At 38.2% G+C, this 72,089-nt stretch overlaps 1 protein-coding gene and 1 long non-coding RNA gene across 7 annotated transcripts; one reads left to right on the top strand and one right to left on the bottom strand.

The window, feature by feature from the left end:
* Positions 1–15,544: 15,544 nt before the first annotated feature.
* On the bottom strand, positions 15,545–30,179 carry LOC309621655 (M-phase phosphoprotein 6). 3 transcript variants are annotated; one of them, XM_082409043.1, is made up of 6 exons: positions 30,069–30,179; positions 24,886–24,998; positions 23,710–23,799; positions 19,271–19,361; positions 17,079–17,173; positions 15,545–16,618 (listed from the first exon to the last, which is right to left on the bottom strand). In XM_082409043.1, the coding sequence occupies exons 1-6, from the start codon at positions 30,117–30,119 to the stop codon at positions 16,486–16,488; spliced, it is 573 nt and encodes a 190-aa protein (XP_082265169.1). In that variant the 5' UTR covers positions 30,120–30,179; the 3' UTR covers positions 15,545–16,485. The 3 variants fall into 3 exon arrangements, with proteins under 3 accessions (XP_082265169.1, XP_082265171.1, XP_082265170.1); XM_082409045.1 differs by lacking the exon at positions 23,710–23,799 and adding an exon at positions 28,065–28,141 and having other exon boundaries at positions 30,069–30,158; XM_082409044.1 differs by lacking the exon at positions 23,710–23,799.
* A 10-nt stretch (positions 30,180–30,189) lies between these two features.
* On the top strand, positions 30,190–70,393 carry LOC309621656. Of its 4 annotated transcripts, none has more exons than XR_014240131.1 (4): positions 30,190–30,514; positions 40,486–40,650; positions 60,219–60,302; positions 60,586–61,682. It is a non-coding gene; the product is annotated as an uncharacterized lncRNA (long non-coding RNA). The 4 variants fall into 4 exon arrangements; XR_014240129.1 differs by lacking the exon at positions 30,190–30,514 and adding an exon at positions 69,500–70,393 and having other exon boundaries at positions 40,126–40,650; positions 60,586–60,683; XR_014240130.1 differs by lacking the exons at positions 30,190–30,514; positions 60,586–61,682 and adding an exon at positions 64,060–67,061 and having other exon boundaries at positions 40,126–40,650.
* The last annotated feature ends 1,696 nt before the right edge of the window (positions 70,394–72,089 follow it).

The following is a 72,089-nucleotide window of genomic DNA, read 5'->3' as shown; positions in this document are numbered from 1 at the left end:
TACATTGGGTGCCGCTAATGACCTTACAGAGTGTATGGTCCATCCATCCAGTCAACGGACCTGTTGTAATCAAGAGAAATGGGAAGATTAGGCCCCTGAGGAGAAGCAATCATCCTTCATTCATTCCAAGGCATCCCCTGGCACCTACTATGTGCCAAGCTTTATTGAAGTCCATTGGAAGATGTCAATGAGTCTCTCCCCTAGAAAGACCATGAGATGCTACCATATAACAAGTTTCCTTTGTGAGCTACACCAAGGCCCACGTGCTTCTGGTCTATTTGCAGCTAGAGGGAAGACTTAAGTACTGTGTCAGTGTCCTTCGTTGAAGTGTTCTTTCTTATAATTACACAGTGTTTAAATTGTCAACAACAACTCCTGCTTGAAAATTACACTTGACATTTATATTTCTATGCAAAATTGGGAAGAAGGTGGTTCATCAATGTTTCAAATAAGGTAAGAGAACACTAATTCAGTGTCATCATAGGTCTTTCATTTCTGTCCTGAGTGAAATGATAAAAAGGGACAGGAAATTTCCCCTCTCAGGACAGCTGTGAATGGTAGGTGAAGAAAAGCACAAGGAGGCAGAGGCTGGAAGCTGAGCAGGTGATACCTGGCATTGTGATTTTTATGCAGTAAAGGAAAAGTGGAAGATGTGACCCATCTCTGTGTCTTGGTGTCCTGTGACTTCTGCTTCACTGTTCATTAAGAGTGAAATTCTTACCTTGTTGAGAGATGGGAGACAACCCCACTTTGGTAGACTATGAAGCAACTGCACTGGGTGAGAAGCTATGGGAGGGTGGGGTGGGTCCAAAGCAAAGAAGACAGCCCCTGCCCTCCCAGAACTCACTGACCCTCAGAAGGCTGATAGTCAACGTCCACAAGGACGTTGAAACTAGAGGGTGTCAACAAGAGAAACATCCTAAGATTGTAGGTAAGAAGATTAATTATACCATGCAAATACTAATCAAAAAAAAGTTGGCATAGCTATACCAATGCCAGACAAAGTAGACTCTAAGGGAAAGTGTTTCATACATTTTATATCCTGCACACCCCAACTGGAGCCGAAATGTTTCTGCTCTGTGACTCCTGGCCACTCTGCCTTCTCTGATCTGCCCTGGGGTGTGAATGTCAAGCCAGATCGTGGCTGTCCGCTTTGCCCATCCGTCCTACACCGTTAAAAGGAGGGAGTTCTGCCTCAACCCTAAACCTTAGGTTTTCGCTTTCATCTCTCACCCACGGCATTACCAACTCCTTCTCCTGCTCAACAAGTTTTTCTTGAGTTCCCACGCTGTTCCAGGTACATCTGGGAACAAGATAGATGGATCCCTGCTCTCCTGGGAATTGACAGTATAATGAAGAAGACAAACATGCAGCGACTAAAGAGTCTGAGTTAAACGTGTGGTCATTGCTATTACTTTTGAGTGCACAGGGAGCTCTACTGACCTATGACAAGGGGTTCCTGATTTTAGCTGTTTCCCACCAGGGCTCCAACCACCAAGCCAATTACCACTGGCTCTCCTGAAAAGATGCCAGTAGAGGATGAAACCCTTGACAATCAGCCCCAGGAGGTGTAAGAAGGATAACAGCCCTCTCCTGAATAACTCCTTGATGTTTCAGGCTGCTCAACTCCAACTCAGATGTCTGCTGCTCCTAGACTCTTGAGAAGTGACCACCATCCCCATCTGACACCTGTGGGGGACACTTGGCTCTGCCCAGGGCTGATTGTAAAGTCAGCCCCAATGTGGGGCCTCAGCACCCAGGTCTGCAGGCCCTGGGCCACAAGGAGGAAACTGTGTTCTGGCTTGAGGTGACAAATTGCAGAATCAGTTTGGTCTGGTAATTGATTTTGAAACACCTGGGTACAGGCCAGGTGGCAGAGGCCCATGAGGGAGTAAGGGCCTCTCTAGCCAAAGCTGAGTGGATGGATGGAAATTGTCGGGCAGGGGTTGTGGCTGATTTTACATCATGTAACTTGCTGAACATCAGATAACAGGCCTCATTGAAAACTGGCTCATGCCTTTAGGCGGCTTCTTTCATACCTTCTCAGAAAAGCCTGTAAATCAGGGCCCTGAATGGCTGCAGGGCTTCTGAATTCAGCCACAGTCAGTTCCCTTCCTGTCTCCCCAGGCTAGGTTTCAGGGTGGATGCTAGACTCTTTAGTACCTTTTGCAAATTAGTACACAATTTTACTAATTGTCCACTAGACAGACACAGTCCCAGGGACGTATGGTTTGTTAAGGGGAGTGAAGGCTGGGTTTCAGGTCCCTCTTACCGCCTTAGCAGGATGTGTTGTGAAATGCACAACCTGTGCAACTGTGCATGTCAGCCTTGCTGAGCTTTATGATCTCCAAGGACAGTTTCTATCATCCCTCCTTAAAATATGTACCTTGCAAGGACAGAGTTAGCATCAGACCCAAGGGGATGAGCAAGCAGCAATTAGAGAACAAAAGGTAGTAATCCAGCTTCAATTCTACTTCCCTGGCGAAGCCTTCGGTTCTAGGGGCACCAGAAATGATTCTGGATCCTGAACAGGTACCGAATAACCACAGAGACTCTGATAGGACACCCAGAAGGCAGGGCAAGTTTGGGGTTTCAAAGTCCAAACGAACAACCAGGTGTGTTGTTATTATCTCTTACTTTGTGATCCTCAACATCTTGGAGGAGGCAGCCTGGAAAGCATTTCTAGGGGAAGAAGATGAGGAGACTGGGATGGGAAAGCAAGGAGATGATGGGTGGAGCAAAGGCTGGAGGTGGTGGGAGGGAATGGGGCAAACATATAGGGGAAGGGGAGCAACAAAAAAAAGAAGAGAGGGTAAGCGGGGGGGTGGGGGATGGAGGTCGGTTGTAGAGCAGGGGGATGAGGAATCTTGGCTGGATAACATTCTATCTTTTTCAGGTTGAAGTCAGTACAATGCTGAAGGGACTGAAGGTCTAGAGTGGTAATGGAGGACCTCTCTGAGGAGGTAACATTTAGGCTAAGAGCAAAGGTTGAGAGGAATTAGTGGACATAATCATTTCAAACAGAGATTTTTTAAATTGAGTATTATTTCATGTATGAGAAACACACACACACACACACACACACCCCTTAAGCACATGGCTCAAAGAGTTTTGAGAAATGAATAGAGCTGTGTAGCCCACGCTGGTGGGAGTAGAGATCAAGGTTCCCTTTTTTCCATATAGACATCCAGGTGTTCCTGAACCATTTGTTGAAAAGACTTTACCTTCCCCACTGAGTTGCTGTCATGCTTTTTAAAAAATTTACCGGTCATATAGATATGGGTCTATTTCTGGATTCTCCTCTATTCCATTGATATATTTGTCTATCTTATGCCAATACCATGTGCTTTTTATTTCTTTTTTCCCCCTCTTTTTCTGTCTTTTATTTTTGGCCTCCTTTTTTTAACTTGACCATATTCTACTTCAATTCCTTTGGTGGTTAGTCAAAATTTTAACAGGTACACTTAAGGGTTTTTTTTTTTTTTTTTTAATAAATTTATTTATTTATTTTTGGCTGCATTGGGTCTTTGTTGCTGCGTGCGGGTTTTCTCTAGTTACGGCGAGCAGGGGCTACTCTTCGTTGCGGTGCGCGGGCTTCTCATTGCCGTGGCTTCTCTTGTTGCTGAGCACGGGCTCTAGGTGTGCGGGCTTCAGTAGTTGTGGCACATGGGCTTAGTAGTTGTCGCTTGCGGGCTCTAGAGCGCAGGCTCAGTAGTTGTGGCACATGGGCTTAGTTGCTCCGCGGCATGTGGAATCTTCCTGGACCAGGGATTGAACCCGTGTCCCCTGCATTGGCAGGCGGATTCTTAACCACTGTGCCACCAGGGAAGCCCCTGGTGTTATTTTTTAAACCAGATAATTAGACTATTTACAATCAATGCATATTTAAAATTTTTAAATAATTACACAACTTACAATCAATGCACACGTAGACTGTCCAATCAATTTTTGCTGATTTCTGTCCTCACTAATTCTTCTTACATGACGCAACCTTTGTCTTTATTTTCCTAGTTTCATTCTTTAATACTGTTTTCAGGGAGGGTCTGTGAAGAATAATAGCTCTTGATCTCTGGGTTTCTGAAAATGAATTTCAGTCCAGAGTTCTATGCTCAAATGAGCTGTCATCACGAGTGATTCCATTTCTAAGCATGAGTTCAAGGTGTAGTTCCCAAAGGATTTATCTTATGGACAGCCTCACATGAGTTACACAGCTGTTTTCTTTTTTTTTTTTAAGACAATTTTTTAGAAAGAAGTTTTAGGTTCACAGCAAAGTTCAGGGGAGAGTACAGAGATCTGTAATATAACCACCGTCCCCACACATACACACAGGCTCCCCCACTATCCATATCCCCCACCACAGTGGTACATTTGTTACAAATGATGAACCTACATTGACACGTCATAATCACCCGAAGTACAGAATTTGCCTCAGGTCTTACTGATGTCATACATTCTACAGGTTTGGATAAATGTGTAATGACATGTATCCACCACTGTAGTATCGTACAGATAGTTTCACGGCCCTAAAAATCCACTGTGCCCTGCCTATTCATCCACCCTTCCTCCCTCCCCTGGCAACCACTGATCTTTTGACTGTCTCCATAGTTTTGCCTTTCCCAGAATGTCACAGAGTTGGAATCATCCAGTATGTAGCCTTTTCAGATTGATTTCTTTCACACAGTAACGTACATTTACGTTTCCTCCCTATCTTTTCATGGCTTGATAGCTCATTTCTTCTTAGCACTGAATAACATTCCATTGCCTGGATGGATCAGTTTATTTATCCCTTCACCTACTGAAGGACATCTTGGTTGCTGCCAAGTTTGGGGAATTATGAATAAAGCTGCTGTAAACATCCGTGTGCAGGTTTTTGTGTGGACATATTTTCAACACCCTTGGGTAAATACCAAGGAGCGTGATTGCTGGATCAGATGGTAAGAATGTATTTTAGTTTTGTAAGAAACTGCCAAATTGTTTTCCAAAGTGGCTGTACCATTTTGCATTCCCAGGCCACATGGTTTTGATCTCTGCTTGTTACTGGGGCTAAGTTCCCCTGGTGGCCACGGGAACATTTTGTCTTTTGTTTTCAGGTTTCGCTATATGTTTTTAAACTTGGGGCGTAGTCTGTATCTGTTTAGTCCTCCATCTTGGGCAGACTTGTTTACACTCAGGAACAAGCACTACCGAGACAGAGGACAAAGCAAGTGCACAAACCCTACTGAGGCGAGAGGTTTGGAGAGAAGGCCGTCTGATTGTATGGTCATAAGAGACTGAGAGCTAATAAGGTGAGATTACAAAGGCAGGTCTGAACCACACAGGGCCAGGGTAAGGAGTTTTGAATTTATTCCCAGTGTGGTGGAAAACCATAGAAACATTTTAAGTAGAGAAAGTGACATGATTGATTTCGAGATTTAAAAAGTAATTTGGCATTTATTGCTGGCTTTCTCATTCTCTTTACTTATCTAGCTTCTGAGAGCTCCTGATTTTACTTTCATATACATATGGCTGTTTCCACAGCCTCCAAGCATTTACATTTTGAGAATGCCTTCCAAAATATAAATAAAAGTTTCCAACATTAGTCTGCAGAAAAGAAGAAATCATGGTAAAGAACTGGACTAACACTGGGTTATAAACTGCATGACTCAAAGGAAGCAAAAATGTAATTTGCATTAGTTTTAGCCAAATCTTAGTAAATTAAAATGTATCAAGTAATTATTTAATAAATGCAGTGCAAGAAAAAGAGTGAGATGGAGTAGGGAAACTGTAGATTAAAAGAGACTTAAAAGAAATATCAATGAGTGATTATGTGGACAACTTATTTGGATCTTGATTTAAGCAAACTGTAAAAAAAAAATATGACATTTGTTAGATAGTTGAATTGGATATTTTATGATATTAAGAAATTGTTACTTTACATGTGATAATAGTTATTTTAAAAGCCCTTATCTTTTAGACATATATACTAAAATATTTTCAGATGAAATGGTATGACGTGATATTTCATTCAAAATAATATAGAGTGGGGTAAGTGGATGGAAGTATAAATGTAACAAGATGGCTGTAAGTAAGTTGTTGAAGCTGGAAAATGGGTACATGGAAACTTATGATACTATTCAGTCTACTTTTGTATAGATTTGAAATTCCACAATAAAAATCTTTGAAAGAAATTTGCCATTTTTAAACATTCAGTAAGAAATATGAATGTAATCAATACAGATATTCTAGATAAAAGTCTGTGATCCTTCTCCTTTCCAATCATTCTTTTCTTGATTTTATGTATTATCTATCTATCTATCTATCTATCTATCTATCATCTATCTGTCTGCCTGCCAATCTACCCTTACATTGACAATAACAATTGTTCCAAAGTCTGACTCAGAGTTGCTGTCTCAATTTGGGTTCCCCCAGAAGCAGACCCTGAGATGAGGGTTCAAGTGCAAGCAGTTTATTTTGGAAGTGCAGGAAACATGCAAACAACGTGGATAAATCTCAAAACATTATGCTGAGCAAAAGAACCTGGGTACAAAAAAAAAATGTACTATAAGATTCCATTTATATGGAATTTTAGAACAAGCAAAACTAACATAATGTGGCAAAAACAGATCAGTGGTTGCCTAAGACAGGAGATCAGGAATTGACCACAGGGAGGAATGAGGGAATTTCTAGGGTGGATGGAAGCAGTCTACGTCTCCATTGTGGTGATGGTTACCCAGGTGAATACTTTTGTCAAAAGTCATCAAACCATAGATTTAAAATGGGTGCATCTTATCACATACACATTATACCTCAATGTTGACTAAAAACAGAAATTCCTTTTACCAGTTGACAGAGTGTCAAAATAAAAGAGACATATAAAATGACCTGACCTTTTAAAAGAGTTACTTTTAAAATCTTCAGCTTGAAGCCAATCTCTTCCTTGGCCCCTTCTCAGGGAAGTTCAGTGAAGAAAGAGCTTTCCATACTTCCTCCACCTTTTCATTTTCTTCCTAAGGAAGAAAGTATTTATTCCTCATCAAGGAAATGAAGAGTGAATTTATATTCGATTTTTTACATTCAGAGTTGATTTAATACGAATTAGAATTTTTGGACTAAGACAGTACTAATTCTAACACTTTTAAGTATTAAAGCCAATAAGCTTCCAACACGCATAATTCACATTCACGAGACGGCTTTTCTTAGCTTCATAATTATTACTTCCTCACACCTTTGGAATCACTGGCATCTATTTCGTGTCTTTCTCATTTTTTGTAATCTCTTCATCTGGGAGAAGTAAGCTCAGGGAGACTTCAGGCATTTCTTAGTTTTGCTCTTCTGCTCCCAGGTATAAACACTTGGAAACATAGTTTCTGATTTGAAAATTACTGACTGCCAATCCATGGGTGCTGGAGGGTGTTTTGAAACCCTCTGCCGCCACCCAGCTGTCTCTGCCTCATCATGAGGACAGATGTTTCAGCCTCACTTTCTTTCACCAGCGAGCCTTCTGGCCCAGTGGTTTCCTACTCGATTCCTGCTGGAAGCTCTAGGGCTTCTGCTACTTTTGCTACGGAGGATAGAAGCCACCTCAGAATTGTACATTTGGCCATATGGATTGTAATGTCTAAAAATCCAGATGCCAGCTTTCCCAGAATCAAGGGCATAGAGGCCATAATCTGTTGAACAGTTCTGAAATCAGCTACAGTCTTACCACCATCTTGTGCAATAACTACCATCCTGCGTAATAACTGGCCAGCCAGCAACCTAACATTCTGGGATTATTTGCTTCCCTTCAAATTTCTCTCCAGCAATATCTGCACTGCAGTTTATCCCACAGAGTTGATTTCTCCGGGCTAATTCGGAGAAACATGTTTTTTCCCTTTCCAAACCTTATTATCCAATTTACAGCGGTAGGAGGTATTCACAGGGATTCAAGAAAAGATTCCCAACCCTCTCACCTGTTGGTGGGAATGTAAATTGGTGCAGCCACTATTGAGAACAGTGTGGAGGTTCCTTAAAAAACTAAAAATAGAGTTACCATATGATTCAGCAATCCCACTCCTGGGCATATATCCAGAAAACGTGAAAACTCTAATTTGAAAAGATACATGCACCCCAATGCATGTATAGCAGCGCTATTTACAATAGCCAAGATATAGAAGCAACCTAAATGTCCATCGACAAATGAATGGATAAAGAAGATGTGGTACATATATACAACAGAATACTACCCAGCCATAAAAAAGAATGAACTAATGTCATTTGCAGCAACATGGACGGACCTAGAGCAGGGGTCCCCAACCCCTAGGCCGAGGACCGGTACTGGTCCGCGGCCTGTTAGGAACAGGGCCACACAGCAGGAGGTGAGCAGAGGGTGAGTGAGCGAAGCTTCATCTGCTCCCCATCGTTCCCGATCACTCGCATTACTGCCTGAACCATCGCTTGTATTACTGCCTGAACCACGTCCCCTCCCATCCCTGGAAAAACTGTCTTCCACGAAACCAGTCCCTGGTACCAAAAAGGTTTGGGACCGCTGACCTAGAGATTATCATACTAAGTGAAGTAAGTCAGACAGAGAAAGACAAATAACATATGATAACACCTACATGTGGAATCTAAAAAAACGATACAAATGAACTTATTTACAAAACAGAAATAGACTCACAGACGTAGGAAGAATACTTATGGCTACCAAAGGGGAAAGGGGTGGGGGGGAAGGATAAATTAGGAGTTAGGGATTAGCAGATGCATACTACTATATATAAAACAGATAAACAACAAGAACCTACCGTATAGCACAGGGAGCTACATTCAATATCTTGTAATAACCTATAATGAAAAAGAATATAAAAAAGAATATATACATTGATATATATAAAATATATATAATTGAATCACTTTTCTCTACACCTGAAACTAACACAACGTTGTAAATCAACTGTACTTCAATTAAAAAAAAAAAAAGATTCCCGGGACTTCCCTGGTGGTCCAGTGGGTAAGACTCCGCGCTCCCAATGCAGGGGGCCTGGGTTCGATTCCTGGTCGGGGAACTAGATCCTGCATACATGCCGCAAGTAAGAGCCTGCATGCCGCAATTAAAGATCCTGCGTGCCACAACTAAAACCCGGAGTAGCCTAAATCAATAAATAATAAATAATAAATAATTAAAACAAAAGATTCCCGAACTCACTAGCAGCCGGGGAAATGCAGATGAGAGAAACAAAGTGCCACACCTCTTACAGATAAGATTGGCAAACGTTTTAAAGTTGGTATTTTCATTAGGTATTGCTGCATAACAAAGTGCCCCCCTTAAGATTCTTGGAATCTCTCTTACATAACAAAGAAGATCTAGGAGACATACCTTTAAATCTGACAGCTCAAAATCAGAAAATGGTCTACAGCTGCATCCTTGACTTTGACGATTTACCTGAAAATTATTCTAAGACCAAATTTTATTGACAACACTCCAGATTTGATCTTTGCGTTTTCTTACTTTGAGGACCTTTTGCTTGCTAGAAAGACCACCCTTGTCCCTCACATTTCCTCTAAATTCTGCTACAAAACTAAACAGTTCCTTCTGTAGTTCATCTCTCTGGCTTTTTAAAACCATATTTACCTATTTTACCATAGGCAGCCAGAAGAAGCCATTTGTTGCTTTTAATTTTCTACCTGGGAATTTCCCCAGCCAGATCTTACCAGATGGGGTGGGCCCTGGAGTTAATTTCTGGGAAGAATCAGCCTCAGATGCCTTGCATCTTCTGCTTGACAGAGAGAGTAGAATCTGGTGCCTGGAACAAATCAGAAGGGAGAAGTAAATCCCAAACTAAGAATTTTATAATTCTAACTTCCTGGGGAAGGTACTGAAATTCTACTCCATTACTCTTGAAACTTCAACTAAAGACTTGGAGTTTGTGAATATATGCCTGCAGATAGAATTATCTTGCAAAACAGTGAAGTATGCAAAATCTTTGAGGAGCCAATATTTATTAAATAAATTCACAGAGAGTCACTAAAAACATTTATATGAGGCTAGGTAAACAGAAAAAAATTTTTTTTTCCATTCAATTCACTATTATCTTTAAATACCTACTTCTTTACAAAGCCCTACATGAGGAACTTGGTTTGGAACCAAAGAACAGTGAGGCATAATCCCTGCTTTGAAATTAGGTAATATATCATAGAATAGGACCTAAATGAATATGTGATGACACAGTTATATTCCAAGCAAGCACTCATCAAATAATTGCTTTTCCAATTTTTTTGTTAGCATAGATTGACACGTGAAATCTTTCTTAATATGGGATCACTAATATTGAGAATACCCTATTTATGAAATTAATCGTTTACGTTGAAAACAGATTATTAATGTGAATTTAACCCATACCATCTGGAAAAAGTAAATTTAGAAAAAAGGAAATATTAAAAAAATACCAGGTAGTACAATATAATTCTGTGAGATTCTGTTTGGGAAAAATTAGGGTCTTATGGGGCTAGGTTATTTTATGCCTGTTTCCCAATTCTAGTCTTTTGCTTTCCCCTGTAGTGTGACATGAGAGAAAGAGTGTGGGCTTTGAGTTCAGTAAATCTGGGTTCATATACTGCTCTATCACTTAAAAGATGTGTGACATCAGGTGAGTTACAGAATGTCTTTGTACCTCAGTTTCTTCATGGATAAAATGGAGGCAATAAATGATATCTCCAGCCCACAAGTCAGTGCCTGGCTGAGTGTCAGAACTCAACATTTGTTTAACAAACAATCGAATAATATCAGAAATATTCCCGGCACATGGCTGACATTTAATGACAAATCTTCGCATGGCTATTGCAGTGGTATGAGTAACTGCTTCTACCTTGCTTCATTTTCCTCCAGGTAACATCTGGGTCCTCCATTACCAGCTCCCTTCTTGGTTAAATACCTGCTAGGGTTTCTGATGATCAAGTGTGGGTTTGTGCTTTATACTCCTGAGGTAGCTCAGGTTTTCTGTTACCACGGACTCCAGAATCTGGCCTATGGCTCAAACAGCACACTTGTTGTTCTCCATTTTTAAGTTGTTGCCATCCCAACGAGGTTAAATGAGAATCTGAGGTGGGAGCAGCGAAGGTTCAAGGACCGATCCACTTGACATGGGTGTCACATGTGGTAAAGTGACATCAGGGACAATGGTCAGAGCAGAGGTCGGAGATGGGGACGTGGGTGTGACAGCCTGCCATGAGTGGGAGAGGAGGAAGACAAGTTGCTGGGAATCATAGTCTGCCAATATTTGTCAGGTTGTCGTCTTCATTACCTGGATGGTCTTGTTTGATCCTGCTGCAATTTTGCAACAACACACGATTACCCCTGCTACTCGTGGGCAGACAGGCTTTTCTCCCACCCGGACAATGCGGATGGAAGAGAAATTAGCAAGGGATACCATCCAGATTAAATATGCCTTAAGGAGAACAGTGTGATTTTGTACAAGCGTGTCCATGGACTCCTACTTTACAACGAATGTCTGAAACCAGTGCATCTTTTTTCCTGGGGCAAGTGAAAACACAGGGCCACATGGAAAACAAGCTAAATATGCTGGAAGGAAACTCCAGGATATAAAATTGAGCTGCTGGCTTGGAAAGTAGTATCCTCTCTGTGTAAATAGTTTCTTTGTCCAAAGAGGGCTAAACAGGGTCCATTTAAGTGTTAATGACTTTCATAATGATTAAAATTAAAATTAGAACTTACCGTGTAGTGAGAGGCTTATAGCTCTATAAAAACTTACAGAGACACCAAATAATTTTAGTAAACTGCTTATGGAAGGCTATGCCTACAGGGAGAGGGGAGGTCAGACCACAGACTCTCTTTTAAGAAGCTGCCAACACACCTTGGACTCAAATGATAAGGCACCTGTGTGTTCTCTGAAGCCAGGACTGGGAAAATGTACGAGTGTTTCCGTAGGCAAGTGGAGAAACTGGTATCTTCATAAAAGACATTAAACACTGGAAGTTCTCTGGAGATTTTCTTGCAATTACTATTATAGCTATATCTTCTCTCCCTCCCCAAATAGCCCACTTTGATAAAGTTCATCAACCAACTTGAATGTCAGCGAATGGCTGGTTGTATATGCATGAAATGATGATTATCTTTTAAATTGAATTTTGTATCCATTAGCCAGTGGTATTCAGTTTTCTTCCCCAAGATCTGGGAGGGCAAAAAGTTTCAGTCGCCTGATTTGGTGGCTTTGTCTCTGTGGCATTAACCGCTGAAGGGTCTGCTTCCAGCACAGGCAGCTCCCTTAATGGCTGGAGCAAACATCCCTGATCCCACTGGTGGCAGCCTCTTCTTAAGTTGGGTGCATGCTTCCTCAGAGACATGATCAAGTGGTTGTATTTTATAGTACGATTAGAAATAAACCTGAGCATTGTGAGACTGAATACACAAATGGACAATGGCCAGACCACATACAAAAACAGAATTTTGATTCATAATCTGCAGCAACCAGCCCAAGAAATCAAACTTTATAATAAACAACTCAGGAAGCCAGCCTGCTACAAGCCAGACTTGGCAGGAAGTCAGATGGTTATCTCCAGGGACAATCCAGGAAGCTAAAAAATAACTTTGTAACAATCAGCCCCAAATGGTCAGGACTTGGTTAATAACTGACAACTTCCTTAATTTTTGTCCCAATTTCCAATTTGGGATCAACTAGAGAAAGTAAAATACGAGACCCCAACCAATGATTTAGGATACCCTGCTGCTAGCTGGCCGCCTATAGCTTTCCCATGCCAACAGCCTCCAATCAAGGCACGCCTAACCCTTCCCTTTCTCCCACTGTAAAGCTTTCCCACTCTCTGCCTGCCTGAGTCTCTGCTAAGGCACAAGTGATGGTGGCTGACTCCCTAGCTATACAGCAAGCTCAGAAGAAAGTCTTTGTTTTTTCTCATTTGGTTGGTCATTACTTCCATAGCCGTGTGGTTTAAACATGCTCTGTAGGCCAATTGGTTCCCAAATCCATTCATTTAAGAAACATTTATCAAAGCCTTTACTATGAGCCATATCCCTTGCTAAGTGCAGGAGTCAATAAAAAAAGGTAAGATATAGTTCCTGCCCTAGAGGACAGTAAGTAGCTTGACAACTAAGGGGATGAACATGAATGACTCAGCAACCAAGCCGATGGGCATTACTGTGCTGGGCAGTGTTCTCCAAAAAGTGGTCTGCTAACTTCTGGTTACATGAGATAACTTCCAGGAAGTGGAAAGGGTTGAACGTCCTTACTTTAATAGTTGTAAACTTGAATGCAGATTAGAAAAAGCAGGGTTTCAAGCCGTACCAAGCCCATGATTTCATATATTACTGCTTTAGGATGAGTCTGTATCTGTCAAAACCTAGTCAGGAGATAAAAGCCACCCTTATTTTAACAGGGGAAATCTAACATAAACAATTGTTAATGGGGTATTAAAAAGCTAAAAAGGCAAAAAGACAATGCTTAAGGTTATCATGCAGGAAGCTGCCACTCTCAGGGAAGAGGCTGAAATTGTTCAATTTTAGAAGCTTGGAGGGCCCTGGAGAGCTGAAACTCAAGACCTCTGACAAGAAGTTGCTGCTCAGGGTCTTGCCTGGCGGTCCAGTGGTTAAGACTTCGCCTTCCAGTTCAGGGGGTGCGGGTTTGATCCCCAGTGGGGAGCTGAGATCCCACATGCCTCAAGGCCAAAAAACCAAAACATAAAACAAAAGCAATATTGTAACAAATTCAATAAAGACTTCAAAAATGGTCCACATTAAAAAAAAAAGAAACTTAAAAAAGCTGCTGCTCAGTTAAAACCAGTGTCTCTGAGCTGAGTAGGGGGCCCTGTGGGCCAGGGTACCAGGCAGAAATCTGAGGGGCACCAAGTGTTATCAACAACTGTGACTTGAATGAACGCCAGCCTTTGCTGGGGTGAAGAGGTATTGTTTGGGGGGTGGGGGTGGGGGTGGGGGGTGGGGGGTGGGCAAAGGAAGAGGAAGCAAAGAGGAAGCAGACAGGAAGGGCCAAGCCCTTTCTTCCCCCTCTAGCTTTGCTGTCTCCTTCTGGGCTCCATTGGCTGATCCTAGTAAGGAGGCAGCTGGCGAATGAGAAATGGTGTTTGCCTAGTGCCAGCCCAGCATCAAAAGCTGAGTATAGAAGAGTGTTTGAATCTGAGAAACAACAGGTTAATATTTGCAACAGTCTGTCCCTTGGGCCATTCAGCATACACGCACGCATGAACACACGCACGCACACACACGCTTCTAAACGTGATTAAACTTCCCAGAAGAAAAACTCCGTTTCTACCTAACAAATTGCAAACATCCTTTGTACAAAAGATGTTCTCACTCATTCTCCAAAATCCCAGCAGACATTGTATCCGTTTCTGGGAAACAGTCACACTATTCATCTTATCTCCTGTCAGTTACACCTGGACTTTAGTCATAGACCCATCTGAATATTCTATTATCTCAAGGCTAGGAACAAAGTTAACCCTCTTTAAAAAAATGTACACAATAATAAGAGGAAGGAGGGGAGAGAAGTTAGTACACACACGCACCAAGGAAGAAAAGATGTGAAACTGCTCCGTAACTTGTTCCTGTAATTGGTCGCAAGGCTGTCAGGGTCGCAAGTTAATAACCTTCATTCTTTCCCTACACACTCCATGTTTCCTCTTTCCTCAGCCAGCATCTCAACTGCTCAGGGTTGACACCTGCCAGGGTGACCCAAGACTTCATAGCCTAAAGGGTTGAAATCGTTCCCACCTCTGAGGTTGTAGTTTTCCATTAAAATGTGTCACTGGACATGGAAGTGCTAACAACGATGCCCTGGAGAATGCTCTGGGTTTGACAGCCTTCTTCATCACCCATTGTGTAGGAACAACGCAAACGTCCCTGTGTTCCCAAGGTCACATGCACCAGCCAGGAGAGTAAACTTCTTTGCCCACTGACTTACTGGTAAAATGACCAGATTGTTTCAATTTCTGTCTTAATGGGACCACTGTTGTCCTCCCTGGTGGGAGCACACCTTCCTTGGGAACCCAGATCTCCAAACAATGGAGGTCAAAACTGTGAGTGAGAGGAGCCACTCCCTCTGCCTCTGTTGATTCCAGACCATACATTCTGACCATGATGAGAGCAACAGCCCCATCTGAGTGGTGAGTGGTTCAAAACATAAATTACATTTTGTAAGATGGAGTGTTGCACCCCACCTAGGGCTGTGACTGAATCTTCAGTAGACCCTTCCACCATCCTATTACACCCACCGCTCCTGGGTGTTGGGGTATGTGCTCAGACCAGTGAATTCCAGAGGCACAAGCCCACTGCTCCACTTCTTCTATTGGGAAATGGGTTCAGCTATCGGAAGTAAGGCTGTGCAGAATATCATGAGGGATTCCATAAATCCATGGATTGTGGTGCCGGCGAAGCACTGTGAAAAACTTCGAGCTTCTGCCCCAGGATGTAGGGAGCCAGAAGGTGCACTGTCCTCACCTTCACAATGAATTAGAGTCAGATTAACTTCAAAGTCACAACCTTTTCATAACTCACCAGAGAACTGAGGTCACAGAGTAATCTGAATCTAAGGAGATTCAGAGAAAGAGGAGAAATGCACCTCATTTAATTGCTGGGAACATAATTAGATGAAATCAGTATTTCTTAGATGTCCTAGGTACATATCTCCAGATGGACAGACACACTTACACACTTAATTCCATGGGCTTCTGTATTTACTACTTAGAATAAGGTTCAGATTAGGAGATGGTCTGCTTGGTGGTAAATTCTACTGGGCTGAACTATCAAAAATCGATAATTGTTTTTGACCCATAAAAGGCAATTTCTTATGGTTCAACCTAATACATCACCATATTCTAAATTAATGGCTGTTTTTTAGAAGTTACTAATTGGACAAAAGATCCAATACTGAATTAGACTAAAATTATTATTTGGAAGTATAAGAGAAAGAAAAGTACATGAAAACAGGTATTTATGACAGAACAATTTTTTTTCTTAATTAATTAAAGGCTTTAAACAAAAAAACATAATTCCACACACTGACATTGACTTGGTAGCATGGAAATACTTTAGCCTGGAGAGGCATGTTTGTTCCTGATGAATTTACATATAACAAATTCTCATGACGTTTGATTCCGAAATATATGTATGAATTGACTTGACATGATTATAAACATATGGGCAATTTAAACACTGGTATTAGTTTACATGAGTCAATTCAAGGTCAGTGACTGGAGAACTATATTAAAAAAAATCTGAGATAAAAAATTCTTTAGGAAGCAACCACGTACCTATGTATGGTTGAAGATCAAGGGTTAAAAATCCACTCTTGATGAATACCATTAAGCAAAGGATGTATAACACCCATCACACATCTGTTCCAAAAACAGCATGTTTCCAAAATTATACATGTCTTTACAAATAAACATTACAGCATTAATAACTATAGAGGAACCAAAAGAATGAGTTCCAAAATGTGCTAATTCTCACAAGGCAACCCTGAGCCACATGTTAAGGCATCCGTTTTAATCTTGGGGCTTTAAGAACATCTTCCTTGTTTTAATTGGTTTTATGTCTCCATTTTCATCTTCTTCATAATTGGCACGGTCTCTTTTTTTGGCAAACTTTTTCCCAATTGTCCCCACCAAGGTCTCATATCTGTTAAGATGATATACAGAACAAGTTTAGTTTCAAATAAAAAAGGTAGGAATCAAGACTTGTCAAGAATATCAAACCAAATACGCAACAAAGAATAAGAAAAATCAAAACTTTGATGAAAAGAAACCATCTGATTTAAAATTTATGAACTTCTCTATGAACGATTAAATTCTTCACTGTTTTTTTTTTTTTTGGTTTTGCATTATCCTAAATAAATTGAGATGTATATTTTAGAATATGTATTAGAAGCAGCACTAGAAATAAGCCCTCAATTTGCCAGCCTTTGACAGGTATAAATCCGCCCCAGGCCATGTTAGAAGATGACTAAGCCAAGATGACCTCCTGCTGGGGTATTCCCTTCAAAGGTATGGCAGACCAGTCACCGTGTGGAACGAGTGCACATGTGAGAGCCAGTGAATGCTGGGCTCAGATTATAAAGCTGGTCCAAGGTAACAGTTACCTTCTAGCCATTTCTTCATCTGACACATCGAGCTCCACTGTTTCCTCTTCAACTTCTTCTGCTTTGTTCTTAGCATTCATCTGAAGCATTAATTTCTGAAAAATACAACAGTGGGGACTAGCAGGGCTGGAAAAAGCTTGTTAAACGAACTGGTGTCAAACGTATTTGAAGGGAGAGACACAGAAGCCACAGAATCTACACGACTAACCAAAATTTATAAGGGATTCTCTATAATACTTTATTCTACAATATGCTAATAGAAGCCAGCTCTGAATTAAAAAAAATAATAAGACAAAGCTCCACTAGATTAGACTTGCTGTTAATGAGTTTAAATGTATTTTAGATCATAAATTTATTAGTTACTTGTATCTAAAGCAGGCACAGTGCTGACACACTCTAGTGATTGGGGGAAAGAAGAAGTAAACTTTCAGATACCCTTTGAACTTCCCAACTTTGGGCCAAATGGGAGAAACACTACAGTCAAGAGTAATTTTAAATGCAGTTTTTGGTGGTGGTTGGGGAAGGGGAGCAGCAAACTGCTGGAAGAACTGGAAGGCTGGCTCTGGTAGAACTGGGAGACCTTCCTCACCCCTGAACACGCGGGCGGATAATGCACTGACTGCCACATGATGTCCACGTGTCATGGGTCTCTCCTTCATTTCTTTTTCTCACGTTAACCTTTTCTTGATAGTTATCCTCTGACAGACTTAAAAAAAAAAAGTACACTACCTTCTTTATCACTAGAAACACATAGATATTAAAAAATGTGTTCTAAGTTTACCCTGCTTATAATAAAGTAAGTACTCTCAAGTTGGTATCATTCTTTTTATAACCAGGTACCTTGAACTTTTCTCACAATTTATGACAGCTCAGATCTGGAAGCCAAACAGTTCAAAACCTTTTCCCAGAGAGAATATATTCAGTGTTACAGAGTGCCAGTAACGAAAGTCATTTTCTAATAACCTCCCACATCAAATCTGGAGGGCCAGATCAACTCCTTTTCCCACTGTATCAGACATACTTTGGAGTCCTTGCCCGCCCAATACCCTAGTCTCTGGGTATCATCCATTCATAATCTTTGCTATCTTTTTTTCCCTTTTACCCCATTGTCCTCTTTGTCTTCCTAACCTAAAGCTTTAAGCAGGCCCAAACAAGGAAATATATTAAAAACGAACACTTTGTGTTGATTCTGTGTAAAGTAAAATTAACACCTTAATTATCATATCCCCTCAAAAAAGGAAAAAAAAGAAAATCAACCTACAATCTTTAAATAAACCCTGGCATTTAGTTTGGTTAACTGTGGTTCCTATAAGCATCCTGAGAGAACTGGTTTTCAACCAGGTTATGATTTTGCTTGCCAAGGGACCTCTGGCAATGTCTGGACACATTTTTGGGGCCCACAGCTGGGGTGTATATATGTATCTAGTGGATAGAGGGCAGAAGCTAGGGACGCTGCTCAACATCCTACAGTGCACAAGAAAGCCTCCACCATAAAGAATAACCTGGCCCCAAACGTCAAGAGTGCCAGGGCTAAGAAACCGTGGCTTCAAGTGACAGTTACAAAACGAAAGCTTTATACCACAAACCTCCATGTGGTTGGTCAAGTACCTGACAGGATGGCTTTCAATATATAAGCCAGAGTTCTAATAATTACTTGTTAAACGAAGGTTTGTGCTTCTCTACAAACCCAAGGCAGGAAAATTAAAATGAACATCTCAGTTATAAGCTGAATATTTCGTTTCCAGACAAACTTTCCAAAGATTCATTTAAAAATCTATTTACAAGCTTGGATTAAAACCTGTCCATTAAAAAGTCAAATTACTCAAATTTTAAGTAACATTTTTTCCACTAGAAAAGATACATTTATAGATGCCAGAAAATAATTTTTTGTAATAGCATCATATGAATAAAATCCTGACATTCCTGCAAAAGAACTGAGGTAAAATTCTAACACTTAACAGTGGCACTGTCCAGGACTGTACACTGCTATATTAAATTATCTACTCAATTCTATCATAAGACTAGACTGCAATGCCTATAATTTCTTTAAATAGCTATGGCAATATTTCAAGCTTGTTATTTTCTATATAATGAGGAGAAATGGTATCTGGTGGAGAAAAACCTAAACCCAATTATTAGCAGAAAGAATTCAATTGCAAAAATCTTAAATGTGAAGCAATTATATTTAATACCTCAACCTCAGGATTAAATCCTCTGAATGACATTCTTCCATAGAGAAGATCTTCACATAACAAGAAACTCTGCTCTTCTATTATGAAACTCCTAGACGAGAAAATAAACCTGTATTAAATTTTTTTAATTTTTTTTTTTATAGCTACTTTTTTTTTTTTTTTTTAATTTTTATTTTATTTATTTATTTATTTATTTTTGGCTGTGCTGGGTCTTCGGTTCGTGCGAGGGCTTTCTCTAGTTGAGGCAAGTGGGGGCCACTCTTCACATAGCGGTGCGGGGACCGCTCTTCATCGCGGTGCGCGGGCCTTTCACTATCGCGGCCCCTCCCGTTGCGGGGCACAGGCTCCAGACGCGCAGGCTCAGTAGTTGTGGCTCACGGGCCCAGCTGCTCCGTGGCATGTGGGATCTTCCCAGACCAGGGCTCGAACCCGTGTCCCCTGCATTAGCAGGCAGATTCTCAACCACTGCGCCACCAGGGAAGCCCTAAACCTGTATTAATACCATGACTACTTATAACAAAGCACAGCAAATAAAAGTCAAGATTTCAAATGAAAAATAGATCTTATGGTTCTCAGCGGAATCAAGTAAAAATACAGTAATATTACTAACCTAGGATTAGAAATAAAAACTGATTAATTTGGTCAACAAAAGCATTAGGAGGCAAGAGCAGCAGGGCACCTGAATTTTCCAAAAGTGAAGCAAAGGTTCCTTGACATTTATACCCCCCACCAAGTTTTTATTAAATCTGCAGAAATTAGTGTCCTAGGTGGCTTTAAAAGAGTGTTTTACTTGGAGCTCTTCGCTATAAATAACAACTGGCCCTGGATGACTTCAGCAGAGAAGTAATTTATTATAAGGATACTGGTATCTCACAGAATCAATGGGAGAGCTAGATGAGCAGAACTGGAGAATGGGCAGAAACAGGGTAGCTAGGTGGTTGACTCCAAACCACACTCGTGCTACAAAACCACCCTGGTAAAAATGACACTGCTGCTGAGAGGGCATCCAGGAGGCACTGTTGCCCTGGAAATGTGATGCAAGTGTGAATGTTTCAGTCTCCAAAAGGGATTCTCCCGTGAGTCACCAGTTTATGACCCCAATTCCAGGTAAGCATATCCGACTACAGCCCGGCAATCAACCATAAAGCAAGCCAGGAAAGCAAATACTTAGCCTTTATGGCAGATTGTTCCTTGTCAAGCAATCTTGCCCTGCTTCTTGTCAAGATACGCTCATTCATTCACTCACTCCGCAAATACTTGTTAAACCAAACTGTGTGCCAGGTACTGTTCTAGAGCTGGGGAGACAGCCATTACTGAGAGGCTCTGCTCTCATGGAGGGTATATTCTAGAGGGGGGCCAGATAATAAATAACAGACTTATACAATGGATAAACATGAAGAAGGTTATTCCACTCCTGGCCACAATGGAGCAACTGGTACCAAACCAGGCCTCCGACTGTAACCAATGAATTTAGGCACATGTTCTCCTGAATTTTTTATTCAGCCTCTTCCATAAACTAGGGATTCCCTTTCAACTGGCCAATCTTGTTTCTTGTAAAGTACAGGTGATAAAACATCACCAATGTCCCCAGTAAATCATCTCCCTCAGGAAAGCACCATACATATGCATTTAAGCATTCACTTAAGTCAAGAGGTGGACCCAAAGGCCAGGAAAGGATTCATAGTAGGGCCACTGGCCCCTCAGAGGGTTTTCCCATGGGTTTCTATTGGCCCAATAACTGTAACATTAATATAAAAAGGAGCATAAGTGCTTTGTCATCTACAGCATAGTTTCAATGATGAGCGACACTAATTCAGTTAGCAAATAAGGGAAATATTCATCTATTTTTGCAGATGAGAAACTACTGCTCAGAAAAAAATAAACAAACTTGCCTAAAGCCACAAATAATATGCACGGCAAAACAGGGCAAAAACTCACTGCTGAGAAACAATTCTCTATGGGTCGCTCTTATTTTAGCACACCTTGTGGGTGAGGCGCTATATGCCCTTTTGTTCCGAAGTATCTTTTTAAGGATATATGCACAGTGAACAGCTTTGAAAGGCAGAGCTTTGCCTTCATTCTTCCTCTGGAGCAAAGCGCAGACTTGCTTAATGCCCAGTATAATAAAGATAATGCCTCCCTTGGAGCCAAGGGCAAGTCTGTCTGCAGTCTAGTATCAAAGACTCAGGTTTCCCTAAGCTCAGGACTTTGCTGTGATGCAAACCTACTGTGGGTGCCACATCCTCCTCCCTGGGATTAGGGGAAATGATGCCAATGTGATGCTCATGCTGCCTGCTGTACTGTGAGTAATAAAGTCCTCTGTCTCTGACTCAGGAATCTCGTACCTTCCACCGGTATCCATGAAACTGTGGCAGGCTAACTTGTCAGTTTGTTAAGTAGGGTCAATCTCAGACCTCACAGTTCTTGAAGTTCACCAGGCCACAATGCACAAGCACGAGAAGCACAGGAGGCAAAAATACTTTTTAAACAACATCTTATGGCAAAGGAGTAATTAAAATGGCTATACTCACATCCTCTCTACCAGGGCACATCCTTTGCAGAAAAACCATATAGCCACAACACAGCAAAATCTTGGATCTGGTAAATTCTATTCCTAGAAATTTACACCAAGTATTTTATGTCAGGTTCCCTGGAAACAGACTCTGAGACAGAGCTACGTGCAGAAGTTTTACTGGTGAGTGCTGCGTGGCAGATGCCCCTCTATGGAAACGAAGACCGCAAGGCTGGGCTGAGGGAGAAGCTAACTTGCAACGTGGCTATGCCAAGACCTCACCCCCTACCAGGAACTCTAGGAAGCCCTGCAGTTGTTCCAAGCTGAGACAAAGAAGCCAGATCCTCAGCCCCCTACATATCCTGGTCACTGGCTAGGGGTGTCCTATAAGGGGAGGTATGAACACTGAACGGCCCTCACAGTCACTGACTTATAGCCCAGTGCAGCTGAATGGCAACCTCTAGACTCCCAGAGCATATACACCATGGACTCTCCAGTGTCACAGATAGCAGTAACCCTCTGGTATAACTCAGATGACAATACCAAGTAAAGATTCACAGACACAAATGAGCAAAAAGAGTGGGTGAATTTCATAATATTCAAGTATAAGGAAACACATATACTGCTAATATTTCTTGTGCTTTATGCCGCGCACTGTGGTCACTGCTTCACATACATTATCTCATTTACTTCTCATAATGTAAGTGACAGATACTGTTATCACACCCAATATACAAATGACAGAAGACAGGTTCAATAACTTGTCCAAGATCCCAAGTAAGCAAGTAGCATAGGTGGGCAGCAAACCCAGGTCTGCCTGTCTCCAGAGCCCATGCACTTAACTAACCAATCCATTCTACTGTCTCCTTATTTGGGGTGTTAAAACACACACACCCCAGGGACATACCATCCATTGACCCCTCCAGATCTACTCCCCACTCTCCCCACCCCCCCACCATCAATGCCTTGGGAGGCTGATCTGAATGTAATACATGGAAGGGCTCCTTTGCTGTCTGGAACGGCTGGCTCCCTTCCTATGGGATTACTTGGGCTGGCCGTGCCCTCAAGTAAAGGTAGCAGCTCTTGTAAGATGCTCTCTCCACACAGCCTGCCTTTAGATTCAGTAACCATTCCCTCCCCTTGATCCTCCAGGCCTGGAGTGGAAATTATTTCTACTATACAAGCCACCAAGGTGCTGCACTGTCCACAGCGGCTTCCCTACACCTGCTCACACTTTGGTGGTCTCTGTTATACGCTCCTCAAATTACCCAATTTGACAGTGTCATCTCTTCCTGCCAACATCCTAAACTGATAATTCGTTCCTATACATAAATAGGACACTGAATGAGGGCAAAAGGTTATTATTTACTGCTATGGCCTGAATGTTTGTGTCCCCCCCACCCCCAAATTCGTATGTTAAAATCCTAACCCTCAAAGATGATGGTACTAGGAGGTGAGGCCTTTGGAAAGTGCATAAGTCATGAGTGTGGGGTTTCATGAAGGGGTTTAGGGCCTTAGGAAAGAGACCCCACAGAGATCCCTAGCCACTTCCACCAGGTGAGGACACAGCAAGAAGGCGCTGGCTATGAACCAGGAAGAGGGCCATCATCAAAACATGACCATGCTGATATCTTGATCTTAAAATTCCAGCCTCCAGAACTGTGAGAAATAAATTTCTGTTGTTCATGAGCTTCCCAGTCTGTGGTATTTTGTTATAGTACCTGAACAGACTGAGACACCTACCTCCCTAGGAAAGGAATCTAGAGGTCATTTTTCTGGGACTAATATGCTGTGTTGGGGGAAAAAAAAACAATACTGAAAACAGGATACAAACTGTCTTGCTTTTCAATAAAAGTAAGTAACAAAACATGTGGCAAAACTTTGAGCAAGTTTAGCCAAGGCATAAAATTAAATTATAGCTCCTTACCAGTAATGGTCCCTTCCTACCAACCCCTGCTCCCAAATCCATACCATCTTCAGCATCATCTTCTCCTTCCTCACTAACATCTTGCTTCCTCTGAGAAGCAAGAGAAAAGCAAGTTGAGAAGCAAGCAGAGAAAACAAAGTACCTTCCTTCCATCCCTCCTGGTGGGACGTACTTTCTACCTTTAGAGAAGGATGTCTAACCTTCCAGAAAAGATTCAGAAAAAGTCTGCCAAATGAACCATGAAAAACAACGTGTTAAAAAGAAAAAAATAAATTATAAGGTATGGAAAGGAAAGACATAAATGGGCCTGGAGACAATAAGCAGCATCTTCAGTCATTTGACAAAATTTAAATAAAACTGCCATACCACAGAGGTTACCAAGGTAAGAAAAGCATCAAGGAGAAATGATAAATAGCTTCCAGAAGAATTCAGAAGAATTAATTGATGATGTGACCCGTCACTCCTTCATTCAAAATTTATCATGCATCAACCAAGCTTAGAGGTGGAAGAGAAATGATCTAGTGTGTTATCCAGCTTCAGTAACGACTAGCTGGTGACCCTGGCCTAGTTACCCTCCCTTAAGCTTCAGTTTCATCAACTATAAAATGGATGGAATGATAGTAGCCAGCTCTCAAGTTTGCTATGAGGATTAAATAATTAAGAGATGTAAAGTGCTTAGCCCAGTTCCTAGAACACACTATAGACTCAATTCATCTTAGCTAAGATGACTGGTATTAAGAGCAAAAATTTAAAAAAAAGAAAATAAACAAAACATTCTTGACCTGCCTTTACAAAGCTCAGCCTAATGGAGAACTCTGTTACTGAAACAAAACTGGAGAGGCTTGAAGAACACATCTGATGTTCAGAACTTAATATGATACAGAGCACGTTACTGATTCTCATAAAAGGTCTCCAGTTATTACCAGAGACATACAGGCTGGATTCCTTTATTCAATGTAAAAAAAAGAACGATGTTTGTTATAAATGACGGCCGAGGACCAATAAAAGTGTATAAATCAAACTAGAACTCTTATAGACTTAATAATTTAAAAAAAATTTGCAAGGCTAGTTCAAGAAACTGAATAGATACTATTTCATGGGTTTTATGTCATGCAATGATCAATCGCATTTAAAGGGATTTCCCTTTGAATGTCCAAAGTGTCATAAAAAACCTACTCTTTCTCTTTAAGCTCGGGCAAATCCAAGTACCAGTGCTCTTCACTAATGATTTTCTTTTCTTCCTCTTCTAGTTGTTTCTTGGTTTCTGAGTCCAGTCCCCTTTGCATGAACTGTCAAAACGAAACAAAATCAGTGTCAGCAACTATTTTTCCCAACTTCCAGTTGAGGAAAACTCAACCTGCCCTCCCTCATTTCTCTGGGAATCCCGTCTCGTGGGTGGGGGTGGGGTGACCAAGCAGCTTAGCCCTGCCCTTGATGACATCACTTCAGGAGGGAGCCTGCGAGAGCACAGAAAAAGCAACATGTGTACTTCCTTTAGAAGACTTTAAAAGAGCTTTACCACATTTTAGTTTTTCTGATTTAATGAAACAGGCAAAAAACCCCAACTGTATTCAGTAAGTATCACGTTAAATATTTCAGTTTTACATAATAGCCAGTGAGCAAGGGCTAAGACAAAAGACTGATCCACAGAGCAGGACAGGCAGGTTGAGACAGAAAGTGAGGGGGGCACAAAGGAGAGGGTGCTCAGTACTATCTGAATGTCTCTCTGACCTGGGAAGCCCATCGGCCTTTGCACCTGCTGACCTGGATTCGTAATGCCCTTCTCAAGTCCTTCCACCTGGCCAACTTCTAGCCTTCTGACATAGGTAAAGCTACTCCAACTCTGTAAAATTGTCCCTGACAGCTGCAGGCGAAATCAGCATCTCTTTCCTAGAAGCTTCCCATGGCAGCTTCAACTAGTCTCAGGACATTTTAATTTCTTGAGTATCTGTTTTTTCTGAAGACCTTCAGGGCAGGGACTGTGTTTGGATCATCTCCGTCAGTACCAGCACGACGAATGATGCATTGTAAGGGCTCTGTGAACACAGATGGCAGCAAAGCTGTATCTGTAACCCCGCTGCTCTTCACTTACATCTATCCTCTGAAACGCTCAACTCTATGGCTGCCCTTTACTCTAAAATCTGCAGAAACTCAACTCAAAACAGGCCAGTCCTGCTGTTAGTCTCTTCCTAGCACAAACAATAGCTATATTTCCTCAGGAGACAGATGAACAAACCAAGAAGTTAACTGCAGCAAAATGATAAAGTATCAATACGGGAAAAAATAAATTCAGAAAACATCCAGGAGCATCCCAGAAGTTAGGTCTAGGGTTCCACTGGTTTCCATTAATCCCCATTTATTTCCCTTATCCAGGCTCCATATTACTTTCCCCTCTACTCCAGCACTTCCAAAAACACAAGCATTTTTAGGCATAAGGGCTTTACCAACGGCTACAAAAAGAAATGAAAAAACTTGAAAAATGTTCACAAATAAAATACAGTGATAACATCAAGTTCTGATGATGATGTAGAGAAACTGGATCACTCCTACACTGCTGGAGGGAAAGTAAAATGGTATAACCTCTGTGGAAAATAGCTTGACAATTTCTTACACAAGTAAACATACACTTACCATAGAACCCAGCAACTGTCCTCTTGGGCATTTATCCCAGAGAATGAAAACTTACATTCACTCAAAAAGTTATACAAGAATATTCACAGCAGCTCTATATGCAATAGTCCCAAACTGGAAAGAACCAAAATACTCTTCAAGAGGTGAATGGTTAAGTATATGGTACGGCCATAGCATAGAATATTACTCACCAATAAAAAGGAACTACTGATTGACTCAATAACCTAGAAGGATCTCAAGTGAATTACGCTGAGTGAAAAAAGTCAATCTCAAAAGGTTACACATTGTAATGATTACATTTCTACAACATCTTTGAAGTAACACAATTATAGGAATGGGAACAGATCCGTGGTTGTCAGAGGTTAGGCATGATAGAAGGGAGTGGGCGTGGCTACAAAGGGGTCGGTCAAGGGAACTTGGTGGTGACGGAACAATTCTGTATCCTGAATGTGGTAATGGTTACATGAATCTACACATGATAAACACTCTCACATACACCTGCCCCCACACACGAAGGAGTGCAGGTAAAACAGTGAAATCTGAGCAGGCTCTGTGGATTGTACCACTGTCCATTTCCTGGCTTTGCACTGTACTCTAGCAATATAAGACAGGGAGGTGAAGTGGGCACGGCATCTCTCTACATTTTTTGCAACTTCTTGTGAATCTATCATTATTTTAAATAAACATAAAAGAAATGTTTGCAATCTATCTGAAGTGTTTTGTGGTCCTCATCCTTTCACCTCTGTGTCTATAGCCTCACCACAGGAAAGAAGAACTGGCAGTTTCTGTAATGCATACCCTGTACTTCCCACTCCTTCTGCCTCTGCTACTCAACATCATGCTTCAATTTTCTGCCTGGCAAAATATTCCTCTGGGAAGGCCCAGAGCATGTGTCCTTTGGGCCTTCCCTGACTTTTTTGGCCAAGCTCTTCTCAGGTCTGTTCCCATAAAAGAATACCTTTCCCTACTTCTAAGACAGCCTTATGAACACTGGCTCATTATGCTTTTTCTGCGCCTCCCAAAAGACTAAGATTATGAAGAGTAGACCATGTCTTTTGTTCATCTTGTATTACTGGTACTCAGGCATAACTTGGTACCTGAGAAGAACTCAATAAATTTTCTCTGAACGTGAGTCTAGACTTGTCTTATTTTTCCAGACTCCCTTTCTTGGATGGTTCTCTTTAAACCTAGATGCCTCATTTCATCACTTATACTCTTGGTGGCGAAACTCACCAATCCTGCCCAACTGCCCTTTTACCTCCTAATTTTAGTCAGGTAGATATTATTTATGGTATACAAAATACACAAACACACACACACACACATTCTGTACACATGGAAAGGACAGATCATCCTGTGAATATGAATCAAGCAACTCCCCAATTCTCCTGACTCTACAGCATCTAAGAACATACTCTAAAGATAGTGATTTAACTTTACTCACAACTGACGGCCTAGGGCAGGTCTCACAAACTAGTACAGTCCTTAGGCTGGATGTATATTGTTGTGAATAAAGCTTTACTAGAACAAGGTCACATTCATTTGGTTCTGAGCCACAATGGAAGAGCTGAGTAGTTGTAACAGTGGCCGTTTGGCCCACAAGACTAAAGTCTCTTTACAGAAAAAATTCACTAATTTCTGTCTTAAGAGTCCAAAAGAGCTAAAATCACAGGTAAGTACCCTCTCTACAACCATTCCATCATACTGACAGACCTTCCACCTACCTCCTTTACTTTCTACTTCTGGTCAGGATCACCCTCCAGCCCCCAGTAGCTGACCAAGACAGAGGAAGTCGAGTACACTAGAAAACAAATGAGTCAATATTAAATCCTCAGCCCTCTCATTCCTACTCTACAGTTAGCTCTGGCTGAACAGCTACGCTAGATAAGGAGACCTAATGCAGCTGCTCCATTGCTTCTCAAAGGATACCCCACTCTATCTGTATATATTGTGTCTCCTGCTATCCTGCCAGTAAGTTCTTTCTCATCAATGGCTGAAGTTGCTAACCCACAAAGAGAACCTGGGTAATTTTTTTCTCTTTCCTCTGCTTCCAATGTCCAGTTGTGTCTTCCCCAATCACTCAAGTAGGGGTGGATAATTTTTTTAAGTTAACTTCTTCCTTCCTAATTCCAGAGTCAGATAGTTGGTCTGAGCCCTAATTACCCAGCACATCTTCACTTGACTTATTCCAAGAGCTAAAACAACTGCTAAAATCTTTTCAGTGTCTGCTTTGCCAATCCACTTCTCTGAAGCTTACATGATGTTACAAACCATAAGCAAAAACAAAAACTCTGTTCAGTAAAGATTCAAATTTTGCTAATATGCTTGAAAGAAGTACTTTAGAAATGATAAATAATGCTATGATTTACCCTGCACCCTCACTCTCCCTATTCATCCCGAGTTACACCCTAGCTCAACTCCACTCATGTCTTGCACATGCAACGTTTACTCTCCAGTCTTTCAAAACGTTATTCATGCCTTGCTTCCTTTCACTGGAAATTCCATTATTCTGTAAACATGACAGCTAACAGTCTGCATCTATGAGCGGTGTTCAGCGACAAGCAGTACAGATAGTAATTAAGAGCAAGGGCTTTGAAGCCAGACTGACTGAGTTTAAGTCCTGCCAATACTCTTTATTAGCTGTGTAACTTTGGGCAAGTTACCTACTTCTTGTTTCAGGTGCCTCAGCTGTAAGAGAGGGATAATAATCGTGCCCACCTCAAAAGGTTATTACGTGGATTTCACACGTTATAATATGCAAAGCACTGAATGTCTGCCACATAGCATGTTTGCCACTACTATTAAGTTTTAAGGTTTGGGTGTTTCTCTTGTTTTAATTCCTGTATTAATTTCATACACCCTTGTCTTCCCCCACACAACTCCGAAATTATTTGGTTAAACTGATTCAATTTCAAATCTGAAAATCACTTTTCTTTCAAGTTGGGTGACATAATTCACTTTCACCTCAACTCTTAAAATTCTCTCCATTCCCACCATCACCTGAAACCCCTCACCCAGATCATCAGTTCTAGCTGGTCGTTAGGACTGCAGTTTGGTCCCTTGTCGGGTCTTTCTTTCACCAATGTATTCTCCACTGGACAGTTAAAGTAACGGTGAAAAGTAAAAAGCACAGCTAATGATACTTTCCCCGGTGCTCAACTGCTTCCCAATGCTCACAAGATAAAGAAAAAAATCCTTAACCTGGCCTAAAAGTCCTTGCATCTTGTGATTACTGTCTCCTTTTCCAGGCCCATTTCTTGCTACTTGCTTTCCAGACATACTGAATGACCTCTAGTTCTTGGAAATAACGGATTTGGGGGGTTTTACCTCTCAGGGTTCTGAACTCGCTTTCCCCACAGTCTATGCCGCTATGCACCCAACCCTCCCTCCTACCCTCCAGTCTCTACTAGACGCCACTTTCCTCAGAAGCCCAAGTTCCAGGGGCTTCCGGCGACTCTAGCATCACTGCACTTAGTACACTGCATTCTAATTGCCTGCTTAGGCGTCTCTCCTATCCGGCCGCGGGCTTTAAAAGAGAATCCGACGGATTTCTAATCCGGTTCCCAGTGCCTAACGCAGAGCAGGCGCTAAGTGAATGAATGACCGCGAGAGCTGGAGGTCCTCCGGGGCCTCTCGAATGCCCCCATACGCCCGCCGCCTCGGCTCTAACCACGTCTGGAAGACCGGGTACTCCCGCCGCCCGACCCGCATCCCTCGCGTCCCCGCACCTTCATGCGCAGCAGGTTCTTGGACAACTTCGTTTTGCGCTCGGCCGCCATACTGATCACCCCAGCCGCCGCGCTCCGCCACTAGGTCCGCCGCGCCTGCGCAGTGCTGCGTGCGCGTCGGCGCCGTCTACGTACATCACGTCGCCCCGCCCCGTGGCTCCGCCCCCGTGTCTCGCGCTTCAGCTTGGCCCGCGCTTTTCGCGCGTCGCCTCCGGGAGCGCTCGCCTAGTGAAGAAGCTCAGGGGAGAGGCGCGGCCGCCAAAGCAGGAGTGAGAGTGACTTGACGCCGGGAGGGAGACCCCAAAGAGGCCTCAGCCGCAGAAGGCCGGAGTCCTGGCCGCTGTCGGCCTTCCCCGAGGGCTTCGACCGGGCCCCTCAGGCCGCGCACCGGCTGAGCGCCGCCCGCCTCACGGATCCCGTCCTGCCTCGCCGACCCAGTCGCCCTGGTGAGACCTTTGAGATAGTTGCCACACCAGCCGTCGCCCCCCCACCCCCCGACCGTTTCTTTCACGTGTTTCTGACGTGGCTGGCGGGCTTTTTATGTTCTGCATCACTTTACGTGTCATAAGTTCATTTTATATTCTCGATAACCCTATGGGGCGGTCATTATCCCCTTGTTACAGTTGAGTAAACTGAGGTACAGGCAGGTTCCAGAACTTAGCCCAAAGCCAGAGGGAGGGAGGGAGGTGGGGGATGCACCCAGGCGGCCTGGCCGCAGAATGGCCCTTACAAACAGTGTTAAATCCACCTGTTAAGTGGTGTGTGCGTCTCTGAACCTAAATGATCTGTGAACGAGGAAGAATAGGAAGAGGTAGATGTCAAAGACATACGAGCATGAGAACATGACCTTGTTTTAATCCGAGGAATTACAAGAACGTTGCCAAGATGATACTTTTAATGCTCCGTGTACCACCGAAAGACAGTTGTCACACCGTTCACAGCTGCCACACTTTGGAAAACACCCAACCTAATAGCTTTTCAGCTGATAGCGTGCACTGTATGCCGAATTCTTATGCTGGGTATCCCACGTGTATTATTTTATTTAATCCTCATAAGAACTCTGAAGAAGGTATTTGTTTGGGAACCTGAGGCCCAGAGAGGTTAAGGGACTTACCAGAGTTTACACAGCTAGTAAGTGTTAGAGCTGAGGTTGACCAGAGAGCTGACACATGAATAAAACATGGCCATGCCCTGGCAGGTTTTCTCAGAAAGTCATGATAATGTGGTAAGTGGTTATAGAAACTTACTCATTCGCATGTGCATGTGAAACGCTGGGCTAATCTCTGAGCTACACTAGCGCGTAAAACCACATGACCTCCCTTTCCTGGAGCTGACATTCTGGTGAGTGCCATGGCAGAAAGAAAATGATGATGTGATAGAGTGACTTTTAGGGTTACATTAGATAAGGTGATCTGGGATGGCTCTTGTCAGATGATATTGCCAAGGCTTGAAAGCTGAGAAAAACCTGTTGGATGAAGGGTTGGAGGTAGAGTGTACTAAGAAGAGGGAATAGCAACTGTAAAGGTCCTGAAATGAGAACGAGATGAGTTGTCATAGAGTTTACCAAGTGGGAACAACAGAGGTGATCCCATGTTATGGGTTGAATTGTGTCCCTCCAAAATTCATCAGAATTTTGTTTCAGAATGTGGCTGTATTTGGAAACAGGACCTGTAAAGAGGTGATTAAGTTAAAGTGAGGCCCTTAGAGTGGGTCCCAATCTAATCTGACTGGTGTACTTATAAGAAGAAATTTGAACACACAGGGAGATACCAGGAATGCACATGCACAGGGGAAAGACACAGTGAGAAGGTGGACATTTGAAAGCCAAGGAGAGAGGCCTCAGAAGAAACCAAACCTGCCTGTGTCTTCATCTTGAACTTCCAGCCTCCAGAACTGTGAGAAAATAAAGTTTTGTGGTTTAAGCCACCTGGTCATACTGTTTTGTTATGGGAGCCCTAGCAAACTAATATGACACAAAATTAGGTATTGATTACAATTATAATAAGAGCCCTACATGAAAAGTATGGGGCTCATGAGAGGGTATAGCAAGGGCACCTAAACCATTCTGGCCTGGAAGAGGGAAGGACTCTTAAAAGTGGGACATTTAAGTTGAGATCTGAAAGGGGAGGAGTTAGCCTGGGGAAAGGCCTTCCAATCATTTAGTTTTGTGCCTCTGTAACTCCGATATATCCACAGAAAACTTTTCATCTTGCAAAACTGAAACTCTACCCATTGAACAATAACTTCTCATTCCCTCCTCCCCTGGTAACCACTATACCACTTCCTGCCTCTGTGAATTTGACTTTTCAGGATTTTGAAAGAGGTTCTGTGGAGCAAAGGTGAAGAAGTGATCCATTCTGTAGTCTGCATCTGGGAAACAGAGCTGACTATGAATATGATCTTGAAGGATAGGCACATGTCTTATCAGCTTAAGAGGAAAACAATTCTTGACAGAAGTAAGAGCATATGTACACCAGCTAAGGATGCTGGAAGCTCCAGACCTTCCCTCTGGACCTCTGTTGTTACCAGTCTGCTTGCACACTGGATTCTGATTCCTTTTCCTGAAACATTGGCCTCATCATGGCCACTGACCTACTCCACAATTTACAATGACTGTCATTGTCTGAGGGATGAAGGTCAAATTCTTCAAACTTCAAACTTCTACATTTTTATTTGACATAGAAAATACTTATAATTAAAGCTAATCCCCAAAGTCTCTTTCTAGCCATCAAAATGTAATAAATGAGAAGTGATTTAAAAGTAATAATGTAATTTTAACTTTGAATTAAACTCCCAGACAGGGAAGATAACTCCTTGATCTCTCTATGCTATTGAATTGTAGAATACAGAGAGGATTGGTTTCACACTCAATAATGTGTTAACCTGTTTTAGTTACCCAGCCAAGCAAACATCATTTTGGGGGAAGAGATATTTTCATAGGTCTTCACACAATTCTGAATCCTTCATAATGGAATTTGTTGGAAGTGTGAAAACCTCCAATTCCTTCCAGTTACTAAATCCATCAAGAACACACCCCCTGAGTCTCTTCAATCTTGGAGCTGATCATGTCTAAGGCTGTGCAGCCCAGTACAGTAAGCCTAGTCATATGTTGCTACTGAGCACTTGAAAGGTAGCTAATGTGACTGAGTAACAGAATATTTAAATTTAGTAAATTTAAAAACTATAGCAGTGTAAAATATTTTCCTGTTATACACATTTCATTGTTTTGGAAGGACTGCATTTCACTTTAGCCTTGCAAATTTATTGTCTGCATTGAGATGGGCTGTAAGTGTAAAATATATACCACATTTCAAAGACTTGAAGAAAGTAAAATATTTATATTTTTTATATTGACTACATGTTGAAATACTGAGTTTGGATGTATTGGTCTAAATAAAACCTAGCATTACAATTAATTTCATGTTTCTTTTTTTAATGAGGCTGCTAGAAAATTTAAAATGATATATATATCTTGCATTTCTTTTTCTTCTCTTTCTCCTCCCTCCCTCCCTCCCGTCCCCCCTCCCTTTCCCCTTTCTTCTTTCTTTTTCTCTTTTTCTGTTAGCTTTTGTTCTTTTGTTCTTTGCAAGTACCAGAAATTGACAATGGCTTATTACATAAAATGGGGATTTATTAGAAGGACATTTCTAGTAGTTCATAATAAGGTTTGAGAACAAGGACAAGTTAAAAGCACAGAAACCAGGGCAGCCCAGGTATCTAGGAAGCAGGAACTAACTTAGTGCCACTGCAGGAATGATGAGCATCAGGTGATTGCTCTTAGGACACTCAGTTTTTCAAAGTCAAGGAGAGAATCTCATTGAGTCTTAGCTAAGAGAGGGCAGGACCTGATTTATAGTCCCTTTAGGACTATACAAAATGGGGGAGGGTAATTCTTTAAAGAGAAATTGGGTGCTATAACCAAAGAAGAGAGAATCATTTTACAAGCCAAAACAGCAAAGCCAAGGTTAAGTATCTATTTAAGGCAGGAAAGAGGAGAGTTCTGTTGACACAGCCATGGAGGACAAATAAGGAGCATCAGTTGGGAAACTGACATACAATATCAGATCTCCCTTTCTCACAAAATGTGTTCCCTCTTACTACTAAATCTTACTACTTTATGACTAACAGTCATAGACTCCTATTTTTTTCTGCCTTCTGCCTTTTTCATTCTTTAACAAATATTTTTAAGCACCTCTTATGTTCCTGGCCCTTTGGTAGGTGGTGGGGAAAATACCCCTTCCCTGATGGTATGCCACAGACAAGGATACAGGTCTTAAATGCTGTCAGGGATAAGACTTATGGCAGGAAACCTAATCTGGATTTGAGGAGCTTGGAGAGCTTTCCTTGGGGAAGTGACACCTAAGCTGAGACCACAAGATGAATTAAGTCTATACCAGACAAAAAAGGGAAAGGGGCAGGAGTAATGAAGGAGAATTTAATTCAGATGGATGACCTCCCTTTCCTGGAGCTGACATTCTGGTGAGTGCCATGGCAGAAAGAAAATGATGATGTGATAGAGTGACTTTTAGGGTTACATTAGATAAGGTGATCTGGGATGACTCTTGTCAGATGATATTGCCAAGGCTTGAAAGCTGAGAAAAACCTGTTGGATGAAGGGTTGGAGGTAGAGTGTACTAAGAAGAGGGAATAGCAACTGTAAAGGTCCTGAGATTTTGATTCGGGTTGCATTGAATCTATAGATCAAGTTGGGAAGAACTGCCATATTGACAACATTGAGTCTTCCTATCCATGAACATGGGCTATCTCTCCATTTATTTAGTTCTTTGATTTTGTAAGAGTTTTGTAGTTCCCTCATATAGATCTTCTACATGTTTTGTTAGATTTATACCTAAGTATTTCACTTTTGGGGAATGCTAATAAAAATGGTATTGCTGGAGATTAATGTGAATTAAAAGAGATAAGGCTAGAGTGCTAGCAAAGGTAAGATCACAGGGTGCATTTTATGCTCTGTTAAATGGCACAAACTTTATCCTACGGAACTTGGGAACCACTGACTACATATATTTAAAATTTAAATGGAATAAGAAGACCTCAGAAAAGAAAAAACATTTCAAGTATGAAGAGAAATAAGAGTTTAGTTACATAGCAGTCATGAGCAGGGCCTTTCAATAATAATTAATAGAAAAAACATTTTAAGTTTCTGTGTATCCATTTTTAGTTTTATTTTTCTTGTGTACGTGCATTTTCTAATATGCATTTTGGAATGTACACTGATTACGTATTTAAAATTGATAGCTTTTATCAAAAAATGTAAAAGAAGATCTTTGCAAATAAATAATAGTTACTTAAATATAAAGGGCGAAGTGTAATGATTTCTTTTAGTCCATTTTTATTTACTTGGAATTCAAAAATGGCCTGACATACCCTAAGTGAATGAATTATCTGCCTAATATTGGTAGATCTCCAAAAATTATATTAGTTCTCTGGGAACTTCATAACTATTTGGCAGTCTATTTAACTTTACATATCAAATACATTCTTAAGATAAATGTATCTTAAAGATACATTTCTCCATAGAAATAATTTAGGGAATGAAAATTTCATGTAACTGCCAATTATAAAGGAACACCAGAGTATAAGGATTTTTGAGATGACCTTGACTAAGCTTTTAGCTTTCCTATTTTCAACTGCTATCTTATAATATTTGGAGTATGCACCCCAAATTTTGTATTCCTTCATTGGTAAAACTTTAAGAACCGGTTTTGACTAGTCAGGTCCCAATAGATATGAACTGTTATAAGCATCAATGTTAGAAATATAGTCAATTAAGAACTGGGATTAAAACTAACTAAAAAGCTGTAGTGATGCAAATTTCCCAATGACTGATTCATACTTCATTCAACAAAAGCAGAATAAAAATTTAAAGACAGGAATAAAGTAGTTGTTCAGCTACCAGATCACATCAGCATTTTGATTATTCAGGGAGAACTTTTACTTGACTGCAAATTGGTCTTCTTTACTTCCGAAGTATGAACAATCACTATCACATATAATATCTACATGTTTAATCCTTGACATCTGCATTTTGTATTTGAGCTGTGTATGCCTGTGAGTGTGTGTGTGTCTAAGGATGGACTTTGGCACATTAATTTATCTAGTTGAAAACTTTATTCATTTCTATTTCTATTGTACTAACAGACAAATTGGTTGCAGCTGGTCACAATTGCTTTTGAAAAGGATTCAATAACATACTGTTTCAAATACAAATGTATATAGTTGAGCAATGATTAAACAACTGTACCACTCTATCCATTCATAAAGTATTTACTGTGAGCATCAAGCAAAGAGAAATACGCATATACTAAAATTCTGAGTTTTATCTATACTGTTTATTAGATAGGTAGGTAAATTTGTGTGGCATCTGTAAATGAATGAATGTCAATACTTTTTCAAAACTTCATGCTGATAATGTATATATAACTTTGGTAAAAAAATATATATATAACCTTTCCTATTTTCATTGAAACTGAAACTCTCAAAAACCCCCCAAAACCCCACAGGCTTATTTGGCAGAAGTTGACAAGCTGAATCTACAATTTTTCTCAAAGGGTGAAGAAACTAGGATAGATAGAACAATTTTGAAAAAGAAGAAAGTTTAAGAACTCACACTAGTTTATTTCAATGTCACTATAAAGCTACTAATCAAGATAGGTTAATATTGGTGAAGCATAGATATGTAAATCAGTGGAACAAAATATAAATTTCAGGAGTACTCCCAACAATGATGAATTGACTTTTTCTAATTAATAAACTTTACTTTTGGAACAGTTTAGATTTATAGAAAAAGTAACCAGATAGTACAGAGAATTCTGATATGCTCTCCACCTTCCCCACGCCACATAGTTTTCCCTATCATTAATATCTTGTAATAGTATGGTACATTTGTTATAACTGAAGAACCAATAATGATACATTAGTATTAACTAAAGTTCATGATTTGCATAAATGCTCACTCTAAAGTCTTGCTATGAGGTTGGTGTTATCCTAAAAACAAAAGCAGAGAAAAACAATAGATGTAACAAAACTACAATTACAGACCAATATCCCTTAGGAATATAGACACACAAAAATAACAAAATTGAAAAAACCAATAAACAAAAACAAAAAATTTCATCAAAATACTACCAAAACAGATCCAGCAATGTATAAATGAATTGAACACCATGACCAAAAGAGCTTCAAGTATATAAAAGTTTCAAGATTGGTTCAACCTAAGAAAATTGATCAATGTAATATACCATATTAATAGAATGAAGGAAAAAAACAACAAATGATCATCTCAATTTGATGGAAATAAAAAGTATTTGACAAAATCCAACACATTTTCATGATAAACTAAAACTGAAGCCAGGAATAGAAGGGAACTTTTCAACCTGACAAAAACATTTATGAAAAATCCATAGCTAACATCATATTTAATGATGAAAGACTTAAGGATTTCCTCCTAACATCAAGAACAAGACAAGTATGCCCATTCTTACCACTTCTACTCAACATTGTACTGAAGGCTCTAGCCAGGGAAATTAGCCAGAAAAAAAAGAAATAAACGGCACCTGATAGGACAGAAGAAATTAAAACACTCTATTCAAAGATGGCGTGAGCTTGTATATAGTAAATCCTAAGTAATCCACGGGAAAAAAACTATTTGATAAAAGAATTTAACAAGGCTGCAGGATACAAGATCAAGATACAAAAATCAACTGTATTTCTTACATTGGCAATAAACAATCAAAATTGAAATTAAGAAAACAGTTCCATTTACAATAGAATCAAAAACAATAAAATCCTCAGAAATAAATTTAATAAAAGAAATCCAAGGTTTATACATTGAAAACTATAAAACATTGTTCAAAGAAACTAAAGAAGACCTAAGTCAATGGAAAAACATCCTGTATTCATGGACCTGAAGACTTAGTTTTGTTAAGATGTCAATAATCCCCAAATTTATCTACAGATTCAACACAATCCGTATCAAAATCCAAGCTTCCTTTTTTGCTGAAATTGACAAACTGTTCCTAAAATTCGTATGGAATTTTTGGGACCACTGAGAAGCCAAAGCAAGTTTGAAAAAGAACAAAGTTATAGAATTCACATTTCCTGATTTTAAAACATTACTACAAACACACAATAATCAATAGGATGTGGTATTTTTATATAGATAGACATATAGATTAATGGAATGTAATTGAGATTTCAGATGTAGACCCTTACATTTATAGTCAACTGATTTTTAACAACAGTATAAAGACAATTCAAGGGAAAGCAGAGAATATTTAATAAATGTCTGTGCAAACCAGATCTCCACATACAAAAAGAATGGATTTGGACCCATACCTCACAGCATTTACCAAAAATATATCAAACAGATCAAAGACATAAATGTGAGATCTAAAACTATACAATTTGTAGAAAATGTAAATGCAGATCTTTGTGACCTTGAGTTAGGCAATGATTTCATAGATATGAAACCAAAAGCAGAACAACAAAAGAACAAAATAGATAAATTGTACCACATCAAAAAAATTTTTAATATGTGCTTTAAATTATACTCTCAAGAAAGTATAAAGTTAACCCACAAAAATGAAAGAAAATATATGCCAGTCATATATCTGATAAGGGATTTGTATCAAGAGTATATAAAGTACTCTTAAAACAAAACAATAAAAAGATAATATACAAAGGATTTGAATAGACATTTCTCCAAAGAAGATAAACAACAGGCACATGAAAAGTCACTCAATATCTTTAGTTATAAGGGCAATGTAAATTAAAACCACAACAAGCACCATTTTACACCTACTACTATAGCTCTAATCAAAAGGTCAGAAATAACAAATGTTTGCTAAAATATGAAGAAATCAGAACCCTCATATATGCTGGTGGGAATTTTAAATGCAACAGCCACTTTTGAACAGTTTGATAGGTCCTAAAAAAATGTATGCATAGGGTTGCTAAATGACCTAACAATTCCACACCTAGGTATACACCCAAGAGAATTGAAAACATATAGCCACACAAAAACATGTACACAAATGTTCCTAACAGCTTTATTAATAATAGCCAAAAGCTGGAAGCTATCCAAATATTCATCTCTTGATGAATATATAAACACAATGTGGTATATTGATGCAATGGAATATTATCCAGTCCTGAAAAGGAATGAAGTACTTAACCAAACTACAATATGGATGATATTCTTACACCGATACATACAGATAAATATATATATATGTATATATATACATATATATATCTAGGTCTATATAGTTATTTAGATATATGGATATAAATGTACACTTGGTCATAAAGTAAAATATCTTTTTCATTGTGGGGTCAAAATAAAAAACATTTGAAAATCATTGTTATATCCTGGCTGGTACAAAAAACAAAACACAAAAAAGGAATAATATTCATGGCATGTGAAAATTATAAGAAATTCAAGTTTTAGATTCCATAAATAAAGTTTTGTTGGAACGCAATAAGGCTCCTTTATTTACATACTGTCTATGGCAGTTTTTGCATTACAGTGGCTAAGTTGCGTTATTGTAACAGAGAATGCACAGCCTGTAAAACCTAATATTCACTCTCTGTTCTTTTATAGAAAAAAACAATTTTTAAACCATGGATTAGACAGTAAGTACTTGGCAGGAAAATGAAGGAAAAGGTAGAATAATACTTTGGGGAGTCTCTATAAGTATATGTGGATTTTAAAAATAATCAGATAAATTTAATTGTGAGACTTGAAACAACAGAAGACAGCAAATTTTAAAAAGAAGAATTCAGTTATTATTACACAAGTTCTTGGAATGTTAATGGTTAATTTTAAAATAATAAACACAAAAGGATAAATTTACAGTTTGTGTAAATATATAGATTTCTTGAGCAACTACTGTATTCTGAAAATTGTACTGAGAGAAATGAATAGGATCTATGCCTCAAGACTTATTTAATATGGTTGAAGAGTCAGTACTTGTCATTCACTATTACTCATAATTTGTAAATTTTGATAATTCCCAGGGACTGCAGTCACATGTACTGGTATTTGAGGTATGGAGTTACTTCCCCTTAAAACCAATAATCCCACTGAATTTCAGATTCACTTTACTATGTTGTTCTATACAAATGACTAATTTCTAATTATATGAAATAAAAATTATGGACAGAAGCCTATGAGTAGGAGTTATACACCCATATTCCCAGTAAGACTCATTCCCTGATCCAGGGGCCAAAGGAAGCTAAGTATTTTGAATAATATCGATTATGGTTCCCAATTTCTCAGTGACCCCTTCCTTCTCATGCTGTTGACTAACTGCTAGCTCTTTTGAAAGTCAGGATAGTTGTGGTCTCAGCAGGAAACATTTATTCCAAATCTTCTTCTCTGGTTCTGCCTTTCCAGGTTGGATGGAGACAGAGAAAAAGAGAAAGAATCCAGGAATCCAGACGATCTGCAGAGAACACTGTATTCTGTGCACATGCACAGGAGGTACATGGTGGCATAAGCCCTGGACTGGGAGGCAGGAAAATCTGCGTTCAGCTCCCTGATCATCATCTAACTAGTTGTGTAAGTTCCTGCACATTTAATTTCTCAGGACTTTAGTTTCCTACTGTAAAATGAGATTATGGTAAATGGTCTATATTTTTTAGCTTTAAATTTATTTTTGAGTTGACCATAAAAATATAACCCTTATGTTTTAACACACTTCCTAAACAGATTCAAAGAATGTAACTTATCAACACCATAGTATACGGCATATGTGATAATGTTACACGGAGAAGTTTCTGCACATTGTCAGCTTATAATTCCAAAATAGTATTAAATGAATTGTGAAGCACTGGTGGAAGTTTTCTAAGTATAAATAAAAGAGCTTTTATAAACAAAGGAATGCATTGTGACAGGCTTGAAAGATAGGTTAACATAGGTCAAAATACCTAATCTGAAAGATTAAGTTTACTATCTTTAGACAATGATCATATTAGATGAATTTAGTTAGGGTTTTTTCTATTATCATCCATAGGAATATAAACTTTACTGTAATTTCTTGGTTCTAATTAAAATGGAGTACAATCATCCAAAATCCAAAGCTACATTTAATCATCTGAGCTATTCTTATTGTTTAAGGCATTCTGAGGTTCTGAGATCCTTGATAATAAACTTCTTAGGAATAAATAAAAAATAAAACTTCTTAGGAATAAAACTTCTTAGGATAATAAACTTCTTAAAAATAAAAGAATAAACTTCTTAGGAATAAAACTTCTTAGGAGAAATATTAGCTTCTACATTTTAGAAAATTTGCTTCATGTTAGGCTATAGGAAAATTACTGGTATACATAATTTTCCCTCCATTGAACTGCAACCTTAGGTCATAAATGCATGTTTTATTAATAGTATTAATATTGACTAGATAAGTCTATATAATTAATTTGCATGCTTAACTATTCCCTCCCATCTTTCTCCAAATTTTGCATTTTCCCCCCTTATGTACTACTTTGAAATCTTCATTAATCTTCATGATTTTTTCTTTTCTATAATCTTTGGTTGAAGATTTTGGTTCTTAATCTTTAAGAACTGTACCATGATATCTAAGATTGTCCATCTATTCTACATCATCTTATATTTTTTTCTCATGTACCTTGTTTTTAAATCCTTTTATTGCTTGCTACATATTTGACCTAGAATATAGCTTAAGTAAGTACCAACCTCTCTAACTACTAAGACATTTACTGCTTTTATTTGAAAATATATAAGAAATTTCTCTCTTCAAAACAGCACGTTCATTCAAATTTAAAACCATGGAAAATGCTAAATTTACACAAGTCCAATAAAGATGCAATGTTGTAAGTCCTATGAAAAATATGAATCTGATTTTGTAATGTCATTAAGGAAATACTATCACAAAAACAGCATCAGGTGTGGCTGCAAGGCCATTAAAAAAGTAATATGCCAGGAAACATTTTTAGTAGTTTCATTGTCTAAAGTTAAATTGAACACTTAGTCATCTTGTGCCAGTAATAGAATTGTTCAATTACTCAACTAGAAATACTTATATATATGTATACACACACATTGCATAGTTTACTGTTGTGCATTTTATTTTATGCTAATTATAGCTCAATAAAACTGATAAGAAAAAATATATGAAATTACTGGAAAACTAAATGAAATTAAAAATAATAATATACTAATTGTTAAAAAATCGCTGTGTAGTATAAACTTAGGAAGACTAATATCAGGTAGAAATTTCTTTTTTTAAAAAAATGGAATTTCAAAGACAAAGGAGTCTTCCACAAGACATTAAAGCAAATGAAAGATAGGATTATATCTATGAGAGGGTAGTGAGATTTACAGAGGATAATACAAATGTTTAATTAAACTTTTATTTTACCTAAAAAGAAGTGAACCCACATATTTACTAGGTACTCATTATTAGCAGTTGACAGAATCGAATAAAAATAGTGTTATAATTTCTGAACTCAGCGTAATACAATGATTAAGAACAAGGTGTCTGAGGTCTGGTGACTTAGTTTTAAATATTTGCCCCAAATTCCCTAGCTCTGTGATTTTGGACAAATTATTTAATCTCTCTAAGCCTCAGGATTTTTATTTATAATATGGGAAAAACAGCAATACGTACTTTTGGGATTTGTGGTGAAGAGTCAAAGACAAAAAATACATAAACTACTTAGCACTGGGTTTGTTGAGAATAAAGGCTAACATATTTTTAATGGAAATAAGACACTGTGTTAGGTTGGGAAATGTTTACTAGCATAGTCTGTGTAGTAATATGATGAAACTGTATTTTTAAACATATTGCTTCACAACACTCCTCTATGCTAGGAAGCGATAAATGTAGCAGTGGGGAAAAGAAAAAGTAAGTAATTTCCCCATTAAGTAAAGTTCATATCAATGAAGAGGTAAATTTCAGTAGAAACTATAATATCTCTTGTGACATCAACTATGTGTGTTTTCAGTGGTATGATAGCCTCTTCCTTATGAATGATATCTAGGCCATGTTCCTTAAAATCCCTCTGTGCAGTAGCCCAGTCTGATAGAATGAAAAATGAATGTCAAACTGCCATGAAAAATAAGAGTAGTGAAGAAAATCTGAGCACTACATGCACTAGGTTTTGCTTAAAGGGCATATAGAAAATAATTTGACATAAATATTGATATGTGGAAAACATTGATATGTGGGGAACTGTATTAACACAAAGCATCAGACATAGGGCTGCTAGATTTAAACAATATTTTGCTTTAAAAATGAGAAAAAAAAGGAAAATTCTGAAAAGGGAAAAAAAGCCAAAGCAGAAACTGATTATTTTGGAAAAGGTCAACAAATAGTGCAAACAAGACCCATGGCAGACTCTGAAATTTCCCATATGGGAAAGCCATTCGTATGTGCAGAAGTATCAACAGCTTTGAAGTTAAGTAAGAAGGATAATTATTGCTTTAACTAGATACATCTCCAAATGAAATCTAGGGTGAAATGGAGCTATTCCTTGCCATAAATTATAGGGACATAGTTCTCCTAGAACTCATGGTTCCTATGACTTATTTTCAGGTTGCTTCACAGAAACAGATTGTTGAATATACTTACTCATTAGCAGAGGTCTCAACAAGTCAATTCCACAAAATAATAAATACACAGAGAAAAAAAATAAAAGAGTAAATTGAGTTTCAATTTTTAATGACATGCACATCCAACTTAGAAGATAGTTAACCATGCCCTAAAAATTCTGTGATTTCTTGATATCATTAATAAAGTCATACTCAAATAACATTTTCTCATTGAAATTGTTGTTAAACTGTCTTTTCTTTCATCATTACGTATACTTCAGTGCCCATCAGGAACCCTGCTATCATCCACATTTTATAGTCATGGTGAACAGATTATATGGCAGTGGAAGATGATATACCATATACCAGCCTCCCTCTCCCTACTTTATTAATATATTGGAGACTAAGCTAGTTCTGACACATTAGCAGGCTCTCAGAACACATATAGGTTACTAGGTAGGTGAACATTAGATCTGGTGATTCTTCTGACATGTCAAAGCTTCTCTTTAAAGGCTTATTCATCTAAGTTTTCTCTCATAATCTATTTATAGGACTCAAAAGAGACTTTGATCAAAAGTGGTTGGATCATATCTTTAACAGTGTGAAAGTTAGATTTATTTTTTACATCTGCTAAACTGCTTTTTCATATACACTCCCCCAGTGACTTTCACAAGCATCACTCCAGTGCATATACCAGAGACTTCATGCTGCAAATACTGCTCCTTGTGCTTGAGGCAGAGATTCTACCACTAGGAGTCCTACTCAATCACTTGATAAGTATTAATATGTCAGCCATGAGAAGGCCTAAGACCCTTGCCATTAAATTCCAGGTTGTTTGTAAGGCACTATAGGGGGATGTATATCTTTTAAAGAATATGGGCAATATGTACATCATCTGAGTTAAATGAACACCATTTATACCCACGGATATTAGACATGTAGAGCCAGGAATATTAACAGAAGAGCTCTTATTAGATGTCAGAGTAACAATTGCCAAGTACCCCTGTAGTAGACCATTATGCCATAGTTTCCTGAAAATAGCCTCATGTCTTAGTTTCTTTCTTAGCTCTCCATTTTCCCCTTGTGAGCTATCTTCTATTTATTTGACACAGTTTATGTAATCTATCTCTACACTTGTTCTTGCTCTGTTGTCAGATATTAAGTGGCCTAAGCCACTTGACCTCCTAGTTCACTACACCCAACTTGCGACTATCTTATTTACTTGGACTAGTTTGGAGTATTTACTTGATTATTTACTTGGATTATTTACTTTATCCTGACACGACCAGTTCCATTCACCTTCACTTATTGCCAAGGTCCACTTTTTTTAATGTGGTTGATTTTTATCTATATTTCACAAGAAATGTTGTAGATTATAATTCATGGGGTAAAATGTGGAGTCTGAAAAGATCATCAAACACCATGGAGCATACCCAAAAGAGGAGAACAATTTTAGGTTTACACTGCTTCTGTGAAGGAACACTCTAGATCTTAATTGAGTTCACCCTAGGTCTTAAATACAAAGCCAGAGTTCCATGAAGAATGTCAGGGATACTGTTCACAAAAAAGGGGTAATGTATGTAGCACAGTCTGTCAATTTCACACTCTATCTCTTTGGCCTACACCTCAGGTAGTTTTCATAGAGGACTTAAACATACCAACAACTTCCTGCATCTCTGCTCTGGAGATATCTCTGGCCATGGGAAGATGCTAGGCAGTCACACAAGGCAAGCTTAAAGTGCATGCAAGGTAATTCACTGGAGCTCCTGGAGTCCCAGGGGTTGTAGGTAATTTCTCCAACTTTTATTTGCAGGGCAAGGGGTTATATATAAGTTCTTCAATTCCCTGCCCCTCAGTAGTCAAATTCTGTGGCATGTTTTGCACAGTGTTTTAGCGGCTTCTGGTGATATTAATCCCAATTGCCAACAGGGGTAACTTGCTCATTAACTCGTCTTCTATTGACTTGACTCCATTCATTTCTCACTTCCCTTCTTTCTCAAGTAGTTCCAGGGTTCAACTCACAAAGAGATTTCTTGTATCTAAATTCCTGTGTTAGTATCTATTTATGGAAGAACCCAAATTAAGATAAAACATAAGGATTTGTTCCCCAAATTGATCATATTTATAGTTCATGTAGTCTAAATTGTTACCTAGTACTAGGTACTTTATTATTTTGACCTCTGCCTCAAGAGGTTAGAAAAGTAGTTGGAATATACTTGTTTAAATTAATAAGATACCATGTATCTCATACTAATTATTTATATATATTTTGTTGAAAGACATTTAGTATTTCCTCTTAGCAGTTTAGAAATTAAATTAAGGTTGTACCAGATTATCTTCACCCCATTGGTCTATAATCAGATAACAAAAGGGATCTGATTGTCAGTCATACTCACACAATATCAGAGACTTTACCTGATGTTATGAGTTGAATTGTGTCCCCCCCCCCAAAAAAAATATGTTGAAATCCTAACCTCTAGTACCTCAAAATGTAGAGACAGTGTCATTGCAAATGTAATTAATTGAGATTTGGTTATACCAGAGTAGGGAGGCCCTTAATCAAACATAATGAGTGTTCTTATAAAAGATGGCATGTGAAGACACACACAGAAAACGCCATGTAGTAATAAAGGAAGACAATAAAGCTACAAGCTAATGAATGCCAAGAACTGCCCACAAACCATAGGAAGCTAGGATGAGGCAAGGAATGATTCCCTTATGTCTCTACCAACACCTTGATTTTAGACACCTACCTTTGGAATATGTTTCTGTTGTTTTAAGCCATTCAATTTGTGGTACTTCGGCAGCCCTAGGAAATTAATATACTTACTATCAAGCTATATTTAAGAATTCAAGGATCCTAGTAATCACAAGGCACAGGCAAATAGAGATAAGTCCAGGTCAGGTACTGTAGCACTCCAGGTCTTTTCTTTCCATATCAGACACACTTTGACCAGATTAATATAGAAGTATCTAAGAAATATATGGAGCCACATTCATAATAGAGAAGGGAGCCCCTCAGTCATCTCCATTTTATACTTAAATATTTAAATAGCTAATGTGATTTTTCCAGGGATCCATGCCACATAAATTCATGGATTCCAAGTGTATTTACTCCAGGCACACTAGACAAACTAGGTAAACCCTGCTAAAACGATTCCACAGATAACAACTCTCCTATTGGCAAAACCATTAAACAGTTTGTCTGCAGATCTGTCATCAGCATGTTTACAAGATTTGATAGAGCTTTTCCCCCCAGCAGAGGGATAGAGGAGATTCCTGACCTGCTGCTTAACCATTTTTCTTCCAACATAATAAAAGTATATTTATAATGTTTTAAACTTATTTTTAGCTCTCTGTAGATTTTCAAGATAAATTATTGGTTAATTAAAGGAAATTATAAGGAAGATAGTATCTGCTGTATTTCTGCTGTATTCAAACTTTTTTGTATTATTGTTTTTTAAATGCTTCATCTTTAGTCTTAGGGAAACATATGTTAGAAAGACATGATTTTACCACGCAGTCATGTAGTCTTGAACAAGTTACTTAAACTCAGCTTATACTTTCTAAACCTGAAATGAGAATAACTAGTCCACAATTAAATTTAAATTATCGGGTACCGTGAATCTCACTATAAATGCACCATATATTAGTCCCTTCTTTCTCACCTTGGTCTCATCTCAATCATTTCTAGCGTCTCCACTCTGTCGTTTTAAGGTATACTTGCTGGATTGTAGACAGTATTCTCAGTGTAGATACTTCACATTTTGGTATTGTGTGTTGTTTTGTTTTTAGGAATAAAGTTTCATAGTGCTTTAGATTTAAACTGAGAGTGAATTTCAATGTCTTCTTTGCATGCTATGTTTAAAAAAGTGGGAAAAAGCATTAAAATCTTCAAATATAGCTTTAAAATGTTGTTTGATTCATGTTTAAGTACATATTAGAAAGATGCAAAGCAATATAAATAGAAATTTAATCCTGGGGATAATAAAGAAGGGCTTTAATTATTATAACAGGTGATATGAAATTTAGATAGGTTGATATATTTTATATATTTAAAGTGTGCCATTTATAGTTCTGGATCAGAAGAGTGGCATCATTTTTTAACAAAAGTTAACTCTTGGGTAAGTATCTAGCTGGGATATAATATATCTATTTCATATGTTTAATATAATTTTTTAGTTTAAATTAAATTTCAAGTCTGCATACCACAGCATATGTGTGAATACATAGTGTTCATATAACTGTGTGACTCACAGAATTTTCACAAACACATCAGAGCCAATTTAGTGGCTTTCTCCTGGGCTATAGTCCTCAGTTACACCCTGAATAGAATTTAAACTCTTATGCTGTGTGTCTTTCTTTAAGTCAACATACCTATCCAATAACTCTCCAGGGATAATCACTTCTGAATTCTAAGAGTAGAGATTAATTACAACACTTTTTGTACATTATAAATAAATAATTATTAATAAATACTCTTTTGTACCTGGCCTTTTAACTCAAGATTATGTTTGTGAGGCCCCATCCATATTTTTAAGTGTAGTCACTGTTCTATGTGGAATGTTTTGTTTGTTTATTTTTGCCATAGTCTTTTCATGCTTGACTCATTCTTATCATTCAGGTCTATCATGAAAAGATGTGATTTCAAAGGAGATGTTTTTAAATTCATCCTCCTCCTTCCATTTGACTACTTTACAGTACTTACTGTACTTACTGTTATTGGAAATCATTTTGTATACTTACTTTTTATAAATAATTTATTGAGGTGTAATTAACAAAATAAATTTCACATATTTAAAGTATAATTTTGACATAGGTATACACCTATGAAAACGCCAAAACTCCTCCATGAAAACATCATCTTTGAGGGGAGATAGTGATAGAGAAGGAACATGCAGGGAAGTTCCAAGATATGGATATTATTCTGTTTCTTCATCCAGTGTTGACTGCATACTTGCCTTTGTAGAGTTTCACTGAACTGAATACTGATTGATGATTTGTGCACTTTTTTCTAGTGTATGTTATATTTCAATTTTCAAAAATTATGCTCTGATTTGTCTTCAATCCCTATGCTTTCTTTACTTGAATCTTAATGTCTATTTTTGTGCAGTTCTTTTCTATACAAAAGTATTTTTCACATATTTATGAATAAAGACTCAAATCTTCCAGGCATTATAACAGACTCATGGAACTGCATGTTTAACTAACTCAAGGGTTAGATTTTCATATAAACAGCAATCTACTGTTAACCTAACTTAAAGCTGCATGATCTTACGTAGGAGTATCAAGAGTTAAAAGATTTTTTCCTGATTTATAAACTGAAGATTTCAAGTGACTAAAATTCCCTTAAAAATAATTTAAATTTTAGACAGTTTTTCTTTAAAAGACATACTAATTAGATCTCTAAAAAAGAACTAAAATACTGGTTATATTTTTCTTGCAAAATTCCTTATGTCTCGTGAAGAAATACCTTATGTTTCAGCATCCACTGAGTTCATAAACACCTCCTGAATGTTTTCACACTATGTAATTGTGTTATGTGAGAAAAGCAGTCCTTTTCACCCTTAATTGTCTTCTAATGTATGCTTACCATATGGCAAGCTGCTGAGTATAACAAAACAGTGATGCTAATGCTCTTTTGTTTTATAGAAATCTGACAGTAAATAAGTCAATAATAATCGTAGGCATTCTTTAAGTAGAAGGGGTGTCTCCTGTCACCTCTCCAGAAAGACTACCAAAATAACCCACTGACTGAATATAGATTTATTGCTTACTGCAGAAAGGCAGTGAACTATCTTGACAGTTTTAGGAGTACTTGGAACAGAAAGGTCAGGACAGGATATTTATAAGATTTGGGGGATCCAATTAAAGGGGGTCCTTTCAGTGAGAGGGTATACTTGAAATTGGGTCAAATTTGTAAAATAATAATTTATTAGTAAGGGACTCAGTTGGGATTGTCGAAGTGAGCCTTGATGAGCCCATCTGAGAAGTCGATGGCTGTGAGAAGAGAATTGTACTTCAGGAGAGCTAGTGAAATATTCTATGCTTTGGGTGTCTGGATTTTCATGAAGTACTTAGAACAAACTTATCTGTAAATTAACCTTCTTGGGTAAGAGTTTCCTGGAAGAGCAAAATAATGTTAATGCAGACTGTTGGACAGTAATGTTAAAACAGACACTCAGCTTTCATTTCTCAAGGATTTTAAAGAAATTTATACTGAGAAATAGCTTCACCAATTATTAAAAATGCTCAAACTTACCACTAGTAATATGGTATAGTCCTTCCTAGAAATGCCACATGTTTGAGATGCTGAGAACTATATAAAATAGTAACTTAGTCAATAATATGAAAAAATCAAATAATTTAATAGTTAAAAGCATAAAAGCAGTACTAAGTACATGTAATGAAAAAGCACAAAATAATTTTACCAAAGTGTTCCTTGTAATGATTTTCATCATTTTCTCTTTCCAACATTTTATAAATTTTGTGATATTAATTATTTTAAAATATAGATCTTGTCTTCAGAAGGTTGTTTCCCATATTTACTTTTGTCTATGTATTTCTCCAGTTTATCATCTTTAGAGGTATCCATTTTTTTCACATTTATTTTACTTAAAATAGCAATGCATCTTACAAGTTAAGGTATTTAAAAATTACTATCAATCTGGCAGCACACGTAAAAAACCTATTTTCATTATCAGACTCAGTGGTGTTAAATTTGTTGAAATATTGGTATGTAGGTATATTTTAACATTAAATATTCAGGAATTCATTAAGTAATATCATGGATAAAATTTGAGGTTATCAGTCAGTGTTTATGGAACGAGTAATTTCAAATGCAAATTGATAATTATAGCTCAAGTAGCACAAAATACATTTTTAAACTAAAAATTATTTTAAGAAGTTAACATCAATATTTTTATTCCAAATATTATATGGTTTCTGAATTATGAGTTTGAGTTTCTTAAGTTAATCCATCAATTCTAGAAAAAAATATCCATTATTGGATCCTTTTTCGATTGACCTTGGCCTTAAATTATGTGCTTAAAGAGATTTCAGCATTTAAATGCTCATTGTAAATTAGATTACTGAAGCACAACGTAGTGTCTTATTTCTGAGCAATTATTTTTTCCAAGTTTTCTACAGGAAAATTATTATTAGCACATTCTATTTTCCAAATAATTTGTCCTTCAAATTTACTGAGTTTAAGTACTTTCTTTATTAGTTTGCTTAATCATTTCATTCATCTTACAATCTAAGTGGAAGATACTTGAAACCAAAGGACTTAACTATATCTATTTGAGGAGAGATGACGGCTAGCTCAGTTCTCTTGGGTGTGAGCTCTGCATCAATCTTAGAGATTATTCCCTCTAATATTCACTTGAAATGGCTTTTACAGATAAGCAAATACCAGTAAAGAAATTCCAGGAATTCATTAGTTTGGTCTTCATGAAATAAATACATTATGTTTTAGACTTCAAATACTCATCTCATGCTCAAGGATAAAAATGAGTTTTTATCACCTCCTATCAGATGAAGACACATTTTTCCTTTTATTAATATGAGCAGTTGAGCTTTGACTCTAATATGTCTATTTTAGGATGTATACACAGCAGATAGTCTCAGCATATCTGTTCTATATTTATGTCTCTTCAAAGTTATCCAAATATTGTCACAGTGTATTTAACTCAAACAAATAGACATTTAAAATAAAATTGAATAGTAATTTTATAAATATTATGCTTAAATAATTTACAAAGCCTTAACTAATACAAAATTTTTTTAAATCAAGTTTTAGGCTTTAACTTGTCTGAATTCTGTTCTGTTTCTCTCCTCTGATTATGATTATAGAACATAAATTCTGTGGAGGGTATGTAAAGCATATAACTTATATGAAACTTTTGTAAAAGGTTATTAAAAAAAACTCAGATAACAGAAATACAGTACTGCTGGACAAAGAGAATCAATCATACTGGTGATACAGAAATTGGCAGTTATCACAAAAATGTTAGGACTAGTGATATTTGAATTTTAAGGCATTTCATTCAAACCTATCCTCTTAAGATTATTGAGGGACAACTGCAGCAGTTTTCAAATGGCTTTTCCCCCTACAGCCTGTTTTATATACTATCTTCTGAAACAGTGCTCATTATACCACTGACTATTGTAGATGCTGAGTAGTTTTCTAGTGACTGGAAACCTAAGTACAAAGAACAAGTAAGGAAAAAGTATATAGCAACAGCTTACTTTTCCAGACACATTTCTTCAATTTCCTTGAACCCAGTTCTTCTCCTCTGCATTATTCAAAGTCCACAAACATACCCGTCAATTCTCAGACTTGCTGCTTTCCTTCAGCACACAGTAATTTACATAAAATCCTACACTGGCCAACTGAAACCCATTTTGCCTTCACTTGCCATCTTACATGGCTTCTTCTATGCATGCATGCATTCCTTTATCACACAAACGCTTACTGAGTGCCAGCTATGTATCAGGCACCATAACCATCCTAAGTGGTTAGGATTTAGATGCATCAGTGAGCAAAATTGCCAAAGATACCTGGATTTGAACAGCTGATATTCAGGCTAGAGTAAACAGAGAATAAACAACAGGTATGATAAACAAGTAAATCATAATTATTAAGAAGGTAAAAAAATTCTATGGAAATTCCCTGGCAGTCCAGTGGTTAGTACTTGGCACTCTCACTGATGGGGCCCTGGGTTCAATCTCTGGTCAGGGACTTGTTGAATACCTCTGAATTAGCTGTTGATTTTTAAAGAAAATATCACCCACAAGCCACACAACGCAGCCAAAAAAAAAACACACTATGGATTTATATATATATAAGGGAAAAGTATAAGTAGGAGAAGGAGTGCTGAGGGAGGGGGGAAGCAGATGGAATTATTAAATCTGGATGTTCAACGCAGGTCACTGAAAATGAGACATTTGAATAAAATACAGAAGAAAATAAGGATGTTAGCCACAGGAAGAGCTGGGACCGTATCCATGAGGAGGGAGCTTGCCTGGAATGCAAGAAAAGGCATATAGGCCAGTGAATCTGGGGTTGAGTTAGCTTACCAGGGTACTAAAAGAAAAAGCCAGAGGGGTAGGAGTGCAAATCTACAGACCAATGAGTGAAATGGGGACAAATGCACAGATTTATCAAAGGAATGAAGTTATCTGAGTTATATATTTAAGGGATCATGTAGGCTTCTATGTAATTCTTTGGGGAAAGGAAGGCAGGTAGAAGCAGTAAGGTATGAGGAGCTAGGAAGTTACTGACATAATCAAGAAGTCCCATTACCCCCACGAGAAGAGAGATATTTTGGATATAATGGGGAAGATGAAGAATAGTGGTACTGTAAATGTTTGGACAATAAAGCCAAGATTTCTTCTATGAAATTTTCCCAAATTCTATAGATACACACTTCTGTAACACTTGTTTCATATTGCATTATAAAATATATCCCAGCTCTTATTTTTCTAAATATTTTTGTCACAAGTTTGTGTCTTACAAGGGCAAGAAATATCTAATGACTTGTTGAATACCTCTGAATTTGCTTAATATTTTGAAGAAAATATTACCATAGAATATTTTTAGAGCAATTGAAATTAATACTATGTAAACATTTCTGAAACACAATGTTTTCAAAAGTATGTGTATACATAGAAACATATATGTATATAAATATATACATACACATGTACATATACATGTTGGGGAAATGTATGTATATATATACATATACACAGATATGTATATACAGATATATATATATATATATACACACACACACATACATATATACATGTATACGTGTGTATATATATATATATATATATACATATACATATTGTTGGGACATATAATTTTTAAAAAATCTCTTCCCAACCTAGAAAACTTCTTCCATATACGTAGAAGAGAAAGAAAACAATTTTACTGTTGAATAAGAATTAAATCAGAATGTGATGTACATCACAGGTAATCCACTAAGAGATTTTAGAGACAATTTTTATATAGCCAAATGGCCAACCATCACATATATGTTCTCAAGATAAATAATAAATAGTCCTCAAGTAAAAGGATTTAACAGCACTATAGGTCACACACAATTCATCTGGTAATTGGAATGACCATCTGTGTTAGGAAATTGGTTTTATCTAAAGGAAAAATAAATTTCTCATATCTTTATGACACTAATGTCATACCTAAGTAGTTTTGCAACTTGGAGAGAGGCATCTACCCAAATTAGGCTCCTTCCTTCTCACAGAAACTTGGAGATAGTGGGGCTAGCTTCCTTGAAGATTACACTTCAAACAGATGGCTCCCAGGTCCTTGAGAAGGCATTCCTGGATCTTAAAACTGGCAATAAGCTTAATTAGCTTTTACAAGATTTATATATATTTCAAAGAGACAGTGAAGAGTTTACACATTTTCTAAAGTAAATGAGCTCAGAAAAAGGAGGGGAGAAGTCTCTTATTTATAACAGGAGAATTAAGCATTTCATTTTTATTTGTATTTGCTCTTGTGGCACACACACAAGCACACACAAACACATAGACCAAAACATAACATTGTGTTACACTAGCTCCTTCAAGAAACAGACACCAAGATAAGATTAAGTGTGCAAAACTTTATTAGAAAAAATGAATGTGAGAAAAAAAGGAAGGAGCTTGGAGAGCCATGATTCTGAGATGCAGGTCTGATCTCAAATGCAGGAGTGAGTGAAAGATGGAAGAAAATTTGGGTGCAAGCATCTTAGACTGATCTCAAGTGCTAAAGAATTGTCATGGAATCTTGGAGTCAAAGTCATTTATGAGGTCACAGGATTTCCTCGGACAGGCCTACCATAATATTCCTACCATGCTCAGGCACTGGCTTGGAATAGCTCATCAGAAATCTAGTTGAGGCACAAACATGGTAATGGATTTCAGAATGCAATAGTTTGGAACGTTGCTCAATGATGTTTGCTGTGGTCAGAGATCTGAGAGGCATATTCTCATGGCCACAGCATTCATATATTCATTTTTCATACCATTTTGGAAAATCCTTTGAACATTTATATATTTTTTAGGCTTGGGAATCTGGATTCCATGATAGAGGTTATTCTCATTGCCAGATTTTTTAATCTGATTAGTCCAAAAAATGATAGTTGAAAGAATACTTGTGCCCTGAAGATATTTAGTTTATCGTTTATATATGTTATATGTCTACTGAGAAGAGTTACTTGAAAGTCACGATTTATTTATTTATTTATAAAATAAACTTATTTATTTATTTATTTTTGGCTGCGTTGGGTCTTCCTTGCTGCGCACGGGCTTTCTCTAGTTGCGGCGAGTGGGGGCTACTCTTCCTTGCGGTGCGCAGGCTTCTTATTGTGCTGGCTTCTCTTGTTGTGGAGCACAGCCTCTAGGCACGTGGGCTTCAGTAGTTGTGGCACGCAGGCTCAGTAGTTGTGGCTTCAGGCTAAGAGTGCAGACTTAGTAGTTGTGGCATACAGGCTTAGCTGGTCCACAGCATGTGGGATCTTCGTGGACCAGGGCTCGAAGCCGTGTCCCCTGCTTTGACAGGCAGATTCTTAACCACTGTGTCACCAGGGAAGTCTGGAAAGTCACTATTTAGAGTCAAGGAAAGTATCTGCTTTATTGGATGCTGTTGCAGAACAACAGTTTTCTTGATTATCATTTTTTATTCACATTCTTTTTTGCCCAAAACCATCACTTTAAATTTGTTCTACCTGGAAACATAAAGTAAATCTTGAATCTCTTGACAATTACAAAATCCAAAAATCTTTTAAAACTGAATGTATTTGTCAGATTAATGCAAAAATCTTTGGATGGCAAAACCTGACGTGTATTTAATGTGAACCTATTTAGTGTTTTTGTTTATGTCACTTGTCGATATTAATGTTTTGCTACACAAATAGTAATGTGTTTGTGTTAACTTTGCAAATTGTCAACTTGGCTTGACTGACCTATGTTTCCCAGAATTCTCACCAGTGGTTAGGACTCGGCCCTTTCACTGTGTGGGCCCAGGTTTGATCCTTGGTTGGGGAACTAAGATCCCTCATGCTGTGCAGTGCAGCCAAATTAGAAAAAAAAAAAAAAAAGAAGAAGAAGAGCAGTTTAAAAGAAAAAAATGGATGAGCCACCAAAGGTGTTTCTCCACAGGATTTGAAGGGCAGAAGTGAAGCAGCAGCCGTTTTGTTTTTGTACTCAAGAGGTCAGGACAGAGACTATTTGTTGACTTTCCTCATTGGCCTGTGGCAGCTGCCTGGCCTGAAATTAAATCCACTTTTCCCAGAATCCTCCTTTCGTTTCTCTACTTCTGGGTCATATGTGCATTTATCTATATGATAAAAGATATCAGCTTCTTCTCTAAGATACTCTCTTCATCAAGGATGAAGGCCTTGTGAACTGACTTTGGTTCCAGTCTATTCTCATGGGTTCTTCTTCCGTTTGTGGGTTCCAGCTTATCCTGGCTTTCACTCACGTTACATTCATTTTTAATTCCTAACTGCCTGCCATGTGAACTTTAAGCACATATAAAATAGGAAAGTATCACACTGTTGAAACAGCTCACAGAATTGTGTGAGGTCAAATCTCTGAAACAAATTCCTGCAAATATGTATGCATTTAAGTAGCAACACAAGTGATTCTATTTATCTGATTGAACACTGACCAGTACAGAATTTGGTATCAAGAGTGGTTCCAAAGAAACATAATCTTAATTCATTCTATGTTACCTGTAATTGGGTCTCTGATCTTATTAGATTTAAATATATTAATACCTATGTTTTCAATTTTAATTGAATTGAATTTTATTTTTTTCCCCTCTGGTTGTGTAGATTTTTAAAAAAATTTTATTGTCGTATAGTTGATTTAATGTTGTGTTAGTTTCTGCTGCACAGCAAAGTGAATCAGTTATACACATACATATATCCACTCTTTTTTAGATTCTTTTCTCATATACGTCATTACAGAATATTGAGAAGAGTTCCCTGTGCTATATAGAAGGTCCTTATTAGTTATCTATTTTATATATAGTAGTGTGTATATGTCAGTTTTAATTTCAGAAGGGACATTTATAGTCCACAATATGCAGAGGCAAAACAGTTCTGTAAGTTATCATTTGTAGATATTGTGAAAATAAATAAAGGTAAACCTCATTTAAAATGGAGTCAGGAAGCCCCTGAAGGGAGAGCTCTCATGCACATACCACTCATTGCAGCCTGCATAACCAGTAGGAAGAAGGAAAATAAGACTTTAACAAGGTCTGTTCGTATAGAATTCTCTGTATAAAGTTTTCTCAGTCTCAACTTCTTAACTTTGATGATAAGAATGTTACTTTTCTTCTGGTACAAGGGAGAACATTTTTCACAAGGGAATTTAATCTCCCGCTTTTAAGAAAAAGAAGGAAATGCCCCAGCAGCATTTCCTGCCCCAGCAGAAACGCACTAACCACCACTTGCAGCCAATAAGAAACTGCTGCAATCTTGAACTCTTGTTCTTCTTCAGTGAAATTTCATTCAAAACAACCCTCCCCAATTTCCTTCCAAAACCTAATAAAAGTAGACCTTCCCTCTGTTTCTTCAGATTTACCTGACTCACCAGCTTGCCTGTCTTGAATTGCAATTCTCTGCTATTTCTGAATAAATCCATTTTGCTGGTAAAATAATGGGCTACTTTATTTCTGTGGTTGATATTATTTGGTAATCAAAAGTGAGAGCCAAAGAAGACCCCAACAACTCCTAGGCACGTGAGCAAACAAATGCTAGTAACCACAAAGCTCATTGAGCTCAGGGCTTTCTCCCTAATCCTGGAGTTTGAGGGTCTCTCCTGGATCTGAGCTCCAGTCTCTTTGCATTTTGAGCTCGCCAGCTTTATTTGGGATCTGTTTTTATGAACCTTCTTGGTAAGTCACTCATTCTGTTCAAAAGAGGGAAAAACATGTGATTTCTGGTATTTTAGAACAGCTGTTGGAAAACAGGACCCATCATAATTAAGGTGTTTTAGGGAATCCAAAGGCAAGATAGGATCCACCTAGTCCTTGGACCAGGATCTTGTGCCTTTCTGAAAAAATGGATGAACTTTTGGATAATTTGGAATTATAATGGCCATTCTGGGGAATCTTTATTTTATATAAAATTTATAAGGGGCACCCTTAAAAAAGAGTATCCCAAACCTCTCAGAGACAATGGAATACATTCTTTGATTGGTACACAGAAGCTTCTAAGACAAAATGACTTACAGCATGCAAATAAAAAATCTTTAGTAAAAAACTTTGGCCATCTGAGCAAGTAAACTTAACTTACTGAATCTGCCAGAAACACAATTTGGATGCAGCTATTCCTTTGAGTTTTCTACCTGAGACATGGCTAAAATTATTAAAAACAAAACCTGTAAGATGTATGCGTCTGTCTGTATATTATGTAAGTCTATATGTGTATAAGTATATAATATTTTTCTACCACTAGGTGGCATTGTCAAAATTAATTTGTAAAGAACACTATTTAATTGGCCTAAAGAAACATTAAGTGTTTATATAAATCAAGTATACTCTCAGAAACACAGAAACTAACCCAAATGTTTTTTTGAGTTCATATGATCTGAGGTAATCTTTGAGAAATAAAAGTTAGCTTAAATTTGTTGGTTTAATGAAAAAGGCATGTCTTCAGAGTCATCAATATTGAATATAATGCAAATATACAACTTTTTCTACCTGGGTTTACTGATAAAATTAGGTTGTGCTATTTCTGTCACAGAATTTGTCAACAAGAAAAACAACTTAAGATGATGGTTAACTATTTAATATCTAACCGAAGCATAGTCGCTAAAAAGTGTTTTAAAAATTATAAATAAGATAAAAGTTTATACTAAGTTACATTAAATAATGGATATTCATTGACTATCTAAATCATTTCCAGATAGGATGGTATACTGAGATACTGATTGCTAAACATAAATTTGTCTAGTTTTGGCTTTTTAATTTTTGCAGAGACAAGGGCTATTTGGGGCTCTTAATAAACATGTTTTATGCCACATTGAAAAAAGATTATTATGAGGAAGAACATACTTCTAAAAATTTTTTAACGTATTTATAATTTTTCTAATCTACTGCAGGATCCTAATATATGAGAGATAGTTCACAGTTGCCTGCTTCCTAGTTTTCACTGGAAAGCAAAAATTACAAATAATTTAAAAGGTTGAGAAAAGAGCTCAGAATACAAAATAGACCAAAGAGAAAGTGTCAAAACATATAGAGTAATAAGCGTAAATTAACTCCACATAAACTGTATGTACTGATGATGAAAGAATTCAAAGAAAGCAGCTAGTGCCGCTTTGGAAGATGAGAAACAGTGGAACTCCCATGAAAGCATTTTCCTGTGAGAGGATTTACTATAACTTTTCCTGTGAGAGGATTTACTATAACTTCTTGTTTTTCAAACTGTGTTCACATACTACTGGTTAATTATGATACACATATTACCTGTATTTGTCTATATAAATAAATTGATAATATGTATCTTAAATTTTATCTATAATTTATAAATAGATTTGTTATAGATTTATTTACTATCCATATATATAAATAAAAGAGAGCAATTTCATAAGGTGCAAAACAGAATACATACATGGCATACACTAAAAATAGGAAATATATGTCAATTTATGAAACTTTTTTTGGTTAGTGTGTGATCTTTTTTTTTTTAACATCTTTATTGGAGTATAATTGCTTTACAATGGTGTGTTATTTTCTGTTTTATAACAAAGTGAATCAGCTATACATATACATATATCCCCATATCTCCTCCCTCTTGCGTCTCCCTCCCACCCTCCCTATCCCACCCCTCTACGTGGTCACAAAGCACTGAGCTGATCTCCCTGTGCTATGTGGCTGCTTCCCCCTACCTATTTTACATTTGGTAGTGTATATATGTCCATGCCACTCTCTCACTTCGTCCCAGCTTACCCTTCCCCCTCCCCATGTCCTCAAGTCCATTCTCTAGTAGGTCTGCGTCTTTATTCCTGTCTTGCCCCTAGGTTCTTCATGACCTTTTTTTAAGATTCCATATATATGTGTTAGCATACGGTATTTGTTTTTCTCTTTCTGACTTACTTCACTCTGTATGACAGATTCTAGGTACATCCACTTCACTACAAATAACTCAATTTCATTTCTTTTTATGGCTGAGTAATATTCCATTGTATATATGTGCCACATCTTCTTTATCCATTCATCTGTTGATGGACACTTAGGTTGCTTCCATGTCCTGGCTATTGTAAATAGAGCTGCAATGAACACTGTGGTACATGACTCTTTTTGAATTATGGTTTTCTCTGGGTATATGCCTGGTAGTGGGATTGCTGGGTCGTATGGTAGTTCTATTTTTAGTTTTTTAAGGAACCTCCATACTGTTCTCCATAGTGGCTGTATCAGTTTACATTCCCACCAACAGTGCAAGAGAGTAAACTTTTATTTTTGTTACTTAGATGGTTTTATATATGTAAGTATATATACACATATGTATGTATGTATATACATAATATACACTATGTTTCTTACTAAGGAATGATTCAGCATGATTGAAAGCTACTGCTCTTCTACCACAATGAACTGAGCCACAAAATGGTTTGTGCAGCCAGCTGAAAAGGTCAGTTCAAAAACAACCACCCTTTCTGCCCTGTTCAAACTCAGTGATAATTCCTCAAGGTCAGTCAGACTGCAATAATTGTTTAATATGCTCATACCTGTTACCTGATCTTTTCAGATTTGTAGCCAGGCAGCAACCTTTGTATAAAAGAAATTCTCCCATTTCTTATAATTACTTGCAAGGCTGGGAATTCTGGTAGTGGTTTCCCAGATTTATAGATCTGCCATCAATTTGGAAGTTGTCTTCCCATTTTTCAAATCTTTATTCTGTCTACTCAATTTAGGACAACGCTCTTCGGCAGTAATGTGGGGATCCTGTTGCCTCTGTCTGTTCATTCATTCACTCTATCAGAGCAATGTCAGGATGAAACTGTAGACAGAGGTAAGACAGTGAATCTCATACTGTAATTTCCAAAAGTATATGCTTTATTTTAACTATATTATGTAGAAGGAATTTACATTCATTTAATATAGTGAATAGACAGTTATTCTCTCCTATAAGAGTAAATCTGTAATTATTCTATAACAACTACCTCGCATCATTTCTTTCCTAGATAAGCTTTGTAAGTTTTTGAAATTGAGAAGATAACATTTGAACTAATGAAATTGAAATTGTCAGCAAAAAAAAGGAGGAAAAAATTTTAAATACAAACCTGATTTGTAAAAGAGCTAAAAGGTTTTTGTTTTGTTTGTTTGCTTTTACAAAACTACTAGAAATAATAAGGATGAAAGAAAATGACTGTATATGAAAAGTAGGATATGAGTTTTCAGTGAAAGAAGGTATAAATAATGGAGATGCATTTTTGATACGGGAAAAAAAATTTGTCCTAAAATAAAATGATTGCTCCAGAATAAGAAAAGAAAAAAAGATAGGACAAAAGCTAAATGGATATAGAAAGTTGTAGAAGGTTTGTGGAAAAAGAATCCTGGGAAGGGAATTTTATGTATGATCAAGCTGAATAAGATTGAACAAATTGGTTATAAGGGTTTTTAAATTAACCTTTAAGATCAATAGTGTACTTAGATAAAACCGGAACTTAATTTTCTTTCATCTGCTAAAGAACAAAGTTTCGTTGGACTATTATTGGTCTGCTCCTGATATAAGAAAATCTTATGAAAGATTTTTCCCTACCTTTATAAGTAATCTGCTTAAAAGCAAAGATTTTATGTTTTACCAACTGTGCCTCACACTGTTTACACAGGTCTTTGATTACTTAAGGAAACTAGTCATCTTGATAATAAAAGAGCTAAGTTTTGCTCTACATTTCTGTGGAGCAACCTTCTATGTTTTCCTGTGAAGTCTTTAATTGTTGTTTTGGTCACCTAGATAACTAAGGATAGTTTCACAATGACTTATGATCCTATTTGACCAGGTGTTTTGAAACCTTTTGGTATTTGACAAATACCTCCCCCCCCAAAAAAATCAAGTTGTAAATGAAGTCTTTTTGACCTCCAACTAACTTTGGGATGTTCCAGAGGGCCTCTGGAACATCTCAAAAGATGTGTTCTCTCTCCTTATAAAAGGAGAGATGTTACACTAATTAGGCTTAATTGATTTGTTAAGTTATGTGGGAAACATTGTCAAGTAAGTGATGCTAAACCTTTATTAGATTATATTTGTGTGGACATGTTATTAATATAAGTATTCCAGAATTGTATGAAAGTCCTAGAAATCTGATATGTTCTATTATCACTTGTAATTCTAGTTATTATCTTAAAGTGTTATGTGTCACAGAAATAACCAAATTTCTTCATAAATTGCAATTCTCATCAGATCTTTAACTGTGGCTATTTTAAAGTTATTTGTTCCTTACAGTTATTGTTTTACTCTGATGCTTTTACAAAAGTGTCCTTGCACAAGTGCTTCATCTACAGAGAAATTCATGGAAAGGGCTCTGACAGGTATTCTGGAATAGAGCTTTCTGATAACTTTTCTAATCATACCACTGAACTGGGTAAAAATTTTTGGAACTCTCATGGAGAAACTGATGGCTTCATAAAACTTCCAACAAAAGATTGAAATCAACAAGAATTAGTTACATGGGACTAAATAAACTGAGGAAGATGGTTATAATTTCTTGTATGACTTTTTATTTGAAATTGCTGATTTTTTTAATGTTTTGATTTATCAGATTTAAGAAAGCTTTTTCTCTTAAGCTATCTATGACTTTCAGCAATTTGATAAAATGTACCTTTGTAAACAAAGATGAAGCATTTACTTTTTCTCTCTGCCTGATCCCTTCAATATTCAGAAACTGTCAATGAGTATTTTTCTTTTAATGTCAATACAGTTGTTTGCATGAGTTTAATAAGAAGCTGTTCTCCTTGAAACAGGAAACAATTGGAAATATTGGCTATATTATCAAGTCTTTGACTGGAATGTCATATTTGAGAAAGCTATACATACACTCAGATACGACCAATTTTAAGAAACTGCCTGGAAAAATCACTCTAGTATCTTGCTTACAAGATTCCAGGAAAGTATTCTTTAAAAGAGCTTATGTGGTCACTTACTATTCTTGCTGCATTTGGGTCAATAATCAGGCCCAAATTAATTCAAACAAATGAGTTCTACTATGATTACCTTTGACAAAAGGAGGAATAATTATGGAGAGAAAAATTGTTTGCACGTTTGTAAATATTAGATTCTTGTCCTGTTAATTGTCTTTAAGGTTTTGTTATACATCTGTAAGCTGAACTAGACCCTAAGCTTTTCGGTTTCCTCAGGTATCTGACTACAGATTCCCAAACTAAACAGTTCCCCATTTTCTCACACCTTTCTGTTTTGGAATCAATAAGAAAAAATGCTGCCCTATATCTCCTTGGAAGGGACTATACAAGGTCCTCCTCACTACCCAGATGGCACCCAAGCATCAGAGACTCAAGCCTTAGATACACAGCATATAGCTAAAGAAGGCTCCATCTGATATACAGTCCTATGTGCACTGGGAACCTTCAAATCAAATTTACCGGGAATCGAAGCACATGACTGCTGAATGAGATAGCTCTCTCAATATGACCTTACCAGGCCTGTTTACTTTTTTCCCATGGTTACTTCCTACCCTAGTCTCTCTCCCTCCTTTTCTCAGACAGACAATGCTCTCATTTGTATTTCTCAATCTATTACAAAAGGATACTTATCTAATTGTTGGGTTTGCCACCAGAAACTCCCATCCATTAACAACAGTGGTGACCCTTCAGTCCACCCTGTAATAAATTTTTTCACTTGTCTCAAGTGCTTCCTAATTTCACCCAGCATCCCCTTGATATCAGCTACAAAGTAAAGCTTTTGAAACCTCCCATCGATCCACCCCATTAAGCCTCCACAGCCCCTTAAATGGGAAATACTAAGGGAATATATGACTCTGAGTTTGCCTCCACAGGGAGAGCCTTTCTCCTTTGGGTCAGAATAAGTGCCAGTGAACACATGATCAGAAATCTCTTTTTGACAGCAGGAGAGCTGGACGATTCCAGAGCCAAAGCAGTAGCAGCCCAACAACAATCACTTAATTCATTGGCTAAAGTAGTTTTGGACAATTGTGTAGCCCTTGATTACCTACTTGCTGAACAAGAAGGCATTTATACAATAGCAAATACCACAAGTTGCACACGAATAAATACCTCTGGAGAGGTAAAAATTTAATTACACATGATAAAGAAACAAGCACAATACAAATTGGACTAGTCATGTTAATTTTAATTCTGCTTTGCATAATTATTTTTAAGTTCTGTACCTGTTGCCTGTCTATCCTTTGTAGAAATGACATACTCATTAGATTGATGCTAGCTTCACACTTCTGAGATGATCTCCAATGTTTATGACCTTGAAAGGATATAGACTTTAAATGGGAAACAGCTGAAAGTTCTCCCTCCTGTCCCTCCTTGTTACTAAAATGGTTTCACATCACAATGCGCTTTCCCTCAGATGGGAGACATGAAAACCAAGAAAGGTCATTCCTGGCACCAAGGGATAAAACCCACTAAATATGTACAACCTAACTCTTGACAAGCAATGCTTTCCAGGAAAAAGCTTGATAAAAAAGGGAAAATGTGAAAATAAATAAAGGAAAACCTCATTTAAAATGGAGTCAGGAAACCCCTGAAGGGAGAGCTCTCATGCACATACCACTCATTGCAGGCTGCATAACCAGCAGGAAGAAGGAAGATAAGAAGAGTTAACACCTATCCTTCTGAAACTACTCCAAAAAATTGTAGAGGAAGGAACACTTCTGAATATATTTTATGAGGCCACCATCACCCTGATGCCGAAACCAGACACAGATATCTCAAAAAAAAAAAAATTACAGGCCAATATCACTGATGAACAGAGATGCACAAATCCTCAACAAAATACTGGCAAACCGAATGCAACAAGACATTAAAAGGCTCATACACTATGATCAAGTGGGATTTATCCCAGGGATGCAAGGATTTTTCAATATCCACAAATCAATCAATGTGATACACCACATTAACAAACTGAAGAATAAAAACTATATGATGATCTCAATAGAGGCAGAAAAAGCTTTTGATAAAAATTCAACATCCATTTATGATAAAAAAATCTTCAGAGAGCGGGCATAGAGGAAAAATATCCTGACATAATAAAGGTCATATATGACAAACCCATAGCTAACATCATACTCAATGGTGAAAAGCTGAAAACATTTCCTCTAAGATCAGGAACAAGACAAAGTTGCTCAGTCTCACCACTTTTATTCAACATAGTTTTGGAAGACCTAGTCACAGCAATCAGAGGAAAAGAAGAAATAAAAGGAATCTGAATTGGAAAAGAAGTAAAACTGTCACTGTTTGCAGATGCCATGATGCTGTACATAGAAAATTCTAAAGATGCTACCAGAAAACTACTAGAGCTCATCAATGAATTCAGTAAAGTTGCTGGATACAAAATTAATATACAGATATCTGTTGCATTTCTATACAATAATAACAAAATATCAGAAAGAGAAATTAAGGAAACAATCCCGTTTACCATAACATCAAAAATAATAAAATATCTAAGAATAAACCTACCTAGGGAGGCAAAAGATCTGTACTCTGAAAACTAAAAGACAATGATGAAAGAAATTGAAGATGACACAAACAGATGGAAAGATATGTCATGTTTTTGGACTGGAAGAGTCAATATTGTTAAAATGACCAAAGTACCCAAGGCAACCTACAGTGCAATCTACAAGGCAATCTACAATGCAATCCCTATCGAATTACCAATGGCATTTTTCACATAACTAAAACAAAAAAATTGAAAATTTATATGGAAACACAAAAGACCCCGAATAGTCAAAAAACTCTTGAGAAAGAAGAACGAAGTTGGAAGAATCAGGCTCCCTGACTTCCAACTATACTACAAAGCTACGGTCATCAAAACAGTGTGGTACTGGCACAAAAACAGACATATAGATCAATGGAACAGGAGAGAAAGCCCACAAATAAACCCATGCACTTACAGTCAATTAATCTATGACAGAGGAGGCAAGACTATACAATGGAGAAAAGACAGTCTCTTCAATAAGTGGTGCTGGGAAAACTGGACAGTGGAATCTAAAATATGACACAAATGAACATATCCACAAAACAGGAACAAACTTGTGAGAACAGACTTGTGATTACCAAGGGGGAGAGGGGTGGGGGAGGGAAGGATTGGGAGTTTGGGATTAGCAGACGCAAACTATTATATATAGGATGGATAAACAACAAGGTCCTACTGTATAGCACGGGAAACTATATCCAATATCCTGTGATAAACTATAATGGAAAAGAATATGAAAAAGAATATATATATGTATAACTGAATCACTTTGCTGTACATCAGAAATTCACACATTGTAAATCAACTATACTTCAATAAAATTTAAAAAATAAAAATAAAAGATGCCTTCTTCTGTATTTCCTTAGCCCTAGAGTCAAAAGAGACTTTTGCTTTTGAGTGGCAGAACCCTACACGCAATAAAAACAACAATACTGCTGGACAGTCCTGCCCCAAGGTTTCAAAAATTCCCCTACCATCTTTGGGGAAACTTTAGCTAAAGACCTAAAAGAGGTACATCTGGAAGAGGGAGCCCTCCATCAGTATGTAGATGGCATCCTGATCGTCAGCCTTACTAAGGAGGTCTTTGACAAAAATGCTATAACTGCTCTGAAACACCTAGCCCATAAAGGATCTAAGGTGTCCAAGAAAAAGGCTCAAATATCACAGACTTGGGTGACCTACCTAGGCTTCATTCTCACAGAAGGTCAGAGAAGCCTACCCCAGAAAAGAGAAGAAGCCATTTGTAGCCTCACCCCTCCTAAAACTAGAAGACAGCTTAGAGGTTTCTTGGGGATAGCCAGGTTTTGCCATATCTGGATCCCTAAGTATGGTATAATAGCTAGGCCTCTATATGAAAAGTTGAAAAGGAAGGATGATGATCCTTTTGAATGGAATTCAGAAGGCAAAGGGGCCTTTCAAGAATTCAAAAAGCAATTATTTCAGGCCCCTGCCCTGGTCCTCCCAGATTTAGCTAAACCCTTTGACCTTTACATTCATCAGAGAAGGGGAATCGCCCATGGAATATTAGCTCAAAAACTGGGACCTCTTAACTTGGGTGGTGTTTGTTTTTCTAAACAGTTAGCTTGAACCACTAAGGGATGGCCTCCTTGCCTACGAGAAGTAGCTGTTACTACAACCCTGCTAAAGGAGGCTGAAAAGTTAATGTTTGGTCAGCCAGTCACTATATGGACTCCCCACCAGGTTCGAGTAAGTTCTAAGGGAGCAGAAGGCCATTCCCTGGAAGGTCTATTCAAGTTCAGACTATGCTTATAGACAACCCAGTGGCTACAATAAAAATATGTCACATGATAAATCCTGCCACCCTGCTACCCATGGAAACAGAGCCCCTGGAGCATGACTGTATAGAAACCACAGACATGGTCTATTCCAGTTGCCCAAACTAGGAAGCGAGCCTCTCCTGAATGCCAAAGAACAATAGTTCACAGATGCGAGCAGTTTTATGAGAGAGGAAAAAAGGTTGGTGGGATACATAGTGACCTCCCAGACCCAAGTCACAGAGGCAAGAAGCCTAACCCAGGGGACTTCTGCCCAAAAGGCAGAGCTGATAGCCCTCATCTGATCAGAGGTCTCATCTCTGGACCAAGAAAATCTTCAATGTTTACACAGGTTTCTCGGTATGCCTATGCCACCTTACACATATACTGGGTTATTTGGAAGAAAAGAGGTATGCTTACTGAAGAGGATAAACAGGTATAGCATGGCTTAAGCATGGCTTAAGCTTAAGTTTAAGCTCTTAGATGCAGCACAGCAAAAAAAAGGTGGCAGTGATTCATTGTAGGAGTCTCAAAAGGGGGATGCAGAGTTATTAAAGGGAAAAAACAAGGCAGAAGCAACTGCCAAAAAAGTGGCCCTAGAACCAGTCAGTAACTTGTCAACTACCCTCATACCTCGAAGGCTGGATCCATTCAATTATTCCCCAATCTACACAAAGGAAGAATTAGACAAAGCCCCCAAAGGCCATGGATGGCTAGTTAAGAACATGGGCCATGATTCTTCCCCCAAACTGAAGCTTGTCAAACCATCAGGGAAGCTCATCAAGGAACTCAGTATAGGAGGCAAGCCCTTAACAACTGGTTAGCTGAGGTCATCGTAACTCCTGTCATGAAAAGTATAATTAGTTGCATAGTTGAGACGTGCTTCATCTGCATAATGACCAACTCCAACACCAGACCCCCACCCCCACCCCCTCAGAAGCTCTCAGATAAGGCCCATTCAAACCAGAGGGACATATCCTGGAGAAGGTTGGCAGACAGATTTCACCATCATGCTGAGAGTACCAGTCAATTTCAGGTATCTCTTGGTGCTAGTAGACACATTTTCTGGGTGGATAGAAGCATTCCCTGCTAGAACTGAAATGGCAGCTGAAGTGGCTAAGGCATTAAAAGAAGTGGCTAAGCCTTAAAAGAAATAATTTCCAGGTTTGAGCTCCTAGAGTCCCTACAAAATGATAATGGTCCAGCATTTGTGTCTCAAGTGATGAAAGAGATAATGAGTATCCTGGGAATAAAATGGAACTTTCACTCAGCCTGAAGACCCCAAACATCAGGGAACGTAGGGCAATGCAATGAGATCTTCAAATGGGCCTTAGCCAAGCTATGTTAGGAACTTCAAGAAAATTGGATTAAGTTGCTTCCAATTGCCCTAATCTGCATGCAGTTAGCCCCAAGAGATAAGTTAAATCTAAGTGAATTTGAACTCATGTATGGTAGACCCATTCCCCAAGCCTAAGGGACACCTTAACCCCCTTGAGCCCCCTATACCTCAAGTATGCCTACCAGGTAGGTGAAACCATGAAAGCTCTCATAGAATATGGTAACTTAGTGCTGCCTGCACCCACTGACCTGGCCCAACACCCCTTCTGGCCAGGAGACTGGGTGTACCAAAAAAACCTGGAAAACTGGCAGCCCACAATCAGTTCACTCCTAAGTGGAACGGACCACACTTAGCGATCCTAACCACCCATTCTGCCCTGGAATTGCAGGGGATTATTCCATGGGCACATCACACTCAAGTGAAGGGGGCCCCTGAGCCCCAAACTCCAGAGTGACAACGTGGGGCAATGGACTCCCTTGACTACTCATGTGAACCTCTCTCTGGCCTGAAGCTTCTTTTCCAAAAAAACAACAAAAGTGTCACCAGAGATATTCAGTCCTTGGCAGTGAGCCTCAACATCAGGGCATACTTTTGCCTACAGGCAAAAGATCTAGATACCCTCATTTTTAAGAAAAATTTGACATATGACCATTATTCTCTTGCTAGTATTTGGGCTATGTGTCTTAAATTGTCTGGTGTCCTTTGTCTCCAAAAGGTTAGACAAATGGTAGTCCCTCAGGGGTAAGAACAGTTAGGGCTGAGGCCTGGTGACAATCAAACATATCTAAAAGTAGCTGGAGAGACGTTCTGCTTCTCTACCCGAGGTTATGAGGACGCCCCAGATCAGCAAGAAGCAGATACAGACGACAGACTTCGCTCCCTCAGAGCTCCTCAAGAATGAGGAGCAGGACAAAAGACACAGGAGGGACTTTTCACCAACAAAGCCCATTAAAATTCCTGGGAAATAAAAATAGAATCTGGGTAATAAAATCTAACCTTTTTTTTTTTTTCCTTTTCCTTTGTGCTTCATCCAGTTTTACTTGCTCATAGGGGGCCACATGCGGAGGCCTCACACCTGGCACCTCAGACAGGGTTCCTAGTGTGAAACGACTATGCTGACACGTCAGCTCAGGCCGGGACCTTGTACAGAAGTGCTGAGCACAGCACGGCAATTCAAGATGGCGGTGGCAGGCCACGTCAGAGACGCCGTGCTGGCACCGCCACGTGGAATGTGAGCAGTGCAGCGGTGCCCATCAGGAGAGAACTCCGCTCCCTCCTCTCCCCTCTGACAAGAACCCTGTAAAGCAGCCTGCTCACAGCCTTTCGGGGAGAGTGTGTCCTCTAGAGCTCAGGCTTGCACCTCTCCACTCTTTGATCAAAGAATAAAGCTTTCCTTCTGAACCAAACTCTTTCTCATTCTATTGGTTCTAAAGACACCAAGCAGGAGGACACTTTTTGGGGCCTGACTCAAAAGGGTTGGTAACAATCGCACTTATTTGCTCTTGCACTTATACCATCACCATGAGAAGAACATGGCTGGGCTAGCAGCCTGATCTCTCCCGGTATGGATGGATCCTCCTCGGAATAAAGACATGTGGAATGAGACATGTGGATGAAAGAGACATCCAGGATCACCCTAGATCAGGTGACCTAAGCCAGCTGTAAGTATGAAAATTATCTTAACCAAAATCATCAGAGCTGCCCAGCTGAGTTCAGACTAGATCAGTAGACTCTCCACCTATCAGCAGAGGCATGAAAAATGACTATTTAATGTTGTATGCCACTGAGATTTTGAGGTGATTTGTTATAAAGCAAAAGCTAATGAGTTCAGCAACGTTTAATGACCAAAATTAGTGGAGTAACATCTACAGCATTCTCATGGGAATAAAGAAATTAATATCCAAGCTATTTGTCTTTTACATAAAATCACTACAGACAAATTACCTGAACATGCAATATCAAAGAGAATATTGTTAATATGAGACTTCTAAGAAAAGACAAAAGGAGTATTTCTTGTCATTCAAGTAAAACTGGAAATTTTAGCAAAATAAATGCCACAGGTTATTTAATATATTTAATTAAAGATCCTAGGTTCTCTTTTAGTTTTTTAAGGAACCTCCATACTGTTTTCCACAGTAGTTGTATCAATTTACATTCCCACCAACAGTGCAGGAGGGTTCCTTTTTTACCACACCCTTTCCAACATTTATTGTTTCTAGATTTTTTGATAATAGCTATTCTGATCAGTGTGAGGTGATACTTCATTGTAGTTTTGATTTGCATCTCTCTAATGATTACTGATGTTGAGCATCTTTTCATGTGCCTCTTGTCCATCTGTATGTCTTTCTTGGTGAAATGTCTATTTAGGTCTTCCTCCCACTTTTTAACTGGATTGTTTGTTTTTTTGATATTGAGTACCATGAGCTGTTTGTATATTTTGGAGATTAATCCTTTATCTGTTGTCTCATTTGTAAATATTTTCTCCCATTCTGAGGGTTGTCTTTTTATCTTGTTTATGGTTTCCTTTGCCGTGCAAAAGCTTTTAAGTTCAAGTCCCATTCCAAATGTAGAATAGTTGGCTGGTGGGAAGCAGCAGCATAGCACAGGGAGATCGGCTCAGTGCTTTGCGATGACCTAGAGGGGTGGGATAGGGATGATGGGAGGGAGAGGTCCAAGAGGGAGGGGATATGGGGACATGTGTATGCATATGGCTGATTCGCTTTGTTGTGCAACAGAAACTAACACAGTGTTGTGAAGCAATTATACTCCAATAAAGATCTATTGAAAAAAAAAAGATCTTAGGTTCTAAAACCAAAATGGGATAGGATGAAAGAATGAAATGCATACATTACAAACACTGACAATGTGGAAATGATATGTCTAAAAGAAAGAGGGAGAAAAATAAGAAAAATATATAGGAAAAAATAAAAATGCTTAATGCATGTCTCATTTATAATAACTGAGTCAAAGCTGACAAAACAAGTAGTAGAAATCTAAACTTATTCAAGAATACAGAAGTAAACTCTAAGAAATATAATACTAGCGGCAAAAATTAGGAGACGAAGCTAATTTTATTTTTCTTGTAGCAAGGATCTGATAGCTACTGTAAATAAAAAGGAAGAAAGTAGATCTATAAAATCCTAAGTCTAAAGTTATGGAAGACATCTCTCTTGCCCTGTCTCACACTTTCTGAGCCTATATTTTACTCTAATTATTGCTATGACAACTAGTTTAATGCCGTTGTAACCAGATAGGGCCTTTTCCTCAGTTTTACAACTATTTCTTTCTTTCTGTTCCAGCACTGTCTCTGAAATCTACAGTTGTGTTGTGATTTTTTGTTAAACTAACATTTATTAAGTAGAACCCTGAGGTGGTGGAGGGTGAGCCAAGTTTCAATACAAGGGAAAGTAAAATAGAGAAGGTTATTACTCACAGGTCCTGGAGGAGGTCCATGGCCTCAAAGGACCACACAGAAGGTAAAGGCAGGGTGCCGACAGAGAGCTAGCAGCTGTACCTAAGGCACACATCTTTATTAGGATCCCTATTAGGTGGAGTGATTTGGAGTTTTCTGACTAAGAGTGAATTGGTTAATTCAAGCCCCAAAGAGTGGGGTTTTGGTAAGCT

Source organism: Balaenoptera borealis (assembly GCF_965194805.1).
Source record: "Balaenoptera borealis genome assembly, contig: HAP1_SCAFFOLD_787, whole genome shotgun sequence".
Lineage (NCBI taxonomy): Eukaryota > Metazoa > Chordata > Mammalia > Artiodactyla > Balaenopteridae > Balaenoptera > Balaenoptera borealis.
This window is presented reverse-complemented; position numbering and strand designations above follow the sequence as displayed.

Bases quoted from the DNA above. Each gene is read 5' to 3' on its own strand.
- LOC309621655 (XM_082409043.1), bottom strand. From the start codon at position 30,119: ATGGCGGCCGAGCGCAAAACGAAGTTGTCCAAGAACCTGCTGCGCATG. The intron at 23,800-24,885 runs GTAGGTTTTTTA...CTTGCTTCTCAG, and splicing joins CCCGAGCTTAAAGAGAAAGA to AGGAAGCAAGATGTTAGTGA. The intron at 16,619-17,078 runs GTAACTGTTACC...TCATCTTAACAG, and splicing joins GATGAAGAAATGGCTAGAAG to ATATGAGACCTTGGTGGGGA.